Source organism: Poeciliopsis prolifica, unplaced genomic scaffold (assembly GCF_027474105.1).
Source record: "Poeciliopsis prolifica strain line A6 unplaced genomic scaffold, Auburn_PproV2 SCAFFOLD059, whole genome shotgun sequence".
NCBI classification, from domain to species: domain Eukaryota; kingdom Metazoa; phylum Chordata; class Actinopteri; order Cyprinodontiformes; family Poeciliidae; genus Poeciliopsis; species Poeciliopsis prolifica.
The window spans coordinates 605,696-677,784 of record NW_026562434.1 but is presented as its reverse complement, the minus strand read 5'-3'; the positions used below and the strand labels follow the sequence as shown (position 1 = coordinate 677,784).

The 72,089-nt window shown below is 39.5% G+C and overlaps 2 protein-coding genes and 1 long non-coding RNA gene across 3 annotated transcripts in view; all 3 read left to right on the top strand.

Moving 5' to 3' along the window:
* LOC129379575 (uncharacterized) overlaps window positions 1-246 on the top strand; it is a 4,312-nt gene extending 4,066 nt beyond the window's left edge. The window contains exon 3 of the long non-coding RNA XR_008608200.1: window positions 105-246. This is a non-coding gene — a long non-coding RNA (uncharacterized LOC129379575). The remainder of the gene's footprint in view (window positions 1-104) is intronic.
* Window positions 247-12,686: 12,440 nt separating this feature from the next.
* On the top strand, window positions 12,687-63,360 carry LOC129379591 (NLR family CARD domain-containing protein 3-like). The gene is made up of 4 exons (XM_055060411.1): window positions 12,687-12,749; window positions 53,303-53,531; window positions 53,649-54,552; window positions 63,303-63,360. Exons 1-4 carry the CDS (start codon window positions 12,747-12,749, stop codon window positions 63,358-63,360), a joined length of 1,194 nt encoding a protein of 397 aa, XP_054916386.1. The 5' UTR covers window positions 12,687-12,746.
* Window positions 63,361-65,403: 2,043 nt separating this feature from the next.
* Window positions 65,404-65,810, top strand: LOC129379590 (protein unc-13 homolog B-like). The gene has a single exon (XM_055060410.1). The coding sequence runs from the start codon at window positions 65,457-65,459 to the stop codon at window positions 65,808-65,810; it is 354 nt and encodes a 117-aa protein (XP_054916385.1). The 5' UTR covers window positions 65,404-65,456.
* The last annotated feature ends 6,279 nt before the right edge of the window (window positions 65,811-72,089 follow it).

Genomic DNA, 72,089 nt, shown 5'->3' with positions numbered 1-72,089 from the left:
CTTAGAATTTTTCCTTCATTTAAAAGAAATCTGGTCAAATACAGAAAATATTCCATAAACACAATCCTTGCATGATGTGTCGTTCATCTATTATTTCATTCCAGTCGCTAGAAAACAAGATCATCACTTTTGTGAAGGATGAGCTGAAGCAGATCCATAAGGTTCTAAGTCCAGATGACCCAGAATGCTCAGAGAGCCCAAGAAAAGTTGATGATGTGTCAGAATGTGAGGATGAAGAGCAGAGGAATAGCATTAGACAGGCACTGATGAAGATCACACTGAGCTTCTTGAGGATGATGAAACAGGAGGAGATGGCTGACCGTCTGCAAAGCAGTAAGACGATTTCTACAAAGATATGACCAGATGGATAAATTACATAATTATTAATGTCTTAAGAAACATGGTCACATTTATTCTAATCAGCTTCAGAAAATGATTTTGTTTAGTTACTGATTTTACTTTTTGTGACATATTAGAACACTATGGTGCAGTTTGTCAACATCTTAAATCTGGTCTGAAGAAGAAGTTCCAGTCTGTGTTTGAGGGGATTGCTAAAGCAGGAAGTCCAACCCTTCTGAACCAGATCTACACAGAGCTCTACATCAGAGGGAGGGACTGGAGAGGTCAATGATGAACATGAGGTCAGACAGATTGAAACAGTATCCAGGAAACCACACAGACCAGAAACAACAATCAGACAAGAAGACATCTTTAAAGTCCCACCTGGAAGAGATCAACCAATCAGAACAGTGATGACAAAGGGAGTGGCTGGCATTGGGAAAACAGTCCTAACACAGAAGTTCACTCTGGACTGGGCTGAAGACAAAGCCCACCAGAACATCCACTTCATATTTCCATTCACCTTCAGAGAGCTGAATGTGCTGAAAGAGAAAAAGTTCAGCTTGGTGGAACTTGTTCATCATTTCTTTAGTGAAACCAAAGAAATCTGCAGCTTTGAACACTTCCAGGTTCTGTTCATCTTTGATGGCTTGGATGAGAGTCGACTTCCACTGGACTTCCACAACAAGGAGATCCTGACTGATGCTACAGAGTCCACCTCAGTGGATGTTCTGCTGACAAACCTCATCAGGGGGAAACTGCTTCCCTCTGCTCTCCTCTGGATAACCACATGACCTGCAGCAGCCAATCAGATCCCTCCTCAGTGTGTTGGCATGGTGACAGAGGTCAGAGGGTTCAATGACCCTCAGAAGAAGGAGTACTTCAGGAAGAGATTCAGAGATGAGAAACAGGCCAGCAGGATCACCTCCCACATGAAGACATCACGAAGCCTCCACATCATGTGCCACATCCCAGTCTTCTGCTGGATCACTGCTACAGTTCTGGAGGATGTGTTGGAGACCAGAGAGGGAGGAGAGCTGCCCAGAACCCTGACTGAGATGTACATCCACTTCCTGGTGGTTCAGACCAAAGTGAAGAAGGTCAAGTATGATGGAGGAGCTGAAACAGATCCACACTGGAGTCCAGAGAGCAGGAAGATGATCAAGTCTCTGGCAAAACTGGCTTTTGATCAGCTGCAGAAAGGAAACCTGATCTTCTATGAATCAGACCTGACAGAGTGTGGCATCGATATCAGAGCAGCCTCAGTGTACTCAGGAGTGTTCACACAGATCTTTAAAGAGGAGAGAGGTCTGTACCAGGACAAGGTGTTCTGCTTCGTCCATCTGAGTGTTCAGGAGTTTCTGGCTGCTCTTCATGTTCATCTGACATTCATCAACTCTGGTGTCAACCTGATGGAAGAAAATCATCCATCATTTTTCTCTACAGTTTTTAGCCAATCAAATATAAATGTTCTCTATCAGAGAGCTGTTGACCAGGCCTTACAGAGTCCAAATGGACACCTGGACTTGTTCCTCCGTTTCCTCCTGGGACTTTCACTGCAGACCAATCAGAGACTCCTACAAGGTCTGGTGACAAAGCCAGGAAGTAGGTCACAGACCAATCAGGAAACAGTTCAGTACATCAAGAAGAAGATCAGTGAGAATGTGTCTGCAGAGAAAAGCATCAATCTGTTCCACTGTCTGAATGAACTGAATGATCGTTCTCTAGTGGAGGAGATCCAACAGTCTCTGAGTTCAGGAAGTCTCTCCACAGATAAACTGTCTCCTGCTCAGTGGTCAGCTCTGGGTTTCATCTTAGTGTCATCAGGAAAAGATCTGGATGTGTTTGACCTGAAGAAATACTCTGCTTCAGAGGAGGTTCTTCTGAGGCTGCTGCCAGTGGTTAAAGCCTCCAACAAAGCTCTGTAAGGAAACACATTGTTATTGCATTTATTTTTTGATCAAGAAAAATCTGCTAATGGTGGGGAAAGTATGGATTCATATTTCTGTTTACTCACCAGTGCATTGCCTCCCCAATGGTGTCAGCTAGTTAAATATTCAAGGAGCAAAACTCCTTCAACTGAAACTGGAATCATTTAATTCATTGTTGAATTCAATATTTCTTTCAAGCCTCCAGTTCAGTCCTTCAAAGCTGGAAGCCTAACTAAAATAAACCAGTACACAAAAAGAGAAATGTAAAGATGTGTAAAATTTCAGTCTCCCTTAAATCTTTCCAAGAGAAAGAAAAACATACAGTTTGATTAACTTTTTAAAATCAAATTTCCCTCCCTGTCTCCTCAGACTGAGTGTCTGTAACCTCTCAGAGAGAAGCTGTGAAGCTCTGTCCTCAGTTCTCAGCTCCCAGTCCTCCAGTCTCAGAGAACTGGACCTGAGTAACAACAACCTGCAGGATTCAGGAGTGAAGCTTCTCTCTGCTGGACTGAAGAGTCCAAACTGCAACCTGGAAACTCTCAGGTAAAATGTTCTCAATCCTGGTGAAACCAGACATCTTTCCATTACCTGTTATCAGAGATGATGTAAATATTATTTCAGTAATGGATCATAATAATATTGGAAGCATGGCTAACCATGCTTAGTCTTGAAACATAAACATGGCCGGTTTTAATTTCATCCCTTCTTACATAAAAGAACAAAGAATAGAGGTATTTAGAAATGTTGAGGTCAGGATCCCACTGATAGTGTAACTGGGGACCTGACAGTCTGGTAACAGTCCGGTGCATTATTTCAAATCTTTCCAAGCATCAGTTCTTAGATGTTGTCATCTATTCTATATTTCGCAAATTTTTATTTTATTATCTACAAAACTAAATACGGTTTTATCACTTTTCACAGTATTTATTAACAGATTAAGTATGAGTTCAGACCTTGGTCTCTACCTCCATGTTCTCATTTTCTCATCATGTGATGAATTGTGTGTCTGCAGCTTATCAGGCTGTTTGGTCTCAGAGGAAGGCTGTGCTTCTCTGGCCTCAGCTCTGACCTCCAACCCCTCCCATCTGAAAGAGTTGGACCTGAGCTACAATCATCCAGGAGACTCAGGAGTGAAGCTGCTGTCGGCTGGACTGAAGGATCCACACTGGAGACTGGAAGCTCTCAGGTATGGAGGAACCTGCTGCAGGAGCAGAGAAGGTCTGATAGAGGACTAAAAGAGTCTTTAGTCACATTGCTAGAAAAACTAGTTTGAAGTTAACTCTAGTTTGCTAATTAAATATTTAGTTTGACACTATAACATTTATAACAGATTTTAACTTCAGCAGTTGGTGTGTATTTTCATAAAATATATGAAAAAGTGAAGCTAACTATTCACAAGGCATAGAGAAATTTTAGAATTTTAGTAGATCAATATTTGGTAGTTTGACCTCTACCAGGAAGTAAATTGTGTCAAACATCTCCTTGTGGAGATGTATGAAAATAATAATATAAATATATTATATATTTATATTTATTATATTATTATAATATATAAATGGAGTCAGGATAGAAAAGCAATTCCTTTTTTTCCAGAAGGAAGGAGGAATTGCAGTGATTGAGGGAAAAGTTGAAACGAGAGCTCAGGAATTTGTTCAGATCCAAAGTTCTGATAAATTTACTGAGAAAGATAAAAAGTCAAGCCATTACTGCAGCTGCTGGATTCAGGATGCTGCTTCTTCTTCTTCTTGGGCTCATTGTAAATGTGTGCAGCACCACCTGGTGGTGCTGGTTGGTAGAGGAAGTGCTGAAAGGTTGGAGGTGTTTGTCAGAGGTGTGTGATGATGGAAGCCTCTCCCTGGTTTGTGAGTCTGAGCTCAGAGATCAAATCTTGATTCTTGTTGAATCTTTGTTGAATGTGATGCAGCTTCTCCTTTTGAATGTTTGTATTTCTGGATATTACAGTGAGGCCACAGCAGGTTTTCAGCAGCAGGGCTGTTTAGTGTTTCATTCCTTCATCTGTGTGTGGGAGTGTGGATGGATCAGGTATCCAGGTGTTGATCAGAGTTTAGATTGATTGTATTTTAATGCTGATTATTAAATCAAGTGGAGCTTCCAGAAATGTTTCCTTAGTTTCCTGATGTCCTTTTAGGCTTCAGTGAGTTTCTTCAGGTTGTTACTGAGGGATTTCCTTTCTCCTCTCTGTTGGAGCTTTTCCTGTGTTTGGAGAAATGAGTTGTTCTGCAGCAGCACCAACTGTCCTTCCTACATCCACTGCAGTTTGCAATCCAGATGTTGGACTGTTCCTGTCTCAGTGGAGGACAATGTGTGTCTGAGAGACATGTAATGTCCATGTTTGCTGCTGAAAGAGACTGATGGTCTGACCCCCCTCCTCCTTTCAGGGTGGAGCCTGCTGGAGGCCGATTCTTGACTCCAGGTCTGAGGAAATGTAAGTGTGTTTTTCATCTGATTCATGACAACAAAGCAGCTCACATTCAACCATCTTCAAACTGTCACATCACTCATTCAGGAGTCAAAGTGTCAATAAATGATAAATAACTGCAGCTGGATTGTGTTTGTTCTCTCCATCAGATTCCTGTCAACTCACCATCGACACAACACAGTGAACAGAAACCTCAAACTGTCTGAAGACAACAGGAAGGTGACATATGTGGAGGAGCTTCAGTCATATCCTGATCATCCAGACAGATTGATCTTCCTCAGCTGCTGTGTAGAACTGGTCTGACTGGTCGCTGTTACTGGGAGGTTGAGTGGACAGGAAGAATTAAGATATCAGTGAGTTACAGAAGAATCAAGAGGAAAGGAAACAGTATAGATTCTAGGTTTGAAGGGAATGATCATTCCTGGAGTCTGAGCTGCTCTGATGTTGGTTACTATGTCTTTCACAATAACATAGAAACTCGTCTCTCCTCCTCCTCTGACTCTAACAGAGTAGCAGTGTATGTGGACTGTCCTGCTGGCATTCTGTCCTTCTACAGAGTCTCCTCTGACTCACTGATCCTCCTCCACACCTTCAACACCACATTCACTGAACCTCTGATTCCTGGATTTGGCTTCTGGTGGTCCAATTTTGCTTCCTCAGTGTTTCTGTGCTGAGCTGAGTCAAAAGAGTGTCCTCTTGAGTGAGAAACTTTCTCACAGCTTAAATAATATTTCAGCCTTTTCAGAAACTTGTGTTCATGGCTCCAAACTTTTTCTTGGTGAAATTCTTCAACACAGTTCTTTACCAATTTCGTCTTTTGGCAGTCCTTAAAAACATGGAAGCTGGGATTACTCCAAAATCCACATGTTGTTTTACTGTTTCCAGTCAAAGATTTACAATAAGTCTCAGGATGTTTTTTCTGTCTTGGTTTTTTTTCGTTTCACTCATCACTCAGATTTTTGGGAATTTCCAACAATATTTCTCAATCACTGAACATTTGATGTTTCTGTTAGCTCTTATTTTCTTAATACATATTTAATTCAAATGTTAAATACTTTGTTGCAGTTATTTTTCATATTTTTAGTGAACAAAAACATTTTTTTTCTGCATTTCATTCATTTGCTGCTCATCCATTACTTTTTCTTTTTAAATGTCAAGAGATTTTTTTCATAAATTCCCTTACAGTAAAACATTCCCATCTTTATTCTAGTTGATGAAGGCTAAGTGATGGTACTTGAAAATTAAACAGAGAAAATCTTGACATTTTATGTTTCTATCAGAACTTCTCGAAGACATTCTTTAACCTCTTAGTGGAGGTCCTTTGGTTTAGAAGTCTTTTTCATAGGGGTTGTGTCATGGAGAGAGTGATGTGCTTGTTTAAAGAGCAGATGGATTTACCATCTCTCCCCAACTGGCACCTTGCAAAACTGCACCCATTGCTTTCACTGCTCAAGCTCAGCAGCGAAACCTATAAGGTAACCTGACACACTTGTGGTCACACAATGATCTCTTAAGACAAAGAACCTCAACTGAAAGCTTCCTCAAAGACACCACTGGCAGGAAATGGACATTATTCGCAGTTCACATGATTCAGATTGAATTCAGAAGATTGAAATAGATTTATTTTTTCCATGCATTGGTTTCAAGTGCTTGAAAACAGATTGGTTGGACTGTTTGGATATGGTTTATTTATTCATTCACTATTAACTTAAGAGTAAATTATTAAATAATTACTGGAGATATTAGTTAAAGTCAAAATTAACTTAACTGTAATTAATATTTCTCCAATCATTTTGTAGGTTCTCAACCTACTCATGTGACTAAATGTTACCTGTTCAGATGCTGCTGATGAAATTTATTGCAAGAGAAGAAAAAAAGCATAAAAGATGTCACTGGCATCTCTCTGGAGGAAGAAAGCGTTTTTCAAGTTTGGGAAAACCTTAGAGGTCTTAAGAGAGGAAAAACTTGACACCCACTTTCTGCTGATCAGGGCTGAGAAGGTTGAGTCAATCTGGGGATCCCACTGAAGAGGCTCATTTTGAGATTGGGCATTACTGATGATCTCATTTACCTGGGCCTGAATAGCATAGATATTATCAAGCTTCTCAAATGTGTTTTCAGGGCTCAGTGTTGTAACTGTACACATTGCATTTATTTGTTCTGTGACAGGATGGTACGAGGGATCAGGTTAAGGTCTAGCTTGTTTGTTTTCATAATAGAGATCTAAACATATGCTGACCTTTCCTGTGAGAGTCACCTGCTGTTTTTGCAGGCCTGCAGGTACGTGCGACCATTCATCTGGAACAAGTACTGAGTGCTGTATCTAGGTGGAGTTAGGAGGAAAATGTTCTTCCCTATGCACACTGTTCCAACATTTTGTTTTCATGGATCTGCAACATCTTTAACATGGTCTTAGCTGTTTTAACTGACACTAAGAATGTCTGACTGATTTCCTGTATGTTTCTCCATTGACTCTCTACTTCTTCTGTCACATTAAATTCAGTAATTGGTTGTTCAGCAACATTTTTAATTATATGAGACTAAACCAGAAACAATAGATGCCTGTTTGCTGATTGTCACAGTCCAAGTGAATCTCAGTCTCTATCTGAGTATATATGAGTATATTGCATTTGACTATATTTGCTGTCATGGCTACCAGTGGTTCAGACAGGATTTCTGAGCTTGGTCTCAGTGTTTTGTGAGAGAGGCGATTCTTTCTCCAGTCACCATTTATTAAACTTGCCTGAGCCCCTGTGTCCCATAAAGCTCTCCTACATTATCAAGATGGCACTGGACAACACATCTTCTTCCAAAGAGACTGATGAGCTTGTTTTAGTGCAGTGAGGGAATATAACTCTCAGACTGAAGGGAATTCATTGTTTTGGGGATTACCTGGTGGCTCACAAGAGCATTAAGTGTTGGTCTACATAAATAAAATGTCACAGTGGGACCTGGGGGTAAACGGGTTACTGCTGGTCCCTCCTCATAAGCCCCTTCCTGTTTCCCTGTAAATTTCTCTGCTTGCAGCCATGAGAAATATGGCTCCAGAGGTGAACCAGTGCAGATAGATACCACCCATCCCAGCTTCTCTGCGTTCTTGGCGTCCTTTCGTTCTGACAGGTGTGAGCTTTGATGTTGCTGTTCCAGATTCTGCATGTAATTTCTTTATCTCCATCATATCTGCTCTGAGGCCTTCAATCAACTTCAGTCTCTGAATCTGGCCATTGACTTTGCACTTGTTTCCTCTTGATACATTTTCACCTCTTTTAATCTGTCTCCCCTCTCATTGTCTCTGTGTTGTGAGTGAAAGTGAATATTCTGAACTTCTGCTTGTTTTCCATTTAATCTCAATGGTTTGATGGAGCAGTATGTTTTGTTGCTAAATTTCAAGACTGGTAGCGTAATGTATCTTTTCAGTTAAAACCTCATCTATGATATTTTGGCGGTTCAATTTTGGGTTTAACTGGAACATCAGGGCTTCACTCAACAAACTTGTTTCCAGTGACTGCAGGAACTTAAGTTGGATCAGATTTGGCCTGAACTGCTCTGCCTTGTCTTCTTCCCCAGACATGCAGAGCAGTGTTTCTCTCAACTCTAGTTCTCTCAACAGGAAGGCTTGAGCAGACGCTCTTGGGTCTTGGGAGATGTTCATGCAGCAGGTCAGATGATGAGTCAATTTTATAGTTGAATATAACTGTAAGAGTGGGGAGTGTGAGGTCCAACTTCACTTCCAGCAGATCTCTGAGATGAAGGTCAGGGCTGACGGCGTTAATGACGGCTTCAGTCATTCTTCCTCAGAATATTTGTTCTTTCTGCCTGACTCCATCTGTTTACTGAGACTGCTGACAGAAAGCTTGTCTGTCTGTCCTGTTTCTCCCGTCTGGTTCAATATTTTAAAGTCTTTCTTAATGTGACTTAAGGTATTCTGAGGGTTCCAGGTGGATTTGCTTTCCTATCAAAGATGATTATCATTCTGTTCACCTTTACACCCAAAGCACCAATTTTCTCTTCAAGGAGACATTGTTCTTCTGCTTGCATCCGGTGAAGTTGCTTCTTTCTTGCTTGAGTTTTTCTAAGGCAGGAATTTCTGTCTTTGAGACCCAAATTCCACAATTTCATGTCTTTTCATTTACTGGAAACAGTCTAGTGTTATTGTTAGATTTCTAAATATCTTTTATTTCATATATACTCATTATCCTTATAGACTGTTTGACTGTTTGCTTCTAGAATGTGTGGCTTTTAGTGATGTCTACAGGAGGAGATAAGCATGCCAAAGTGGACGGAGAGGCCATCCATTCTGCAGGGCTGTGGCTGGCCTCACTCAAAGATTAAATGGTCGAAGTTTGTGACCCAGATATATGGAACTGCACTTAAGACCTCGCATGCAGAAAGATAGGAAACTACATTGTATAGAAAAGATATATAAATGTGTTAGCAGCAGGATTTGTTGTTTGCTCCTCCCTTAATTAGTAGCTGCTAAACTATGTAACCAGGGCTCTTGAATTTCAATAAAAGGAAAAGAAAGAGGGTAAACTCAGAGCAAGTTTGGAGTGTGAACCAATCGCTCCCTGTTCTTTCTCTCCTTGAGTAACACATTTTAATTCATTTTCCTCTTTTTTCCTTTGTCTATGTCTGTGTGAAGGTGTTTAGGGTATTTTAACCTGACAGTTATTTAAAAACTGCTGGAAAACTTGGGGCTTTTCACCATCCCGGAGTTAACCAGTTGTGGTTCCCACCATCCTTATTATCCTTCATCTGCCAGCCTCACTGCACTTTAGATTTTGACACATTTTGATTAGCTCTGGCTTCCCCAATGATCTTATCCAGTATCCATGTTGACTTTCTTCTAACATCTAGGTTCAGTTTTCAGGTAGGTTCTCTCAGAAGGCTTATTTTATCTCTTATTTCTTATTTTAATCTGGCTCACCAAGATTGTCACACACATGGCAACACATGGTTCTTAGATCAGTTTGCCAATAATATAAAGTTATAAATAAAACAGAAGGATTGTGCTTCAAAAAAGATGTTTTACCAGTTTGATTTGTGATAAAGAGCAACATTTCTTTAAATTATGTTTGTCAGATGAACAAATCATAGGAGCCTGAAGCTTCTTTTATACACATGGTAAGGTAAGATAAATTTAATGATATAGCACATTTTCAGCAACAGTAATTTAAAGTGCTTTCCATGAATTAGATGGAAATGCAAACAAAATAAACCAAAGAAAAGACATACAAGAGTATTATTAGTTCCCCATGTTTAAGAATGAGCTGTCTGTAATTTATAAACTAGTTTTTTCTGGGATGCTAGATAAGTATGTATCCTCAGGAGTTTATTATTTTATTTTGAATTTGTAAAAGTAATGATTACTCTACAGTTTCTAAACATAATAATAAAAACTAAATGTTCCTGTTGTGGAAGTAGTTTTTTCTGGATGTTAAGTTTGTTCTAATTCCTTTTCTGGTTTAATAGTGAGTACTTACATTTTTAAAAAGTAATAAGGTAAAAAGAGGAATATACATATTAGGGAAGTATGCACATAGTAAAATTCAGACAATTCAGATATGAGCGAAAGGTGGTGGCATGATGGAGTCTATCTGTTTGCTGTGTCTGTGTATTGCATTTTATGGCCATGAACCATGTAGCTCAGTCTCCCGTCAATAGTCTGATATGATGTATTAGATTAGGACATCCTTATCTAAGAGCATGTCCTTGGGTGCGTTCTGCTCCATTAATTTATTATTTCTTCCAGAAGCCCCCGTTCCCCATATCTGCATGTGGGTCAGAAGCTTAACCAGAGACATGACAGGATTCCATGCTTGGGAAAACTTCGATGATGACTGTAGCTCTGCCACTAAATAAAAACAACTCATGTTTTGTTCCTCATGCAACAGGAACAAAACAAAGCTGCAATGAAACGTTCAAGCTTGCACAATAATGAATCAACAAAACTGGTAGAACTAATTTGGTTAGACAAACCTTTAAACAGGACTCTATTAAAAATGTTCATTTCCAGGATTCCAACCACAGATAGATATTGGAGGAATTTGGCATGGTCTGTCATCACACATGTCTTCTGGGATTGACCACAAATAAAGACCTGGGAGAAAATTGAATTTGATTAAACCATCTTCACAAACTGTTACTGAATGGAGGGAAAAATTAAAACATGTTAACATAATAAAGTCTCTCACTGAACAACTAGAAATTAAAATACACAAATTTAGCTTTGAAAATATTTAATTTAAAAATCAAATGTTATTTTGGAGAACAACATTGTAGTTTGCCAAATAAATATTTACTTTGAAGTTAGATATTTGTTTCAAAAGTTATGCAAATATCCAGTTTATATCCATTTTAAAAGATTTTCTGACATGCTAAATAACCTGAAATATTGCAAAAAATGTTTTTACAATCATCACTAGTTATGATCAAAAGTAAGTACATCCTCATTTTTATCAGAACGTCTCTCTTTCATTAATAATTTATAAACCTGCCTCTGATTTTACTGTAGACCTTCCACTTCCTGGTTCTCCTGCTGCAAAAGAAGAAACTACAAACCAGAAGAGTTGTGACACGATCAGTTAAGCGACCTCTATCACATTTGCTTTCAGTTTTAATTACACTGTTAAGGTGTGGCTCCGATCATGTTGTTGGATCTTTATTTGTTTTTCAAATGTTCTTCAACTTTTTGGATCGTTTGAATAAACTGTAAGTTTGCTTTGTTTCCTACTTGAACTTTGTCTTCAGGAACTTTCCTGTATGTTTCTGCTCTCTAATATTTGGAGAGCAGGTTCACTGCTTATTTCTGCTCAATGTTTCATCTTTCTGCTGTTTGAAGATCAGTATTATATTACTGATGAACTGATGAACAGTATGATGAAAGGATGATGTTTCTTCGATTTCCTCTCTTTACAAAGTGCTTCATGTTTTTCTTACCTATAACCAAACTATTCTCCACCATCAAGGTCAGACAAAGTAAAATATCTATCTATATAATCTTTGATGTAGCATATAATCAAATCACTATAAATGATTACAATTTTTTATTTGTAGTGATTAAAAATTAACTAACTAAAATCCTTCCTGTTGTTCAGGTTGAATCAGTGAATGTAAATGTTGCTCCATGTCTCCATCTAGTGGACTGATAGTAGAAGTGCAGCAGCTGATGGCAGCTTCCTCTGCCTCTCTGCTGTCTGACTGCATTCAGAGAAGAAGAGCCAATCAGAGGAGGAGCAGCTGATCTTTTTCCAGCACTAATGATGTAAAGGATGATCAGAGTTGATGTGCAGATGAATGATGTGTGTTTCCTCTGCAGGTGAAGCTAGAAAGTGTGTGTGAGCTGATGTGGATTCAGCAGCATGGATCAGTGTGAGGACAGTGAGGAGGGAGTCCCTCCTTCTAAAACCACTCTGTGTGGGGAAGATGAGAGCCAGAGCAAAGGTCAGAGGTGAGGTCACCATCTCTAACTGTCCACAGCCCTTTTCACACAGCGTTCACTATATCAGGCCAGAACAGACGTGGTGATGAAGCTTCTGCTGCTCCTCTTTGCTGATTAAGTTTCAATCATCATGTTTCTGTCAGGATCAATGACAGACTCAAACCAGAACCAGAACCCAGCTGTGTCTCCTTTGAGAGCAACAAGTCAAAGGATGAGATCATTTTCTTTAAATCACCTGGATCTCCACCATCAGAGAGGTGAGATGTTTCTAACTGCTGTAACTGTGGAAACTGAACCAGTATGAATATCCCAGTTTTTATTTATTCTGCTGAGAGTGTGGAGTGATTCAAGTGTTACTGTAATCCATTTTCCTCTTTCTTACTCCTTTGTATTGTGTTCATGTCATGCTCTGTTTTACTGCTTCAAGTATTTTTAATGTGAAACTCTTGGTGATTTCCTCTGTGAAAACTGCTGGATGAATATTTCCTGACTTCCTAATTGTTCCTGGTTCCTCCACAGAGTGGACCAGCAGAGCTCAGAGGTTCCCAGTGGTCCATCTGTCCAGCAGCATCAAACACAGCTGGACTCCATATTTATGGTCTGTAAATATACAACTACTTTTCTATGGGTTCTGTTCACATTCATCTCCATGCTGCACTTTGTAGACCAGAGGACTGTCAGTCTGTCCAACATCCATCTGGCGTTTGGCTCCATGATTTAAACTCTGACGTTTCCTTCATCTATTATTCTGTTCCAGCTGCTGGAGGAAAACATTGTCACTTTTGTGAAGAACTGAAAAAGATCCAGAAGGTTCTGAGTCCAGATTACCGAGAACATTCCGAGAGTCAGAGAGATGATAAGGTGTTGGAAGGTGATGATGAAGAGCAGAGGAGGCAGCAGAGAGGCAGTGATGAAGATCACACTGAACTTCCTGAGGAGGATGAAACAGGAAAAGCTGGCTGACCGTCTGCATAGCAGTAAGAGGATTTGTACAAAGATTTGACCTGATGGATAAATCAGACATTTACTGATGTGGAATCATATTTATTAACATCATCTTAAAAATATTTTATTTAGTATTATATTTTTTTATATTTATATTTATTTATATTTATGTTTATTTAGAACATCTTGCTGCAGTTTGTCAACATCAACTTAAATCTGGTCTGAAGAAGAAGTTCCAGTCTGTGTTTGAGGGGATTGCTAAAGCAGGAAGTCCAACCCTTCTGAACCAGATCTACACAGAGCTCTACATCACAGAGGGGACTGGAGAGGTCAATGATGAACATGAGGTCAGACAGATTGAAACAGCATCCAGGAAACCACACAGACCAGAAACAACAGTCAGACAAGAAGACATCTTTAAAGTCCCACCTGGAAGAGATCAACCAATCAGAACAGTGATGACAAAGGGAGTGGCTGGCATTGGGAAAACATTCCTAACACAGAAGTTCACTCTGGACTGGGCTGAAGACAAAGCCCACCAGAACATCCAGTTCATATTTCCATTCACCTTCAGAGAGCTGAATGTGCTGAAAGAGAAAAAGTTCAGCTTGGTGGAACTTGTTCATCATTTCTTTAGTGAAACCAAAGAAATCTGCAGCTTTGAACACTTCCAGGTTCTGTTCATCTTTGATGGCTTGGATGAGAGTCGACTTCCACTGGACTTCCACAACAAGGAGATCCTGACTGATGCTACAGAGTCCACCTCAGTGGATGTTCTGCTGACAAACCTCATCAGGGGGAAACTGCTTCCCTCTGCTCTCCTCTGGATAACCACACGACCTGCAGCAGCCAATCAGATCCCTCCTCAGTGTGTTGACATGGTGACAGAGGTCAGAGGGTTCAATGACCCTCAGAAGGAGGAGTACTTCAGGAAGAGATTCAGAGATGAGAAACAGGCCAGAAGGATCATCTCCCACATGAAGACATCACGAAGCCTCCACATCATGTGCCACATCCCAGTCTTCTGCTGGATCACTGCTACAGTTCTGGAGGATGTGTTGGAGACCAGAGAGGGAGAGCTGCCCAGAACCCTGACTGAGATGTACATCCACTTCCTGGTGGTTCAGACCAAAGTGAAGAAGGTCAAGTATGATGGAGGAGCTGAAACAGATCCACACTGGAGTCCAGAGAGCAGGAAGATGATTGAGTCTCTGGGAAAACTGGCTTTTGTTCAGCTGCAGAAAGGAAATCTGATCTTCTATGAATCAGACCTGACAGAGTGTGGCATCGATATCAGAGCAGCCTCAGTGTACTCAGGAGTGTTCACACAGATCTTTAAAGAGGAGAGGTCTGTACCAAGACAAGGTGTTCTGCTTCGTCCATCTGAGTGTTCAGGAGTTTCTGGCTGCTCTTCATGTTCATCTGACCTTCATCAACTCTGGGGTCAACCTGATGGAAGAAAAACAAACATCTAAGAAGTTTTTATTATTTAATAAACCTAATCTAACGTCTCTCCATCAGAGTTCTGTTGACCAGGCCTTACAGAGTCCAAATGGACACCTGGACTTGTTCCTCCGTTTCCTCCTGGGAATTTCACTGCAGACCAATCAGAGACTCCTAAAAGGTCTGGTGACACAGATAGGAAGTAGATCACAGACCAATCAGGAAACAGTTCAGTACATCAAGGAGATGATCAATGAGAATGTGTCTCCAGAGAAAAGCATCAATCTGTTCCACTGTCTGAATGAACTGAATGATCGTTTTCTAGTGGAGGAGATCCAACAGTCTCTGAGTTCAGGAAGTCTCTCCACAGATAAAGTGTCTCCTGCTCAGTGGTCAGCTCTGGGTTTCATCTTAGTGTCATCAGGAAAAGATCTGGATGTGTTTGACCTGAAGAAATACTCTGCTTCAGAGGAGGTTCTTCTGAGGCTGCTGCCAGTGGTTAAAGCCTCCAACAAAGCTCTGTAAGGACACACATTGTTACTGCATTTATTTTTGATAAAAATCTGTCAGTGATGAGATAAATACTGAGTGTTGCTTCATCAGTTTGTTTACTCATACATTGTCTCCTCAATGTTGGCTACTAGCAGATGCTGAGCAAAAGAGAGACTGGCTCTCATAGGTGACTATTCATAATGCTACATGTTCAAGCAGCAGAAATTATTTTTCCTATTGAAGCCGACACTGGATTAATGCAGTTCATTACAGAAATTAATGTTTCTCTTGCCAGCCTCCTTGAAGGCTGCTGTATTTCAGTCGTTTAAGACTTTAGGCCCAACTATAGAATAAAGCTGTTCACAACACAGGTGAACTGCCATGTATTGTGCCAAGCTTAAAGATGTGGAAAATATGATATTCTTTTCAATCTGTGCAAAATGAATATTTGTTCAATAGGTGTTAATCTTTCAGGATTAACACCTATTAAACAAACACAGGAAAGACAAGAGAGTTAGATTCTTTCTTACTCACGAGGAGAACAGACAGTCATGTGCTTTCAGTTACAATCTTCTGCTGCTCTGAAAACACATTTGCCTGCTCCTCTCTTTTTATTGTTTTCAGGATCCCTGATCACAAAGAAACACTGTAACTCTAAAGGGAGGGGAAAAACTTCATCACATAGCGACAGCACCAATGACAATCACTAACTATAACACAAGGTATCTTGCATTAGATAGTCTCGTTCCAGACACAGGGTTAAACAGAGCAAGTTGTACATCTTCACAGTCAGTTTTATAGTAACCTAGCCAGTCAAACAGGCCTTGCTTCCCACTGAGAGATAAACCTACAGAAACCTGTTGTCACTGTTTCAGTGAAGCCTTCTGAGAATCAGAGTAATTCAACAATACAGAAACATTCTTAATGCTAAGATGAAACTAAACAATAAAAGCATATAAAAAAGATACATTATAAAGATACATGAGAATAACAAATATTTGACAAATAACATCACAATTTATCCAACTATATCATTGACTGGAACATAAAACATAAAATTTTGAAGAATTGTTTAATAACATATTTTCCTCCCTGTCTCCTCAGACTGAGTGGCTGTAACCTCTCAGAGAGAAGCTGTGAAGCTCTGTCCTCAGTTCTCAGCTCCCAGTCCTCCAGTCTCAGAGAACTGGACCTGAGTAACAACAACCTGCAGGATTCAGGAGTGAAGCTTCTCTCTGCTGGACTGAAGAGTCCAAACTGCAACCTGGAAACTCTCAGGTAACTCTGGGCTCTTGACAAATTGATGCATCTTAGGTTCAAAAAGAAACATAAATACAAATCCCAACAGTTGGTTGACTTTCTGATTTATTCCACATGTTACAAATCCATCCATCAGTTCAGACCTTGGTTTCTACCTCAATGTTCTCATTTTCTCATCATGATGATGATTGTGTGTCTGCAGCTTATCAGGCTGTTTGGTCTCAGAGGAAGGCTGTGCTTCTCTGGCCTCAGCTCTGACCTCCAACCCCTCCCATCTGAAAGAGTTGGACCTGAGCTACAATCATCCAGGAGACTCAGGAGTGAAGCTGCTGTCGGCTGGACTGAAGGATCCACACTGGAGACTGGAAGCTCTCAGGTATGGAGGAACCTGCTGCAGGAGCAGAGAAGGTCTGATAGAGGAGGAAGAGGGAGAAATGTCTTTAGTCAGTCTGCTGGCAAACATTTAGTTTGAAGATTAATAGATAGCTTGTTGCTCACAGTGATAGCTTTTTTAAGTTGCTAGTCAGTTTTCCATCTCTGAATCCAAGCTGTTTAGAAACGGAAAGATAAAATCTTAGATTCTCTCTGCTTTGCTTGAAGTTGGTGTTTTTCCTCAAACCAGCTCTGATGCTGTTCTTCAGCCTGGATTTTCACTGGACTCTTTCTGTTAAAACTGACACTGGATTAATTTAGTTCATGATGGATTATAATAGTTCTCTTGCCTCCTTGTTGTCTATTCTTTTAATTCTTTAGTTCCATCTGCAAAATTATCCACTTCTCAACAAAAGTACATAAAATATGTTGAGTAAAACGTCCTTTTAGTCTTTCTAAGAAGAACATTCTTGACTGGAAATAAAGAAATAAATATTTGTGATTAGCTTAGTAACACATTTCCCTCCCTGTCTCCTCAGACTGAGTGGCTGTAACCTCTCAGAGAGAAGCTGTGAAGCTCTGTCCTCAGTTCTCAGCTCCCAGTCCTCCAGTCTCAGAGAACTGGACCTGAGTAACAACAACCTGCAGGATTCAGGAGTGAAGCTTCTCTCTGCTGGACTGAAGAGTCCAAACTGCAACCTGGAAACTCTCAGGTAAAATGTTCTCAATCCTGGTGAATCCAGATTTATGTTGTTTACCTGCTTTCAAATTATTATTATTTGTTATAATAATGGATGTCTGACTGTGACATGGTTAAACATGCTAAATCTCAACACATAATAATGGCTAATTTTCATTTACTCCAGGCTGAAAGAACCAAAAAGAGATTTATTAAGAAAAGTGGAGGTCAGGCTTTGACTGATAATGTAACTCTAAGTCTTTGACAAATTGCTGCATCCTAGTTGAACAGAGGAGCATCAATGCAGATCCTTCCAAACAGCAGTTGTTAGATGTTCTCAACCATCCTGCGGAAAATGTTGATTTTCATTACCTACAAAAGGAAACTTAGTTTTATTAATATTTCATATTATTAATAGGTTAAGCAGCAGTTTCTTGTGCGTTTTCATCTTGTGAAAATATCCAGTTCAGACCTTGGTTTCTAACTCCATCTTCTCATTTTCTCATCATGTGATGAATTGTGTGTCTGCAGCTTATCAGGCTGTTTGGTCTCAGAGGAAGGCTGTGCTTCTCTGGCCTCAGCTCTGACCTCCAACCCCTCCCATCTGAAAGAGTTGGACCTGAGCTACAATCATCCAGGAGACTCAGGAGTGAAGCTGCTGTCGGCTGGACTGAAGGATCCACACTGGAGACTGGAAGCTCTCAGGTATGGAGGAACCTGCTGCAGGAGCAGAGAAGGTCTGATAGAGGAGGAAGAGGGAGAAATGTCTTTAGTCAGTCTGCTGGAAAACATTTAGTTTGAAGCTGAATGTTTAATTTGATGATTAAATATTTAGTATACAACCATGTGAATAATAAATGAATGGATAACATTTTGAACCCCCTTTTTTATGACAGTTTAATAACTCAAATTATCTCTGGTAATCTTGGTTGTGTAACTTTTCAAACAGCAGCTCATTTAAACTATAAGAATCTTTCACATGGTTCTGAATGAACCTGGGAAACCAACCCATCTACTGAACCACAATAACATGGTATTCAGAGCAGCAGGGGGCCAAATATAGCTCCATGTGGAACCAAGAGGTTGGAGAGAGAAAATCAGTTGAAACTGTTTCCTATCAGAGTTCAGTTTGTCTCTCTGTCTTCACAAACCAGGAGCATCATGGGCTGGGCGGGGCTTCCACTGATGGATCTGCTGAGGAAATACAAGAAGCTGATTGGCTGATGGACAGGAAGTTGAAATATGAAGATTAATAACATCATAAATCAGATATTATTGGTACTGAAGCAAATGTAGATTTTAGAATAAGTAGAAATATTTCAGTGAAAGGAAGATGAGCAACATCTAGAAAAGATTCTCTATGTTCAGAGAAACTAGTAGAAGAACTGATTTAGATTATGTAGCAATAAACACAATAATTGATTAGCTTAAATTATGTAGAGATGATAATTATGAAAGTTAGATTAGAATAAATTAATCCAGATTAAATATTTAGATAATCCCAATGCAGATACAATGGGATGAAAACAGAAGACATGTAAATGAACAAACAGTAAAATAATACTTAGAGGAAACAAACTGATGATGTTTGAATGATGGAAGAGAAACAAGAACAGATGTTGATTCAGGAAATGGATCAGTCCTTGATTCAACACTATAGTGTCCAGGAAGATTTCAGCTGATTGTGAAATGAGATTATTAGTCAAATAATCTGGAGGCAGAGATTATCACCCAGTTTTCTGGAATATTCTCCTGACTAAGAACGGATCACAAGGAAAATTAAAGAGTGGAGGATCTTTAATGGAGCTAAAATATATTAATGAAAATATTCAGATTCATCTTCAAACTGTCACATTATTCATCAAAGAGTCTGAGGAGTTCAGCATTTAGATTTCCATGATGATCCACTGATGGCAGAAAGACTTTAAAACCATGTTGGATGGAGCTTCAGACCAATCAGCACCAAGAAGCAAAGATGAGAAGAAAATGAGCTTCATGTTGGTCAGATGGATGTTTAAAGGAGGCGACATCTGCAAAATAATCAAACATATAAATGGAATCAGGAAAGAAATTAAATCCCTTGTTTTCCAGAAGGAGGAAATAAATCCAGTGAATGATGAGGAAAAAGTAGAAATGAGAGCAGAAACTGGTTCAGATCCAAAGTTCTGATAAATTTACTGAGAAAGATAAAAAGTCAAGATCAGCTCATCCAGAACTTCTGCAGTGGAGGGAGGATTACTTTCACAAGCCATTACTGCAGCTGCTGGATTCAGGATGCTGCTTCTCCTTCTTGGGCTCATTGTAAATGTGTGCAGCGCCACCTGGTGGTGCTGGCTGGTAGAGGAAGTGCTGAAAGGTTGGAGGTGTTTGTCAGAGGTGTGTGATGATGGAAGCCTCTCCCTGGTTTGTGAGTCTGAGCTCAGAGATCAAATCTTTGATTCTTGTTGAATCTTTGTTGAATGTGATGCAGCTTCTCCTTTTGAATGTTTGTATTTCTGGATATTACAGTGAGGCCACAGCAGGTTTTCAGCAGCAGGGCTGTTTAGTGTTTCATTCCTTCATCTGTGTGGGAGTGTGGATGGATCAGGTATCCAGGTGTTGATCAGAGTTTAGATTGATTGTATTTTAATGCTGATTATTAAATCAGGTGGAGCTTCCAGAAATGTTTCCTTAGTTTCCTGATGTCCTTTTAGGATTCAGTGAGTTTCTTCAGGTTGTTACTGAGGGATTTCCTTTCTCCTCTCTGTTGGAGCTTTTCCTGTGTTTGGAGAAATGAGTTGTGCTGCAGCAGCACCAACTGTCCTTCCTACATCCACTGCAGTTTGCAATCCAGATGTTGGACTGTTCCTGTCTCAGTGGAGGACAATGTGTGTCTGAGAGACATGTAATGTCCATGTTTGCTGCTGAAAGAGACTGATGGTCTGACCCCCCTCCTCCTTTCAGGGTGGAGCCTGCTGGAGGCCGATTCTTGACTCCAGGTCTGAGGAAATGTAAGTGTGTTTTTCATCTGATTCATGACAACAAAGCAGCTCACATTCAACCATCTTCAAACTGTCACATCACTCATTCAGGAGTCAAAGTGTCAATAAATGATCAATAACTGCAGCTGAATTGTGTTTGTTCTCCATCAGATTCCTGTCAACTCACCATCGACACAAACACAGTGAACAGAAGACTCAAACTGTCTGAAGACAACAGGAAGGTGACACTTGTGGAGGAGCTTCAGTCATATCCTGATCATCCAGACAGATTTCAATATGATTCTCAGCTGCTGTGTAGAACTGGTCTGACTGGTCGCTGTTACTGGGAGGTTGAGTGGAGAGGAAAAGTTAATATATCAGTGAGTTACAGAAGAATCAAGAGGAAAGGAGACAGTAGAGAGTGTGTGTTTGGATATAATGATTATTCCTGGAGTCTGAGATGCTCTGATATTGATGGTTACTCTGTCAGACACAATAACATAGGAACTCATCTCTCCTCGTCCTCTGTCTCTCACAGAGTAGCAGTGTATGTGGACTGTCCTGCTGGCATTCTGTCCTTCTACAGAGTCTCCTCTGACTCACTGATCCTCCTCCACACCTTCAACACCACATTCACTGAACCTCTGATTCCTGGATTCTGGCTCAGTTCTGGTTCTTCAGTGTTTCTGAGCTGATTTGACTCTAAAGAGTCTAAAGTTTTTCCTTCTGTCAGAGAAACTCTCTCACTGTTGAACAGATAGTTCAGTCTCTACAATCTATTTCTTGGTGAAACGATTCTGATTGAGTCCTTGGAAACATTTTCTTCTTCCAGTCCTTTGAAGATGGAAGCTGGGATTTTTCCAGGATTATTCCAGGATTATTCCAGGATAATTCCAGGATCCACATGTTTTTCAGTTTGTTTTCTTGTCATAGCTTCACTCTATCAAGAGATGCTGGTATACTGGTGGTGAAGCAGCAGGCAGAAAACCCAGGATATAGTTAAATGATGGTTTTAATAGTAAAAATAGTCCAAGTGGAAACACAAAAACAGGCAGCATGGCTGAGATGAAGCCAGGGCTCAACGCCTGTAGCAACTGTTCATCCTGGTGGACAGAAGAACAGGCTTGACAAAATGACGTGAAGAACGATGAGGACCCGATGAGGAACAAAGGACAACCGTGGGATTAAATACACAGATGGTAATCACAGAAACGAGAAACACCTGGGAACAATCAAGGGGAAACAGGACAACGCAGACTGGAAGCATCACAGAAAAATAAGGACCGCTCATTTTGAAGGCTGCCTACGTTCAATAACATGAAAAAACTGCATGTTTTATATGAATTCAATTAGTACTTAATACTCTTTACACAAAGTGAAAGTACAAATGTAATATGTTTTTTTCTAAATTCCTTCATTTTATGAAAAGATTGTTAGCTCTCTTTATACAGGAGAAAACTATTTTTAAGAGAGTTGCCACTGATCAATTAATCGTTATTGATTCTAAGAACAATCATCTTTAGATTAATTCAATCAATCTGTAAAAGTGTTAAATAAATTAGTGGTTTTCACTGGCTATTCCCAGTAATTATTCATTAAATATAACAAATTCTAAAAACACCAGTCTCTTAATGTTATTCCTTTAAAAATAAGTTTTGTTTCTAAAATGATCAATTAAAATAAGTTACTTGTTGATTTTATAAGGATATTCTGTAAAATTGTAACAGTTTCAAATTTCACAAGAAAATAATCTCATTAATCCTACATGATTAATTTTCCATTTTTATTCAACAATGAATCATTTCACCTCCAAAAACCTAATTTTTAGTTTATTCCTTGACAATTTTTTTTATTATTCCCCAATAATTAAATCAAATTTACTGACAAAGATCCATAAGTTAAAACCTGAATCTCTAACAGGGAACATTTAATGTCCATATCTGGTTTAAAAGGCTCAAAATTAGCAGCCATGTTTAAAAATGTTGGTCATCCTGAAACCCAAGTGGCTGATGGGAAACATGAGGGGTTAGCATGCTAATCTTTATCCCTGTATCTACACTTTAATTACTTTTTCAGTGAAATGCTGAATTTAAATACTTCATCATGTATATTTCCATAAGTCTACTCTGAGTCTAGTCAAAGTTTTTATAATGAATCAGTGATTTATGATGTGTTCAGAGCCAATCCAAGCTAAAATTATTTCATTGTTCACAACATCAATATCATGTTTTAATATAATTTGGCAAACCAAGAGATTATTCATGTGTTTTATTTACTGTCACAAAGCTTGACCTCATGACCTCGTGTGTTTTCTCCTGTAGAGGAAGTGCTGCTGCTTCTGTTTTAGCTCAAACCTGAAACAATCGACCTCCTGATGAACACAAAGTTCTGCTGCAGAGTTTGTGTGAACACACCACTGGGTGTGTGTGTGTTGACCGCTGCCTTCTTGTCTTGATCACCTGCAAATCAGCTGTTATGAAATGTATTTCCTGCTCCATTTCAGAAGCACTTTCCCACTCAGAAGTAATAAAATACACACATTTTGAAGCGATGTTCATTTATATTTGTCAAACTGGCAGATTAAGCAAAGATCAGAGTGTTTGGTTATTGATCTCTGTTAAAAAGGGAGAGGTTTCGGGTTTTCATAACTTTAGAGCAAAGATAAACTCTGAAGGACTTTCCAGGATGTGATTACATGATCCTTACAAAAACATTTTATTCTTAGACCAAAAAGAAACCATCATCCATCAGAGAGGTTCTATTAAAATAATTTATTGTATATGCAGGTCAGATAATAATCAGGTCTGGATTCACTGGGAAAATTAGCTCAGATTCCTAAAAACATGTGGTTTAATCACAGTTAGTTCATGATTTAATAAAGGGGTGTGAATATTTGCTCCATCTTATGAGTGTGTTAAGTTGTGTCATCTTTTGGTTTTTTGCTCCTTTTTTGTACTAGGCGCACATGAGTGGTGGCAGCTGGTCTTTGGGCCGGGTCAGGATCTGGTAAAGCAGTTTGGACATCCTGAAAAAGTTTGGGATGTTTGACCGATTGTATGACAGGAAACCGGCTCAGCTCACTTACAATGTTTGGAGGTTTGTCTTTGAGTGGCTGGACAGGAGCTATTTCAGCTGGATTCATCGTGTTTCCTTGTTCAGCAGTTATGACCTGGGTTGGTTTGAGTTGAATTTGAGGTTTGGTTATTCTGCAGTCCTTCGTCCCTTTCTTTAATTAGATTAGTCTTGTTTCTATTTTTACTTTAATTTCTTGTTATACTTGCTATTTTATGTTTCTTAGGTCCAGTTACAATGTGGTATCTTGTTTTTTTTCTAGTTTCCCTGTTGTGTTCTTCTTTGCCCCCTGTGCCATTTTCTCTCTCTCTTTCCTCCAACCTGTTAATCAGCCCAGGTCTTTTGTTCCAGCATTCACCCTCACAGTATTTATTCTCTTCTCCTGCTCACACTTATTGCTGTTCCCTTCTCTTAAATCCCATCATATTCTGGTTACTTGCCTTTTGATATTCTGCTTATTTTTGCTCCTGGTTCCTGTTTTTGGTCTGTTCTGGCTCCTTGTGATTTCTGTGTGTTTTCAGGTTTCAAAACATTCAATATGATCCAGACTTCCAGCTTCTGTTTGCATTTGTCCTCTCTGCTCTTGATCTGACTCTGACTTTAAATTCAGGTTGATGATTGAAATGAAATCAAGGTTTCAACCTGGATCAGCAGAACCTCCTCAGCTGATCCTGGTTTTAACCAGAGACTGTCCTCACTCTGCTCACCACACTAACATCATGATCAATGATTATATAGGAGCTTTAGGAATAATCTGCATTAGAAAAATGTGTGGTTCCAGCTGCAGTAGTGTGGTGATGTTAAGGATTATCGTTTAGTTTTTCTGATTATTTCCTATTTGTATTTATATTCTGACCAGTTACTGCAGCAGGAATCAAGCAGCTGCTCTTTTCTCTGGACTCTTTTCTCCTCATGACTCCATCATGAAACATTTTCATCAGAACTTCTGTCCTTCCTCATTATAAACCTTTCTCTGATTTCACTACAGACCTGCTGCTCTGAAAGAACAAACTAAAACGCATGTGAGTTGTGATCTCATCAGTCATGCAATATCCTTCACATTTACTTTCAGTTTGAAAGTCGGTCTTTTGTTCCGATGTTCTTCAACCCTTTGGATTATTTGAAGAAACTGTAAGTTTGCTTTTTCCCCTACTTGAACTTTAATTTCAAGAACTTTCCTTTTTGTTTCTGCTCTTTGATGTTTGAAAAGCAAGTTAATTTCGCATTTCAGCTCAAAGTTTAATCTCTCTTCCTTATGAAGGTTAATCTACAGCATTATTAGATTAGTCATTAACTGCAATCAAACAAAATTAACAGCTGATGTTTCTTTGTTCTGTCTCTGAACTAACGACATCACCTTCATATTTAATGGATTCCAATTTTTTAGTGCTGTTTCACAAAACAAGAATAGCAGATTAAGACAGAGTTTCTCAGATATCCTGGTTTAATCAAGCCTTGATTTGTTTCACAAAAGTAATAGCACATAGTTACTATGGCAATTTATACTAAGCAACCATCAGAAACCAATGCTTGTTAGTGATTCCACCTACTTATGTACATGTTTTGGTCTTTTTTTTCACCCTGCATTAAAACGCAGCTAATTCATTCTGGTATTCAGTCATGTAGTATTAGTATTTTTAACATTATGATTGTAGAAAATACTATTATCAAGCTTAAAATAATTTGTGTCACTAAAGACACTAAAGACAAGTGTGAGGTTGCAAAAAATCTGCACATGCAAAGAAACACACTGACAGCATAAAAACAGGACATGTGATACAGGAGGTGAGGGAAGTTGTGATGCTGGTAAGGGGTTCAAGTGAGCAACGCAACTAGCTGGTGCATTGCAACAGTCTAGGTTGCCTTACTGTGGGAGGAAGAGAAAGGGCGGCCAGCAAAGGTGGTGGGTTGAATAAGTGTGTGTTTATAGTTATTCTCAAGTATGTATGTGATCAGGGAGACTCCATTAATTTTTCCATCTTCCTTAAGTTCTCACTGTTACATTTCAATGGCGACTCCAGACAGCCAAACTTATGATCAGTCCCGTCAAGCTGAGCTTGCAGCTTCTCCAACGTCTGTTCCATTAATCGAGCGAGTTTCAGGAACTGCAACTGAGCTGTGGCTCTGAGCAAGAATCACTTCCAGTTTGTGGTTCTGCTCACACAGCATCTGAGTCTGATGTTCACAGCAAGACATATCTTGTTACGAGACTTCAGCATCTCAATGGGCAGAACAGCTGCCAATGTTTTCTGAATTTCCCGATATGCGAGGTTTACGTCAAATCCAAACAGCAGAAATTGTGTCAACAAAAATTCCATTATATATTCATCTCCAACATCCTCAACCCACAATGTGGACATGCAAAGATTCTTCCACTTCTCCCAGGAATTCATCACGTGTCCAGCTGCAAATGCCCCATTGAGGAAAGAGGGCTTTCATTTCCTACTTTTTGTCATCAAGACCAGATCCATAGTTTGCCATTTGGAAGATGTGCAAAGAAAGATAGCACAGGACACTGAGCAAAAAGCACAGCAGATGAGGGAAGTAGCTGGAGAATAAAAAGCATCCACCTTCACTGAGAACAGGAAGAGAAAAAAGTCCACTATCAGGTCAACACTTTATATTCATTTCCAATGTTAATTTATAAGTTTAAAGTTATTTATTTGAGCAAATGGTTGGCATAATTATGATGGTTTTTAGTTAAGAATGATTTGAAAATATATATTTTGAGCTAATTACACATTCAATCTATTCACAATTATTTACTATTGTAGCAGCAATTCATTTTATTGAGTATGATTTAATTCAGCACAACATCCACCAAAAATAAAAAAAATTAGAGGCCTCATATTGACAGTTCCCTCAGCCAATCACATTCAACTTAACACATGTACAGACTGTCTCTGTCAAAAGATGTTAGTCTTTCTGTGTTAGGTATGGCGTATGCTATTTAACTATTGTGGCAACGGTGAACAGGTGATTGATCTCATTAAGTCTTGAAGAAATCTGTTCAAGTACACCTCTTGAGTTTGATTTAGTCTTTGTGAAACGGATAAAGCCAGGATGAACTGATGGAGATGATAGGTATATGTGAATCTAAATAGAAGAACAAACAGACAACGTAAGTGAATTTTATGAAAGCTTTTGCAAAAGGAGAGAACCCAGCAAACTACTGCTTCAAGCCGTTCACTGAGCGCTCTGAAGACCCTTTGTTAGGGCTTTCTCTTTTATTACAAAGTAGAAAAGGAATGTGGAGGGAGGCAGATAGGAGAATCCCAAAGATACAAGTGGCTGCAGCTCCAAAGTCTAACAAGTATGAGAGCTTTTCTCAGGGATGTGAATAATAAATCTATTATAGCTACTAATGTAAGAATGATAACAAATCATAATCATTCTAACATTCCCCCCTGTTTATAATTCTTACGTAATAACTATGCAAAAAATAGTATAAAAAGAAAAAGAATGGATTACACATGTTATACAAGAGTTGTAGAATGCATAATATATAATATAAGAAGGATAGAAAAAAGAAATATAAAAGAAACATTAAAAACCAAATGCATATAATGTTGTGTTAATGATATAATAATGTTGAATGTAAGAATGAGAACACAGAAAAAAACAACAACCCAAAAACAAACAAACAGCAGAAAATCAAGTGCAGTTATCATCACTAACACCATTTGTTTTCACATTTTCAGTGTAGGAGTCATCAAGCAAATGATTTAATCTGTTTATTAATTTACAAGACATCATCATATGTACTCGTTTTCCAGTCATCTTCTTTCTTCTGGAGCAACATGTAGTCCTCATCTGTGTCAGAGATTACCCTGACCAACTGATAGCTGAGCAGAGCAGTGTTAAATGTCTTTAACAGCATGCTTTGAAAACATAAAATGATGCAGGTTGTGAACAGACAGAATAGGATCAGTCCAGTCAAGATGGGTGTTCCAATCTTAAACAAAAGCTGCCACCAGAGTCTGGAGGTCAGCCAAGAAAGAAAGTCAAAAGTTTGTGAGCCCTGAGTTGCACTGTCCACATAGTTCTTAAGCTCTTCCAAATCATGCAGGGCATCATGAATAGTTCCACCAGTTCCTCTTTCATCTCATGCTGAACCTATGATCTTGCAGACGCCTCCTTGAGAGATTGTGAGAAAAGCCAACACAACACGGTTTTCAAAAGCATGTAAGCTCCATCTCCACACAGGAAGTACCAGTCAGCCATCACCCATTGACCATAGTCTTCTGGCACTATGGCGCTGCAACGAGCTTTCTTCTGTCGTCCTCTCGTCTGCTGAGTGATGTTGAACCTCCTTTCCTGAAGCAAATCGTGACAGTCTGGATTGTCGTTCCAGATGCTGCAGCCTGAGGTTGGCTCCTGACCTCTGCAGGCGACGAATTCCGGTGTTGTTTCGCAGAAGGTGTAAACTGTGTTACACAGGTTCCATGGGAGCATTCCTAGTGTTGTAGTTCCATTGTTGTAAATGCAGCTCCTGAGAGATCCTGGTTTGGCTCCTGCCAAGGAAATGGTCTCTGGTATTCTCATCACAGTCTGTGGAAATGGAAGAACATCAGCAGCAAGTGAAAAGTTCATAGCTCCAAAAAGTCCTTTAGCGGCAGCTCCTGTCCAAAGTGAAAAAGAATAGTCCTTTTTGCACCATCTGCATCCCTTTGGTATGGGGATGCTGTACCGTGGGTGTGTGCTCAGGCCATAGAGACACATCTGTTTGTCATCAGTGATGTTACCTGGTCGAAGGCCTGAGTTGTGTGTGGCGTAGGCCAGCTGTGCACACACATAGCAGTTCACCTCGTTCACCTCATGAGCGGTCCTGTTCATTAGTTGCCACCACAGGTTAGTGCTGTAGTCATGTGGATGAGACTGGGGGAAGAGTGTTTGTGCTTCTCTCCTTATCTTGTGGAGGCTGAGGCAGCTTCCACTCCAGAACAAAAAACATGCTGCAGTCACAGCGCAGCAGAGATTCCACCTGGCCTGTGAGAATCCCATTGCTGCTCAGATTACAGAGATGTTAGAAGTTACCCAGGACTCTATAGAACAGGGGGTTGATGATTTCTTCACCACCGTTGAGATGAGTGACCCTAAAAAGCCAAACCCCTGTGAAGGTGGACTCCCACCTGCTCCCACCTAGGCTTCCAACACTCTCTGCAACTTACAGTGACTGAGATGAATCCAGCTGGGTCGTTCAGCAATCTTTACAGCAGTTGGAGTTGTTATCAGCACTTAGAATGGTCCCTCCCACCGCGGGCTGGCCCAGCTCTTCCTCTTTATGACTTTGATGAACACCCAGTCTCCTGGCTTGGTGGGAGTGGTTTCCTGCGGGAGAGGAGAGTCAGAGGGCAGTAAATTTGCATTTGACACCTCCTTCTGTTTCAGAGTCCTGATCATGTAATCTGCCAGTGTTTGCTCCTCATCTGCATGTTGCAAATCTGGAGAAAATATTGGTAATCTGTATGGTCTGCCATGAATTATTTCAAATGGTGTTAATCCTTCTTGTGTGGGTGTAATTCTCATGTACAACTTTACCAAATCTAAACATTTTAACCACGGTGTTCCATACATTTTCTTTAATCTACTTTTCAGTCTAGTTTGTGGAGTTGGAATAATAGTTTTACATATAGCTTTAGCTACTGTCAAAGCATCTGGATGCTTTGCTAGAACTATTTCAACCCATTTAGAAAAAGCATCAAGAATTACCAAACAATATTTGTTTGCATTGTTTGGAATAGATAAGAAGGTTTTGGGAAACTTCCTCTTTTTGGCCTTATGTTCCCTTGTGTCTAACACAAACTGGACATGCAGAACAAAAAATTTTTAGGTAAGAATTTAGTCCATATGTTGTGAAATACTGTAGTATTATCCCCACTATTCCCCCTGTTGACACATGGCATCACCCATGTGCCACAATTGCGGCTGCTTTAGATAAAGACTTTGGGAGAACTGGTTTGTTATTGACTTGAAAAATTTCCTCATCATTAATTTTAGTTATCTGCAAACGTTTTTCTGCCTGCGGAAAACGTCATTTGGCATGTCTGCTAAAATAGTTTTATCCATTATTAGTTCTTCTTTTAATATTTAATCTGCTAACCTTTATTATTATTTCTTTATGAATTTAATGATCATTAATCAATCAACCTTGGATTAAAGGTTTTAAGCGTTATCTAGAAAACATTATGTTCATTCACAAACATCAATTTGGAGTAACTAGTTAGATAAAATATCACAGTTTAATTTAACCTTGCATTTCAGACCAGTTGGCAATGTAATTTTATGATTTAAATAATAATTTGATCAGTTACTCAGTTCTTTAGTGCAATCTGTTCCCATAATCATTTCCATCAACGTGATTTTTTAACATTCAGAGATATTTAATTTTAAATCCAATCTAGCATGTATTATCAAGATAGTCCTAAAAGAAAAAAAGACAACAAAAACTTTTGTAAATAATTATTAGCTTAGAATCTTTGATCATTTTTAGCTGGTGTAATTTAGTGGCATAATTTCCGTCAGTTCTTTGCTGATCTTTTAGCGAATGCAGTTTTCTCTTCACGGTTTCCCAACCTGTGGCTCATGGACCCTAAGAGGATCCTTAGCAGTGGTCCTGCTGTTCAGGACTCAGAGTTAAAAGGGACAAACTGAGAGAATTTGTCTATCATTGAACATAAAAGCCGTTAAGACTTTATTTTCTGGCTAGATAATATGTGAACAGGGTTATAAAGCAAGCAAGTCTTCATTGCAGTAGCAGTTTATAACAGTTGTGTATGTGTATAACACTTATCTTGGATGAGTTCACTTCTCCTCCTCCTCCTCCTGCTGCTGGCGTCGCTGCAGCCTGGTCCTCTCCTCCTCTCTCTCTGCAGTTTCCTGTCAGTCCAACTGGTTCTGTATTGGATCTTTGAGTTGCCCAGACTGTCCCTCAGTCAATGCCCATGCTGTCCACAAATGAAACAAGGGTCAAACAGTTCAGTTTGTTGTCTCTGAAGCACATTATCCTTCCTTCTCCAGGCTGATGTCAGGGAGTAAACCAGCGGAGGTTGTAAGAGTTCAGTTGCACCCAAACACAGGAATGTAGTTTCAGTCCAAATGTCCAGCAGGACTCCATGCAGTAGTTGCTCAATGACAGTTCCTGGTGTCAGAAAATTAGGATCAGCAGATCTCTTCTTTCTCTTTCTGATCTTCTTTGTCTTCTTGATCACTGTCATTAGCTGGTGAGGGGGAGGGACATCATCTCGGCCATGGTAAGACAGGTTTGAGTTGAGGTCAGAGGTCAGACGCACCGCAGCGAGGCTCAGACAGAGGAAAAAGAAAGAAGCAAATAGGAGTCAATTAGAGTTTGTCTTTATTTTTGTTTTTTGTTTCTTTATTTATTTCTAAATATATATATATTTCATATCTATATCTCTTTTCTCTCTTTATATTATATAGTTTTAGCCACTTATTACCTAACATTTTATTTAAAAGTTAAAAGTCATTTACTTATTCGAACACATATAAAAATGAAACATGTTAAACCCACAGTCTCTTATCCTTTGCCATGTTAGATTTTAATGTAGAATGTAAGTTAATTTAAGTTCAAATTTACTTAGTCTGAGTAAACATCTTATCAGGGATCAATGAATTACTTCAAGTTTGTTGATCCTAATGCTGAGGTGTGAAGTCAGCGAGCAGCCCTCTTCTCATTTTAAGCCTAAGTGAGATAAGAGGCTGGATAATGTCCAGGTCGGTACCAAAACCTGGACATTAAAGCAAATCTACTTCACATATGTTGGAATGTCATTGTTCCAGAAATGGTGAATTTCATATGTGCATCCTTTTTTTCACCAGTTTTTCTTTCCACCCCACTTTTTATTAAAATGTAATACTGTCTTCTGGGAAAAGCCATCTTGTTCAAGAATGAATTTTTGTGGCAGATATTCACCATGATTGATTACTCCATAATGTGGCAATAATTACCTTTTTTATTGGTTTTGTGTAACCATGCAATTTATTATCTTACAGAATAAAATTTGTTCAATTAGCAAACTGAAAAGTGAGTTTAAAACTTCTTTTAGTGTTGTAGTTCAGTCTCCATCCAGCAGAGCGTCCCACTGGTCATTCTGAGGAACCATTGATACGAGTTTGCAGTGGTATCTCTGAAGAGGAATGAGGTCAAAACTATCAATATGGTCCAGTTTTACTCCATTTGTGGTTGTTTGGACAATTGAGTTAATCAATTTACTGGATTGAACTGGAGATTGATAACACAAAGAGTGGAGTTTTCTAATTTGCATTTTTATGCCATAAAAGGATTGGAAATTAAACGTGCAAAGAGTTTGACTGGAAAGTAAAAACCAGATTTAATAGAACACACTGTGTCAAATAAAGTGTTACTCCTTTCACAACGTTCATTTCCAGGATTCCAACCACAGATGGATGTTGGAGGAATGTGTTGAATGGTCGGTCATCACACACGTCTTCTGGTTCTGACCACAAATAAAGACTTTCTGGGAGGAAATGAAACAGGAGATTGAGGACATTCTGAGGACAGATCTCCCCATGGAGCCTCTTCTGTTTCTGCTGGACATAAACACCAAGGATTTACTCACTAAACATCAATGTTACATATTGTTGCACCTTCTGCTGCTGGTAGCAAGAGAGACAATTAGACTAAACTGGATTAAACCCAGTTCACCAACTGTTGCTGAATGGAGGAAAAACTGAAACATGACAACATGATGGAGCGTCTGACTGAACAACTAGACATGAAAAAGATAATTAAATATGTAGTTTGGAAAATAAATATTGAATTTGAAAATTAAATGTTTAGTTTGTAAAATAAATATTTAATTTGAAGCCAAATATTTAGCTAAAGTCTTATTTCCCAAAATTTTGTTCACAATCCAAGTAAATATTTAGTTTATAATGAACGTTTGGATGACATGATGAAAATATTTGTTTGAAAAATGCATTTTCACAACTTTTTCTTTATGACATGATGAATGAACTGAAATACTGTTAGTATTTTCTGTTTCTATCAATCATCACTACAGTAATAATCAAAAGTAAGTACACCTTCATTTTATCATAATTTCTCTTCTTCCTCATGAAGATTTTATCAACCTGCCTCTGATTTCACCTCAGAGCTTCTACTTCCTGGTTCTGTTGCTCTGGAGGAAAAAACTACAAGTCAGGTGAGCTGTGACGTCATCAGTTTTGCAACATCCGTCACATTTACTTTCGGTTTGGATTTACCTGTTCAGGTGCAGCTCCAGACTGTTTGTAGAGTCTCAGTCTGTTGTTTAAATTTTCTTCTTTAACTCTTTGAATCGTTTGAACAAACTGTAAGTTTGATTTGTTTATTTATTGAACTTTTTCATCACTTTAACTTTTTCCAGATTGTCTCTATTCTCTGATGTTTGGAGAAAAGTTTCACTTCTGATTTCAGCTGAAACTTTAAGCTGATCTACTGTTTGAAGGCTAATCTGCAGAATTATTAGATTATTGATGAACTGGAATCAATCAACATGATGAACAGCTGATGTTTCACTGTTTTCTTCTCTGAACTGATTCATGTTTTTATTTCCTAGTACTGAACTCTAGTCTCCACCATTAATGTCAGCAACAGTTTCCTGTTGCTTCCTTTCAAAATAAAATATTACAATATTATTATTGATTCAGTCATGATTAAATACTTAACATTTAATGGAGCAAATAATCCACTTGTAGAGTTTAATAATTAACTAATTAAAATACTTCCTGTTGTTCATGTTGAATCAGTGAATGTAAATGTTGCTCCATGTCTCCATCTAGTGGACTGATAGTAGAAGTGCAGCAGCTGATGGCAGCTTCCTCTGCCTCTCTGCTGTCTGACTGCATTCACCTGACACTGATATGAAGCAGAGAAGAAGAGCCAATCAGAGGAGGAGCAGCTGATCTTTTTCCAGCACTAATGATGTAAAGGATGATCAGAGTTGATGTGCAGATGAATGATGTGTGTGTTTCCTCTGCAGGTGAAGCTAGAAAGTGTGTGTGAGCTGATGTGGATTCAGCAGCATGGATCAGTGTGAGGACAGAGAGGAGGGAGTCCCTCCCTCTAAAACCACTCTGTGTGGGGAAGATGAGAGCCAGAGCAAAGGTCAGAGGTGAGGTCACCATCTCTAACTGTCCACAGCCCTTTTCACACAGCGTTCACTATATCAGGCCAGAACAGACGTGGTGATGAAGCTGCTGCTGCTCCCTCTTTGCTGATTAAGTTTTAATCATCATGTTTCTGTCAGGATCCATCAGAGACTCAAACCAGAACCAGAACCAGAACCCAGCTGTGTGTCCTTTAAGAGCAACAGGTCAAAGAAAGAGTTCATTTACTTTAAATCTCCTGGATCTCCACCATCAAAGAGGTGAGATGTTTCTAACTGCTGTAACTGTGGAAACTGAACCATTATGAACTCAGATGTTCCCAGTTTTTTTATTTATCTATTTAGTTATTTAATTACTTATGTATTTATGTATTTATTTATCTTAGTTAAACCCCAAATAGGGCGTTCTCTAATATGTCATTTCCTTTAACAATGGCTTTGCATGTGTGTACTCTATGTGTGTGCACATATGTATAAGCATGCAAAAAGCTAAAGGAGATAGAGAAAAACAGAATTATTTATTCTCACAGGATTTCCAGGATACATTATAAAACTCTCATTTAACACTCAGTAGAGGACCACTCGGGGACACACACCCACATATTACAATCAATCAATTTTATTTATAAAGCACCTTATATTAAAAACACCTAAAAGTGCTCAGTCATCCTTCATGTCCACATCACCTCAGATCTAATAATAAGACCATGATAGATGTCCCACACTGTCCCGAAGACCTGTGTGGACAGAGCCTTCACTTCGACTGTCTCCAAGCTCTGGGACATTGTCTCCACCAGTATCAGATCTAATGACAGTGTGGAGTGTTTAAAGTGCAACATCAACTTTTTTACATCTAATAAATGATTCCGGTGTTACTGTAATTATGATTCCTCTTTCTAACTCCTTTTGTGTTGTGTATTGTGTTCACGACATGCTCTGTTTTTCTGCTTTTCAGTATTTTTACTGTGAACTCCTGATGATTTCCTCTGTGAAAACTGCTGGATGAATATTTCCTGACTTCCTAATTATTGCTGGTTCCTCCACAGAGTGGACCAGCAGAGCTCAGAGGTTCCCAGTGGTCCACCTGTCCAGAAAGATCAAACACAGCTGGACTCCATATTTTTGGTCATTAAATATACATCTACTTTTCTATGGGTTCTGTTCACATTCATCTCCACGCTGCACTTTGTAGACCAGAGGACTGTCAGTCTGTCCAACATCCATCTGATGTTTCCTTCATCTATTATTCTGTTCCAGCTGCTGGAAAACATTGTTACTTTTGTGAAGAACGAGTTGAAGAAAATCCACAACGTTCTGAGTCCAGATCACCCAAAACATTCAGAGAGTCAGAGAGATGATGAGGTGTTGGAAGGTGATGATGAAGAGCAGAGGAGAAGCAGCAGAGAGGCAGTGATGAAGATCACACTGAACTTCCTGAGGATGATGAAGCAGGAAAAGCTGGTTGACCATCTGCAGCTCAGTAAGAGGATTTCTACAAAGATTTAACCTGATAGATAAATCGCACATTTATTGATGTATGAACATATGAAGTAACATTCATTCCAGACATCTCCATCTTTGTTTCATTATTGATTTTACTTTTTGTGTAATTAAGGACATCTTGCTGCAGTTTGTCAACATCACTTAAATCTGGTCTGAAGAAGAGGTTCCAGTCTGTGTTTGAGGGAATTGCTAAAGCAGGAAGTCCAACCCTTCTGAACCAGATCTACACAGAGCTCTACATCACAAAGGGACGGACTGGAGAGGTCAATGAAGAACATGAGGTCAGACAGATTGAAACAGCATCCAGGAAACCACACAGACCAGAAACAACAATCAGACAAGAAGACATCTTTAAAGTCCCACCTGGAAGAGATCAACCAATCAGAACAGTGATGACAAAGGGAGTGGCTGGCATTGGGAAAACAGTCCTAACACAGAAGTTCACTCTGGACTGGGCTGAAGACAAAGCCCACCAGAACATCCAGTTCATATTTCCATTCACCTTCAGAGAGCTGAATGTGCTGAAAGAGAAAAAGTTCAGCTTGGTGGAACTTGTTCATCATTTCTTTAGTGAAACCAAAGAAATCTGCAGCTTTGAACACTTCCAGGTTCTGTTCATCTTTGATGGCTTGGATGAGAGTCGACTTCCACTGGACTTCCACAACAAGGAGATCCTGACTGATGCTACAGAGTCCACCTCAGTGGATGTTCTGCTGACAAACCTCATCAGGGGGAAACTGCTTCCCTCTGCTCTCCTCTGGATAACCACACGACCTGCAGCAGCCAATCAGATCCCTCCTCAGTGTGTTGGCATGGTGACAGAAGTCAGAGGGTTCAATGACCCTCAGAAGGAGGAGTACTTCAGGAAGAAATTCAGAGATGAGGTGCAGGCCAGCAGGATCATCTCCCACATGAAGACATCACGAAGCCTCCACATCATGTGCCACATCCCAGTCTTCTGCTGGATCACTGCTACAGTTCTGGAGGATGTCTTGGAGAGCAGAGAGGAGGAGAGCTGCCAGAACCCTGACTGAGATGTACATCCACTTCCTGGTGGTTCAGACCAAAGTGAAGAAGGTCAAGTATGATGGAGGAGCTGAAACAGATCCACACTGGAGTCCAGAGAGCAGGAAGATGATAAAGTCTCTGGGAAAACTGGCTTTTGATCAGCTGCAGAAAGGAAACCTGATCTTCTATGAATCAGACCTGACAGAGTGTGGCATCGATATCAGAGCAGCCTCAGTGTACTCAGGAGTGTTCACACAGATCTTTAAAGAGGAGAGAGGTCTGTACCAGGACAAGGTGTTCTGCTTCGTCCATCTGAGTGTTCAGGAGTTTCTGGCTGCTCTTCATGTTCATCTGACCTTCATCAAATCTGGTGTCAACCTGATGAAAGAAACATCAACATCTAAGAAATCTTCACTATTTAATAAACGTAAAATAATTTCTCTCCACCAGAGAGCTGTTGACCAGGCCTTACAGAGTCCAAATGGACACCTGGACTTGTTCCTTCGCTTCCTCCTGGGACTTTCACTGCAGACCAATCAGAGACTCCTACAAGGTCTGACAGGAAGTAGCTCACAGACCAATCAGGAAACAGTTGAGTACATCAAGAAGAAGATCAGTGAGAATGTGTCTGCAGAGAAAAGCATCAATCTGTTCCACTGTCTGAATGAACTGAATGATCGTTCTCTAGTGGAGGAGATCCAACAGTCTCTGAGTTCAGGAAGTCTCTCCACAGATAAACTGTCTCCTGCTCAGTGGTCAGCTCTGATCTTCATCTTAGTGTCATCAGGAAAAGATCTGGATGTGTTTGACCTGAAGAAATACTCTGCTTCAGAGGAGGTTCTTCTGAGGCTGTTGCCAGTGGTTAAAGCCTCCAACAAAGCTCTGTAAGGACATACATTGTTAATACAGTTATCTTTGATAGAAATATACTAATGATGAGGTAAATATATATGTTAATTTTTTAGCTTATATATTGTTGCATTGTCTCCTCAAAGTTTCTCACTGGAGGTGATGTGTGGAGACACAGACTCCCTTCAGCAGCTGACATAATGATACATATTAAAGCAGCAAAACTCGTCCTCTTTATCTTAAATTTTAAATTGTATTAATTTTGTTAATTGTGGAATTTTATCATTCTCCTTCCAGACTTCTTGTTTCCTGTAGTTCTAAACTTTAAGGATGGAGGACTAACTATAAAATTAACCATTTCGCAACAAAAGGCATCATAAACATGTGTAAAATAAGATTGATCCTTCTCTGTCCAAGAAAAACCTTGAAAAATATACATTTTTGTAGAATTGTATTAATAACAGATTTTCCTCTCTGTCTTCTCAGACTGAGTGTCTGTAACCTCTCAGAGAGAAGCTGTGAAGCTCTGTCCTCAGTTCTCAGCTCCCAGTCCTCCAGTCTCAGAGAACTGGACCTGAGTAACAACAACCTGCAGGATTCAGGAGTGAAGCTTCTCTCTGCTGGACTGAAGAGTCCAACTGCAACCTGGAAACTCTCAGGTAACTCTGGACCATCCGTCCATCCGTCCGTCCGTCCGTCCGTCCGTCCATCCATCCATCAGTTCAGACCTTGGTCTCCACCCCCATGTTCTCATTTTCTCATCATGTGATGAATTGTGTGTGTCTGCAGCTTATCAGGCTGTTTGGGTCTCAGAGGAAGGCTGTGCTTCTCTGGCCTCAGCTCTGACCTCCAACCCCTCCCATCTGAAAGAGTTGGACCTGAGCTACAATCAACCAGGAGACTCAGGAGTGAAGCTGCTGTCGGCTGGACTGAAGGATCCACACTGGAGACTGGAAGCTCTCAGGTATGGAGGAACCTGCTGCAGGAGCAGAGAAGGTCTGATAGAGGAGGAAGAGGGAGAAATGTCTTTAGTCAGACTGATGGGAAACATTTAGTTTGAAGCTGAATAGTTAACTTGTTGCTCAAAGGAACAGTTTTTGTCAGTCACTGCTCAGTTTTCCATCTCTGAATCCAACCAGTTAAAAATGGAAAGATATAATCTGAGATTCTCTCTGCTTTTGTAGAAGCTGGTGTTTTCCGTCAAACCAGCTCTGATGCTGATATTCAGACTAGATTTTCAATGGACTCTTTCTGTTAAAACTGACACTGGATTAATGTAGTAATATTTCTCTTGCCAGCCTCCTTATTGCCTGTAGTTCAGTTCTTCAAGGTCAGAGTCCCAACTATAGAATAAAGTTTTGAAAAATATGACCTATTCTTCAATAAGTCCAAGAAGAATATTGTTGACTGGAAAGTAACACAAACATTTGATGATTTCTTAAACATTGGGGGTTTCTGTGAAAAAGAAACGACTTCCTTCTGCATGGATATAAACTATAAAATTAAACAGTTCATAACAAATGGAAATATCATGTAAAATAAAATTGTTCTCTCAAATCAACAAAAACATTGTTGACTGGAAACAGAAGGCTTGTATGAATAACATATTTTCCTCCCTGTCTCCTCAGACTGAGTGTCTGTAACCTCTCAGAGAGAAGCTGTGAAGCTCTGTCCTCAGTTCTCAGCTCCCAGTCCTCCAGTCTCAGAGAACTGGACCTGAGTAACAACAACCTGCAGGATTCAGGAGTGAAGCTTCTCTCTGCTGGACTGAAGAGTCCAAACTGCAACCTGGAAACTCTCAGGTAACTCTGGGCCATCCATCCGTCCGTCCATCCATCCATCCATCCATCCATCCATCCATCCATCCATCCATCCATCCATCCATCCATCCATCCATCCATCCATCCGTCCATCCGTCCGTCCGTCCATCCATCCGTCCGTCCATCCATCCGTCCGTCCGTCCGTTCAGACCTTGGTTTCTACCTCCATGTTGTCATTTTCTCATCATATGATGAATTGTGTGTCTGCAGCTTATCAGGCTGTTTGCTCTCAGAGGGAGGCTGTGCTTCTCTGGCCTCAGCTCTGACCTCCAACCCCTCCCATCTGAAAGAGTTGGACCTGAGCTACAATCATCCAGGAGACTCAGGAGTGAAGCTGCTGTCGGCTGGACTGAAGGATCCACACTGGAGACTGGAAGCTCTCAGGTATGGAGGAACCTGCTGCAGGAGCAGAGAAGGTCTGATAGAGGAGGAAGAGGGAGAAATGTCTTTAGTCAGTCTGCTGGAAAACATTTAGTTTGAAGCTGGTATACAGTCATATCATTTATAAATGAATGGATAACATTTTGAACCCCATTTTATCTCTTATTACAGTTTAATAACTCAAATTATCTCTTGTAATTTTGGTTGTGTAACTTTTCAACCAGCAGCTCATTTAAACTATAAGAATCTTTCACATGGTTCTGAATGAAGCTGGGAAACCAACCCATCTACTGAACCACAATAACATGGTATTCAGAGCAGCAGGGGCCAAATATAGCTCCATGTGGAACCAAGAGGTTGGAGAGAGAAAATCAGTTGAAACTGTTTCCTATCAGAGTTCAGTTTGTCTCTCTGTCTTCACAAACCAGGAGCATCATGGGCTGGGCGGGGCTTCCACTGATGGATCTACTGAGGAAATACAAGAAGCTGATTGGCTGATTTAACAATAAGTTAAAAATATGCAGATTAATGATATCATATAAAAGATATGATATGTAATTGTAGAGACACAGCTGGGAAACAATTTGGACTTTAAAAGAATATTTCATGGAGATCTAGACCAATCAGCCCAAATGAGGAAAGATCAGAAAATGGTCAGATGGATGTGGAAAAGTTCTCAAAAAGTGAAACAAAGATTCACAACTTTCAGGACTTAATGAAACCAAAATACACAAAAACATGAAGCAAACTGTTTGAGGCAGAGTTTAGCAGTTTTATTTGTATGGTAGTTTGTCCTCAACTAGGTGGCGCTAGAGTCAGGAGGAGCAGCCTGGAGAAAAGGCTGTTCCTCCCTGATCTGTTTCCAAGCAGTCAGAGTGTAGAAGTTGAGAGCTGGAGAAGTTTCCTCCTGTTGCTGCAGCAGCAGAGATGTTCTGCTTCATGGACTAAATCAGGTTGGAAAGAGGAGAGATCTTTACTGAGCTGCAGGATAAAAGCTGCTGAAACATTTCAACTCTTTCTGGAAACTAATGAGACAGAAAAACAATGGATGCTTTTACCATCCAGACCTTTGGAACCAGTTCAGCTCAATAATTCAGTTGTATCTGTGGAAGATGAACAGATTTGATGTGAAATGATGAAATTCTTCATTTCTATCTGATGTTCCAGCAGATCTGTAGAAAATGGAGCTGCAGCTCTCAGACATTTCATGTTTTCTATCAATGAATCCACTGATTAAAGCAGGAATCTCATCTCCATGTTCTCCTCCAGAGGTTCCCAAGGTTTGTTCCTGGAAGCTGCTGCTGGTTCCTCCAATCCAGGCTCTGCCCCCTTTAGAGGAAATCTGTCCATATATGGAGCTAAGAGTCACCTTGATGCTGCAAAGCTTTGTTCAGGGATGAGATGTCAGGATGTTGGTGTCAGTCTGTTCCAGGCTTTAGTTGTTCTCCTCATGAGGAGCTGAAGTCTCTGACAGGAACGTGGAGCTGAACAGGAGAAGAACTTGAAGCTTCTTCTTGGCCTCTGATTGCAACAGCAGGACAATCCAACATTTTAGTCTGACTTCATCTGGAAATATTTCTTTGACCCTCAATCAGTGTTAAGGCAGGCCAGCTCCTCATCAGAGCTGAGATCTTCTCTGTCCTCCATGCTGGAAATGTAGAAGTCCAGCAGCTCCTGGTCAGTGACATCAGAGCGTGACATCATCAGCAGAGTGATGATGTCATTTCCTTCTCAGAGCAGCTTGGAAATCTGAGAGGAAAGATGCAAACAAAGACTCTCTGGACTGTTGGATCTGCTGGTTCTGGTTCCAGATGCTCCTTGGACACTTTCACAAGCCATTACTGCAGCTGCTGGATTCAGGATGCTGCTTCTTCTTCTTGGGCTCATTGTAAATGTGTGCAGCGCCACCTGGTGGTGCTGGTTGGTAGAGGAAGTGCTGAAAGGTTGGAGGTGTTTGTCAGAGGTGTGTGATGATGGAAGCCTCTCCCTGGTTTGTGAGTCTGAGCTCAGAGATCAAATCTTTGATTCTTGTTGAATCTTTGTTGAATGTGATGCAGCTTCTCCTTTTGAATGTTTGTATTTCTGGATATTACAGTGAGGCCACAGCAGGTTTTCAGCAGCAGGGCTGTTTAGTGTTTCATTCCTTCATCTGTGTGTGTGTGATGGATCAGGTATCCAGGTGTTGATCAGAGTTTAGATTGATTGTATTTTAATGCTGATTATTAAATCAGGTGGAGCTTCCAGAAATGTTTCCTTAGTTTCCTGATGTCCTTTTAGGCTTCAGTGAGTTTCTTCAGGTTGTTACTGAGGGATTTCCTTTCTCCTCTCTGTTGGAGCTTTTCCTGTTTGGAGAAATGAGTTGTGCTGCAGCAGCACCAACTGTCCTTCCTACATCCACTGCAGTTTGCAATCCAGATGTTGGACTGTTCCTGTCTCAGTGGAGGACAAAAACTACACTTGGCTGCAGCATGCGGAAAGGGGCGGGGACGGACCATTGTCAGTCTCAGAATGGGACTACTGCGTTCCGGAAATGAAGGGGCGCTAGTGACACCATTTCCTGTATCAGCCGTGTTTCAATATTATAATAATAATAACGCATTTTATTTGACAACGCTTTTAAAAACACCCAATAACCTTTTAACATTTAAAATTAATTACATATTAACTACAAATTAACAGTAAGGAAATGACATACCACGTGTTACGTCACGTGGTATGTCCCTTTTTTATTTTAAAATCTTTATTAAATCTTTGTTTTGGATGTTAAAATTATATTAGTAACAAACAATCTAAAATAAGCAATAATAAGGAATCATTATGGATATGTATTTATCTATCCTTACACCCTAACTTTCTCAAACAAAAGTCATAAAACATAAATTAACATTGTAGAGACAAATGTACACTATATTAAAAACACATTTATCAATCCATCAATTATTTTACTCTCAGGTTATCCGTGCAGTGGGTGATGAGAGCTGCTGCAGGGACCCTGGACAGATCGCCAGTCCATCACAGAAAACAGAAATAAAAGAAATACCTGCTGGTGCTGAAGTTCAAACAATAGATTTTGATGTTGTGAATGGTACTCTTAAAATAAATAAGTTAAAATCTAAAATAGAATATCCTTTGCCTTATTTAATAAGGACTAGATGGAAAAGAGGCAGATAGTCAAAATTGTTGACTAACAGTAAACGTTTAGTCAATTTTGGCCAACTTGGTCCATCCATTCACAAAACACTTTGTTCTGTTTATTTGGCAAATATTTTCTTATTCACATTGTGAATATAATTTACAAACAAATTAAATTACTTTTGAACTTCTAACAAGCTCGACTGTTATCATTGTTTACCATAATGTCTTAACCAGTAAACTGATTGGTGTCCCACTATTCTGTTTAGAAATTCAAAATCAATTCTACCAATTGCAATTGATTCATAAACTGAGTCCCAAAGACCTTAAATATGCAATTGTTGCAAAACCCAAAGTGATTCATTTAAAATTTTAAATGTAGCTTCAACCTGGAAAGACTCACAGAAAGCAGGTTTTAGAAAGTTCATTTGAGAAGAAATGATCTTCGGACCCCGGCAGTAGACACTGAGCTGGTAACTGCCAGAGAGAATGACTCGCTGTTGGGTTTTTTCTCTATGAAAACCTTTTTGAATAAATTCACTGGATACATAAATTAAATCTGTGTAAATTGTAAACCGTCTTCATCTCTGATCACGGCGCCGGTCTCATCTCCTCCATCCTTCACAAAACTCCGGCTTGATGTGCAACTGCTCCTCACCTGAGCCTCCATCACCTCCACCTGGTCTCCACCTTCACTCTGCTCACCTTTAGTCTTATGTTTGTATTATGACTTTGTAACTAAACAATGTTTCTGTATGTTCTTGCTTTATTATAAAACAACAGTTGATTCTGACTGTTAAAACAAACAACTTAGCCGTATGTCAGGTTTGTAAAGAACATTTGTAATGATTCCAGTCATTGTTTAAAAGTATAGGAAACATTGCATTTACACATATAAAATATTGCAAGTTATTATCTTAGCATGTATTTCAAATTTTTAAAACAAGGTGATCCAATTGCTAAACAACACTGTTACAATATATTTACAACTACTTTATTGGTTCTACTCTCTCCAACAAAATGCAGCCACAATGTAACACAATTTCTGTACAAACTAAATAATGTAAATCAACTGAGCTACAACAAAAGGAACATTCAAAAATGTACATAATATTGAAATAACACATTATGAAAACAAATGACTGAACAAGTCAAAAGGCAAATGTGCTTCAGCATAGATGATTTAAAATGACATTTCACAAAAAACAATGTGTGACAACTGAAATGTGTGAAAGACTATAGAAAACAACTAATACTGTCCTAGCATTCAGTACTGGCATTCAGGGCAGTGTCCAGATGTGCCATCAGAGTAGTAACGAGGGAACTCTCCTCATCTTCCATGTCCAGTGAAGCCCACACAGTCTTTATGTTGCCGGTTGCAGGAAGAACATCTTACAACCGCAAAAGGAATCCTGTTTTCTGCCTTGAATGATTCTGAAAATGTCGCCCAGCTGATCTCACCTGTTGATGAAAACTGATTTTATGTAGTTGAAATCTAATTTCACATGTTTTAGGTGAAAAAAGTCAAAGGTCTTTACCATCTAGCCAAGCAAAGTGAGTCTTCTTCCTGAAAACTGGGTCAGACACAATGGCTTCTAAGCACTTGCAGGTCAATGCCAAGGTGAGGGAAGATGTGCCTCCCTGTGCCAGAATCACCTCCTGGAGAACAGCTTCCAGTGCAATCAAAGGCATCTGAAAATAATAATAAAAAAAAAACATGTGCAATGCAAGACTCATACTGGAAGAATGGCTATGACATGATTATAAATGAATCTTAAAAAAAGAAATGAATAAATTAAAAAAAAACATCTATATACATTGCAGATATGTTTAAACAAGATGTGATTCATTCTCACTCAGAACAGAGCGAAGACTCAGCCTAATAGCTACTAAGATAAAAGAAAAAGGTTATTACACCAGGAAATATACAAATGATTGGAAGAACAAAAGGCATGTTTGAATTAATCACTGTAGATTCTTTAACGTTGTTGTAACTGTTTTGTAGGATTTAACAATTAATGGCTTCCAGATAACACATATATGTTCTGCACAAAATGAACATCCAAAGATTAACTAATCAGATTTACTCAATTACTCTGTAACTTTGATTAAAAAAATAAATAATTAGGACCATTTTTCCAAATGTATACTCTTGAGTTAATGTTGTTGATATGCAACATAATGCGAGAAACTTAACTGAATGAAGAACACATTTTAATCCATAAAAGAATTAAAACACGATACACTGATAAATGTTGTTTATGTTAGGTTTCTTCTAACCTTAATTTGTTGTCTTGTATTAAAATACCTAACAGTGCACATAACTTCATTTTTATTAATGTCTGCTGAAATAAATGGGTAATATTACATTGCACATTATAATCAGTAAAACAGTACTTAATAATAGCCATTTCACAAAATACTTTGTTACTTTTAAATGTGTAGTTTGCTGCACAGTAACTAAAAATACATTGAAGTAGTGCTGCTCGTCATTACAGTATCATCTCTGGGTTCCACTTATGATGGCAGCTGTTAGCTTATAAAAAAAGATGTTAGTTTATAAAAATATTAGACTTTCAAGAAATTTAACATTGGTGTACAAAAACATATTTAAAAAAATATTAACCTTTAAAAATGAAATAAAAACACTAGAAAAACTGATAAGAATGTAAAAAAAAAACATTCATAAGTGTAGTTTTACATACTGTTATGTTGAACCATAGCAGTTTGTTGCTATGTGGTTCTGTACCTTTAAGACTCCTCCGCACTGTATGAGCAAAGGGGACAGCGGTATTTGTCTTCAGACAGTACGGGAAGAATTTCTGTCCGATCCCAATGTTGCAAATTGATAAGTGCATCTGTATAACGAAAAAAAAAAAAAATTGGGGCATAAATACATTTCTCAAGTATACATTTTTCTCTTTTCGATTTTTATCTAATGATGCCCTGCACGGAAATAATTAGCTATGCTACATGCTAAAATTTGCCTTCTCCTGTACGAACTATGAATTTCACTCGTTTGCAGCTGTCAATTATATTTTCAACCTAATCTAGAAAAAGCGCTTTGATGTACTATGTGAAAAAAGTTTTAATAAGGTAGAAAATACCTTTTGCTGACTTTGTGCTTGTTCCATTATGAATAGCGTTCCGAACGTCAATGGCGAAACCTCTCAAACTTCTTCCAATCGACCTCTTCACCCCGCTTCTTTAAGGTATTAGTGATTGTGAAAATAGCGCCCCCTTCATTTCCGGAATGCAATAGTCCCAATTCCATATAAGGTCTGAGAATGACACTGGTCCGTCCCCGCCCCTTTCTGCAGGCTGCAGTCAAGACCCTCTCGAGGACAATGTGTGTCTGAGAGACATGTAATGTCCATGTTTGCTGCTGAAAGAGACTGATGGTCTGACCCCCCTCCTCCTTTCAGGGTGGAGCCTGCTGGAGGCCGATTCTTGACTCCAGGTCTGAGGAAATGTAAGTGTTTTTCATCTGATTCATGACAACAAAGCAGCTCACATTCAACCATCTTCAAACTGTCACATCACTCATTCAGGAGTCAAAGTGTCAATAAATGATCAATAACTGCAGCTGGATTGTGTTTGTTCTCTCCATCAGATTCCTGTCAACTCACCATCGACACAAACACAGTGAACAGAAAACTCAAACTGTCTGAAGACAACAGGAAGGTGACATGTGTGGAGGAGCTTCAGTCATATCCTGATCATCCAGACAGATTTGATGTCTGGAATCAGCTGCTGTGTAGAACTGGTCTGACTGGTCGCTGTTACTGGGAGGTTTGAGTGGAGAGGATATGTTGATATATCAGTGAGTTACAGAAGAATCAAGAGGAAAGGATTCAGTGAAGACTGTAGGTTTGGATATAATGATCATTCCTGGAGTCTGACCTGCTCTGATCGTTATGGTTACTCTGTCTATCACAATGACATAGAAACTCGTCTCTCCTCCTCCTCTGTCTCTAACAGAGTAGCAGTGTATGTGGACTGTCCTGCTGGCATTCTGTCCTTCTACAGAGTCCTCTGACTCACTGATCCTCCTCCACACCTTCAACACCACATTCACTGAACTCTGATTCCTGGATTCTGGTTCTGGTCCAGTTCTGGTTCCTCAGTGTTTCTGAGCTGATTTGAGTCTAAGAGTCTAAAGTTTTTCCTCCTGTCAGAGAAACTCTCTCACTGTTGAACAGATAGTTCAGTCTCTACAATCTATTTCTTGTTGAAACGATTCTGATTGAGTCCTTGGAAACTTTTTCTTCTTCCAGTCCTTTAAAGATGGAAGCTGGGATTATTCCAGGATTATTCCAGGATTATTCCAGGATCCACATGTTGTTCAGTTTGTTTTCTTGTCATAGCTTCACTCTATCAAGAGATGCTGGTATACTGGTGGTGAAGCAGCAGGCAGAAACCCAGGATATAGTTAAATGATGGTTTTAATAGTAAAAATAGTCCAAGTGGAAACACAAAAACAGGCAGCATGGCTGAGCTGAAGCCAGGGCTCAACGCCGGTAGCAACTGTTCATCCTGGTGGACAGAAGAACAGGCTTGACAAAATGACGTGAAGAACGATGAGGACCCGATGAGGAACAAAGGACAACCGTGGGATAAATACACAGATGGTAATCACAGAAACGAGAAACACCTGGGAACAATCAAGGGGAAACAGGACAACGCAGAGACTGGAAGCATCACAGAAAAATAAGGACCGCTCATTTTGAAGGCTGCCTACGTTCAATAACATGAAAAAACTGCATGTTTTATATGAATTCAATTAGTACTTAATACTCTTTACACAAAGTGAAAGTACAAATGTAATGTGTTTTTTTCTAAATTCCTTCATTTTATGAAAAGATGGTTAGCTCTCTTTATACAAGAGAAAACTATTTTAAGAGAGTTGCCACTGATCAATTAATCGTTATTGATTCTAAGACCAATCATCTTTAGATTAATTCAATCAATCTATAAAAATATTACATGAATTAGTGGTTTTCACTGGCTATACCCAGTAATTATTCATTAAATATAACAAATTCTAAAACACCAGTCTCTTAATGTTATTCATTTAAAAATAAGTTTTGTTTTCTAAAATGATCAAATTAAAATAAGTTACTTGTTGATTTTATAAGGATATTCTGTAAATTGTAACAGTTTCAAATTTCACAATAAAATAATCTAATTAATCCTACATGATTAATTTTCCATTTTTATTCAACAATTAATCATTTCTCCTCCAAAAACCAAATTTTAGTTTATTCCTTGACTATTTTTTTTTATTATTCCCCAATAATTAAATCAAATTTACTGACAAAGATCCATAAGTTAAAACCTGAATCTCTAACAGGGAACATTTAATGTCCATATCTGGTTTAAAAGGCTCAAAATTAGCAGCCATGTTTAAAAATGTTGGTCATCCTGAAACCCAAGTGGCTGATGGGAAACCTGAGGGGTTAGCATGCTAATCTTTATCCCTGTATCTACACTTTAATTACTTTTTCAGTGAAATGATGAATTTAAATACTTCATCATGTATATTTACATAAGTCTACTCTGAGTCTAGTCAAAGTTTTTATAATGAATCAGTGATTTATGATGGGTTCAGAGCCAATCCAAGCTAAAATTATTTAATTGTTCATAACATAAATATCATGTTTTATTATAATTTGGCAAACCAAGAGATTATTCATGTGTTTTATTTACTGTCACAAAGCTTGACCTCATGACCTCGTGTGTTTCTCCTGTAGAGGAAGTGCTGCTGCTTCTGTTTTAGCTCAAACCTGAAACAATCGACCTCCTGATGAACACAAAGTTCTGCAGAGTGTGTGTGAACACACCACTGGGTGTGTGTGTGTGTTGACCGCTGCCTTCTTGTCTTGATCACATGCAAATTAGCTGTTATGAAATGTATTTCCTGCTCCATTTCAGAAGCACTTTCCCACTCAGAAGTAATAAAATACACACATTTTGAAGCGATGTTCATTTATATTTGTCAAACTGGCAGATTAAGCAAAGATCAGAGTGTTTGGTTATTGATCTCTGTTAAAAAGGAGAGGTTTCGGGTTTTCATAACTTTAGAGCAAAGATAAACTCTGAAGGATTTTTCAGGATGTGATTACATGATCCTTACAAAAACATTTTATTCTTAGACCAAAAATAAACAATTCCTCTTCATTTCAGGTGAATAACTGCAATGTGAAAGTCCTGATACACAAAGAGTGAGTCAAGATTCCAAGATTTTACTAATAAAACAGTTTTTTATCAAGCCAGATAATTTAGAGGATTTTCTTTCCAGGCTGAGAGAAGAAAAATGGATGAACATTCAGGTTGGAAACATCATCAAACTGGAGAGCAACCAGTTTGTTCCAGAACTTTCTGATCTCAGATCTGGAAACAAACTTTAACTGAGACGTTACTGAAGCTTGATGTTCAGATGGTCCAAATCTAAAGCTGGATGACTTTAGGGTTTGTTTGTTTCTGCTCACCTGGAGCACCAGCCGGGTGGAGTCAGTCTGAGTTCCTTCATCATCTAAAGAGAACATTGAAGATCCTCCTGGAAAAAATGGAGCTTTGGAAAGAAATCAGCAGGAAGTGAAAGAAAAATGGATCTTCATCACTTGTGAAGTGAACGACATCAGAGTTGGATTCAGTGGAGTCACATGAAGAACAGAAAACTGAGGCTAGAATAATAAACATCATGCTAAATATCAGGTGCAGCTAATCTGTCAGAAGAAGCTTCAGGTTGAATCTAAAGGAGGCTGAAGATCTCAAAGTGGATGAGAGGAAACCTGATGAGCTCTACAGTCACTAGATCCAGATCAGAACCCTGGAGAACATCTACGCTGGAAGCAGAACCACAAGCTAGAAAATATCCAGGTTTCTATCCAACCTGAACACAGGAAGTCCTTTCTTCTTCTGCTGCAGCTGAGAAGGTCCTGCTGCAGAACTGGAGCCACACAGTTCCTCCACAGCAGAACAGAGGAGGTTCTGGAGGAGACCAGGGTCCACATCTGGACTCAGAGTTCTCCTGAGCTTCAGCAGAGCTGCTGGCTTTGGTTCTGATCCGCCTCTGTTCTGGTGTCTGATCTCCAGAGAGGATCTGAACCAACCCATCAGAACTCGGTGGAGGTGGTGGAGGATGAGGATGGGGCGCGGCGAGGAGGTGGAGGAAGAGCGCCGTGATCCATCTGTCTGCTGTGGAGACCTGAGGGAATCTGACAGAGAAACAGCAGCCTTGAAATTACAACAACACTATTATTTAATAGTGTTGTTGTAACACTATTGCTGTTATTGCAATATCAATGACGATAATGTTTCTCCAACATTGATGTTGAGGGTCAAGTGTTTGGTCAGAGACATCAGAAAGTGAGTTTGTGACAATGGCAGTCTCTCCTCTCAACATATGTTCTCAACATAAAGGTTGTAGATGTTCAGATCCATGGAGTTGGAAAAAAACAACCGTCAGCTTGGATGCAACAGAAACAAAGCAAAGCTACAATGAAACATTCAAGCTTGCAGAATACTGAATCAAACCAATTAACTGGTGGAAATAAATTTGGTTAGACAAACATTTAAGCAGATCTCCTTTAAAACGTTCATTTCCAGGATTCCAACCACAGATGGATGTTGGAGGAATGTGTTGAATGGTCGGTCATCACACACGTTCTTCTGGTTCTGACCACAAATAAAGACTTTCTGGGAGGAAATGAAACAGGAGACTGAGGACAGATCTCCCCATGGAGCCTCTTCTGTTTCTGCTGGACATAAACACCAAGGATTTACTCACTAAACATCAATGTTACATATTGTTGCACCTCTGCTGCTGGTAGCAAGAAAGACAATTAGACTAAACTGGATTAAACCCAGTTCACCAACTGTTGCTGAATGGAGGAAAAACTGAAACATGACAACATGATGGAGCGTCTGATTGAACAACTAGAAATTAAAGGAGATTATGAAACATGTAATGTTGACAATAAATATTAAATTTGAAAATTAAATGATAATTTTGTAAATACATTTTTAAGTTTGGTAATTAAATCTTTATTTTGAAACAAATTATTTAGTTTGTATGGATTCCTGCATACAAACTGTGAAGTGCTAAAGAAACTAACATATTTTTTTTTTACAATCAATCATCATTATAGTCATGATCAAAAGTAAGTACAACTTTATTTTTATCATTACTTCCTCATGACAATGTTAAAAACCTTCCTCTGATTTTCCTAGATCTTCCACTTCCTGGTTCTGCAGCTCTGGAAGAATGAACTACCACCCCGTTTAACTGTGATGTCATACGTGATGCAACTTCCGACACATTTACTTTCAGTTTCAGTTTATTTTTTACGATGTGGCTCCAGTCTGGTTGTTTTGTCCCTGTTTGTTGTTAAGATGTTCTTGATCAAATTTTTTGGATTGCTTGAACAAACTGTAAGTTTGCTTTGTTTCAAACTTGAACTTTTTCATTTTTATTTCATTCTTGTTTGTGCTCTCTGATGTTTGGAGAACAGGTTCATTTTTTCAGGTCAAAGATTCATCTGCTGTTTGAAGGTGAGTCTACATGATTATTAGATTACTAATGAACTGGAATCGAACAACATGATGAACAGCTGATGTTTCTTTGTTTCCTTCTCTGAACAAACTGATTCATGATTTCATTTTCTGGTATCAAACTGTTCTCCATTGAAGTCTATGTTGTTGCTTTCTTATATATTATTATTATAAAATTTTAATGTTAAAATGTGTTAAATTCAGTCAGATTATTAAACAGTTAATCTTTGCAGCAGCAGATAATCCACCTGTATCTTTTATACTGAAAGTATAAACAATAGTTGCTCTTCAAGTTGAATCAATGTGCGAGTCAATGTAAATGTTGCTCTATATCTCCATCTAGTGGACTGATAGTAGAAGTGCAGCAGCTGATGGCAGCTTCCTCTGCCTCTCTGCTGTCTGACTGCATTCACCTGACACTGATATGAAGCAGAGAAGAAGAGCCAATCAGAGGAGGAGCAGCTGATCTTTTTCCAGCACTAATGATGTAAAGGATGATCAGAGTTGATGTGCAGATGAATGATTGTGTGTTTCCTCTGCAGGTGAAGCTAGAAAGTGTGTGTGAGCTGATGTGGATTCAGCAGCATGGATCAGTGTGAGGACAGAGAGGAGGGAGTCCCTCCCTCTAAAACCACTCTGTGTGGGGAAGATGAGAGCCAGAGCAAAGGTCAGAGGTGAGGTCACCATCTCTAAGTGTCCACAGCCCTTTTCACACAGCGTTCACTATATCAGGCCAGAACAGACGTGGTGATGAAGCTGCTGCTGCTCCTCTTTGCTGATTCAGTTTTAATCATCATATTTCTGTCAGGATCCATCAGAGATGCAAACCAGAACCAGAACCCAGCTGTGTGTCCTTTAAGAGCGACTGGTCAAAGGAAGTGATCATTAACTTTAAATCTACTGGATCTCCATCATCAGAGAGGTGAGCTGTTTCTAACTGCTGTAACTGTGGAAACTGAACCAGTAAGAATATCACAGTTTTTATTTAGTCTGTTGACAGTGTGGAGTGTTTAAAGTGCAATATAAACTTTTTTACATAATCTGAGTGATTCTAGTGTTACAGTGATCCATTTTCCTCTTTCTAACTCCTTTGTATTGTGCTGATGTGATGCTCTGTTTTACTGCTTCAAGTATTTCTAATGTGAAACTCCTGGTGATTTCCTCCGTGAAAACTGTTGGATGAATATTTCCTGACTTCTGTTAAGAACAGAGAAAATAGCTGCACTGTTTCCCAGGTGCATCAGTCTCCGCCAAGCGCAGAGGAATAATAAAGAACAATCATACGACATGAGACTTCAGACATATAAGAGCTTTCTCCAGAGAATTCAATGCATACAGAATGTTACATCAGCATTACACCCAGATCATCAAAAGTCTGACACATAACAACACAGAAAGCGTTCCCTGGGACGAGTTGAAAAGAAAAACAAAACAAAATTGTATTTTTGAGAGTCGCTCACTCGGGCACAAAGTGATTGGAGCTTCTGCTGGAAAACAGAGCTTTTTATAAGAACGTGTATTCCCTTCATTTAAATATATGCATTAGGAGGTGTGTTGTTCCCCTCATAGGGCTGTCTCAAAGTTAATTTTATTACCTCTGAGACCTGCTAAAACACCCAGATCTTCCAGTGCCAGTCTCCTCCTTTTTACATTCCAGGCCATGATTTATGACCTGCAGCTGGACAGTCCTCTCTGCCTCAGAGATTCAGCAAGAAACTGATTTGTATTTTAAACAAACTGGCACAAAAATGAAATGCCAAATAATAACTATAAGTTTGGATCTAACAATAACAGGGTTATCCACTTTTGGAAAAGATATTTTTAAGAATACCTGAAATTTAGAAGTAAAATAGTTTCCTGATCCTATCGTATTTCAATAATACAAAATAAATGCAAATAGTATGGTTAAAAGCTAACTAATTCAAACATGCTGTTAATGCTTAAAGGAAATATCTTAAAGCGTTTGATTATACTTTGGAGAAGACTTTTTAGAGTTTTAATGTTTCACTGACCTCTTGAACCGACAACAAAAAATGTATTGATGCTGATGACAGATAGACTCCCTGTCTGCAGACTCCTTATGGGACTCCAACACTGCCTGTCAGAAAACCCTCCTTAGAAATTGATGTAAGTTCAGAGAGTCACCAGTTGTTTTAGTTTGGATCTTTGTCTAAGTTTACCTAACTTGAAATCTACTCTAAATGTTCATGCAACATCTAATATTTCATATGCATAAAGGTTGACTGTCTTTAAAGTTATGCTAATGAGACTTATGTTCTCAACACTTCCTAATTGTTCCTGGTTCCTCCACAGATTGGACCAGGAGACCTCAGAGGTTCCCAGTGGTCCATCTGCCCAGCAGCATCAAACACAACTGGACTCCATATTTATGGTCTGTATATGAACAAAAACTATTTTCCACGAGTTCTGTTCAGAGTCACCTTCATGCTTCACTTTGTAGACCAGAGGACTGTCAGTCTGTCCAACATCCATCTGGTGTTTGGCTCCATGAATTCAGTCCCATGTGTCCATCTATTATTCTGTTCCAGCTGCTGGAGGAAAACATTGTTACTTATGTGAAGAACGAGTTGAAGAAGATTAAAAAAGTTCTGAGTCCAGATTACCCAGAACATTCAGAGAGTCAGAGAGATGATGATGAGGTGTTAGAAGGTGATGATGAAGAGCAGAGGAGGAGCAGCAGAGAGGCAGTGATGAAGATCACACTGAACTTCCTGAGGAAAATGAAGCAGGAAAAGCTGGCTGACCATCTGCAGAGCAGTAAGAGGATTTCTTCAGAGATTTGAAATTATGAATTACACATTTGCTGAAGTGATGTAATAAAATTCAAAACATGATTTTCTTTCATATCTGATTTTTCTTATTGTGTTAATTTAGGACATTTTGCTCCAGTTTGTCAATATGAACTTAAATCTGGTCTGAAGAAGACGTTCCAGTCTGTGTTTGAGGGGATTGCTAAAGCAGGAAGTCCAACCCTTATGAACCAGATCTACACAGAGCTCTACATCACAGAGGGAGGGACTGGAGAGGTCAATGATGAACATGAGGTCAGACAGATTGAAACAGCATCCAGGAAACCAAACAGACCAGAAACAACAATCAGACAAGAAGACATCTTTAAAGTCCCACCTGGAAGAGATCAACCAATCAGAACAGTGATGACAAAGGGAGTGGCTGGCATTGGGAAAACAGTCCTAACACAGAAGTTCACTCTGGACTGGGCTGAAGACAAAGCCCACCAGAACATCCAGTTCATATTTCCATTCACCTTCAGAGAGCTGAATGTGCTGAAAGAGAAAAAGTTCAGCTTGGTGGAACTTGTTCATCATTTCTTTAGTGAAACCAAAGAAATCTGCAGCTTTGAACACTTCCAGGTTCTGTTCATCTTTGATGGCTTGGATGAGAGTCGACTTCCACTGGACTTCCACAACAAGGAGATCCTGACTGATGCTACAGAGTCCACCTCAGTGGATGTTCTGCTGACAAACCTCATCAGGGGGAAACTGCTTCCCTCTGCTCTCCTCTGGATAACCACACGACCTGCAGCAGCCAATCAGATCCCTCCTCAGTGTGTTGGCATGGTGACAGAGGTCAGAGGGTTCAATGACCCTCAGAAGGAGGAGTACTTCAGGAAGAGATTCAGAGATGAGAAACAGGCCAGCAGGATCATCTCCCACATGAAGACATCACAAAGCCTCCACATCATGTGCCACATCCCAGTCTTCTGCTGGATCACTGCTACAGTTCTGGAGGATGTGTTGGAGACCAGAGAGGGAGGAGAGCTGCCCAGATCCCTGACTGAGATGTACATCCACTTCCTGGTGGCTCAGACCAAAGTGAAGAAGGTCAAGTATGATGGAGGAGCTGAAACAGATCCACACTGGAGTCCAGAGAGCAGGAAGATGATTGAGTCTCTGGGAAAACTGGCTTTTGATCAGCTGCAGAAAGGAAACCTGATCTTTTATGAATCAGACCTGACAGAGTGTGGCATCGATATCAGAGCAGCCTCAGTGTACTCAGGAGTGTTCACACAGATCTTTAAAGAGGAGAGAGGTCTGTACCAGGACAAGGTGTTCTGCTTCATCCATCTGAGTGTTCAGGAGTTTCTGGCTGCTCTTCATGTTCATCTGACCTTCATCAACTCTGGAGTCATCCTGATGGAAGAAACAAAAAGATCTAAGAAATATTTATTATTTAATATACTTCAACCAAAGTCTCTCCATCAGAGAGCTGTTGACCAGGCCTTACAGAGTCCAAATGGACACCTGGACTTGTTCCTCCGTTTCCTCCTGGGACTTTCACTGCAGACCAATCAGAGACTCCTAAAAGGTCTGGTGACACAGACAGGAAGTAGCTCACAGACCAATCAGGAAACAGTTCAGTACATCAAGGAGAAGATCAGTGAGAATGTGTCTGCAGAGAAAAGCATCAATCTGTTCCACTGTCTGAATGAACTGAATGATCGTTCTCTAGTGGAGGAGATCCAACAGTCTCTGAGTTCAGGAAGTCTCTCCACAGATAAACTGTCTCCTGCTCAGTGGTCAGCTCTGGGTTTCATCTTAGTGTCATCAGGAAAAGATCTGGATGTGTTTGACCTGAAGAAATACTCTGCTTCAGAGGAGGTTCTTCTGAGGCTGCTGCCAGTGGTTAAAGCCTCCAACAAAGCTCTGTAAGGTCACAGATTGTTAATGCAGTTATCTTTGATAGAAATATACTAATGATGAGTTAAATATATGTTAATTTTTCAGCTTTTATATTGTTGCATTGTCTCCTCAAAGTTTCTCACTGGGGGTGATGTGTGAAGGAGACACAGACTTCCTTCAGCAGCTGACATAGTGATACATATTAAAGCAGCAAAACTCGTCCTCTTTATGTTAAAATTTAAATTGTATTAATTTTGTTAATTGTGGAATTTTATCATTCTCTTTCCAGACTTCTTGTTTCCTGTAGTTATAAACTTTAAGGATGGAGGACTAACTATAAAATGAACCATTTCGCAACAAAAGGCATCATAAACATGTGTAAAATAAGATTGATCCTTCTCTGTCCAAGAAAAACCTTGAAAAATATAAATTTTTGTAGAATTGTATAATAACATATTTTCCTCCCTGTCTCCTCAGATTGAGTGTCTGTAACCTCTCAGAGAGAAGCTGTGAAGCTCTGTCCTCAGTTCTCAGCTCCCAGTCCTCCAGTCTCAGAGAACTGGACCTGAGTAACAACAAGCTGCAGGATTCAGGAGTGAAGCTTCTCTCTGCTGGACTGAAGAGTCCAAACTGCAACCTGGAAACTCTCAGGTAAAATGTTCTCAATCCTGGTGAAACCAGATATCTGTCCATTATATTCCATCAGTTATGATGCAAATGTTTTTTCAATAATAGAAGAAAATGATAATAGATGTCTTACTGTTAGATGGGTATTTCCCCCTATATTGGTTTTCTCAATGTTTTTTTTCCAAACATGAGTTTGAATTGGAGCAGTTTCTTTACACAATCCTTTTATAGAACAATTTGATTCTTGTTCAAATAGTTTTTGTCAGTTGCTGCTCAGGTTTCCATCTCTGTATCCAACAGTTAAACATGTAAAGATGAAACTGTAGATTTGCTCTGCTTTGATTCAAGCTGTTTTCCCTCAAACCAGCTCTGATGCTGATCCTCAAACTGAGCCTGATGCTGATCTTCAGCCCAGCCTTGATTCTCAGGCTTCATTGGACTCTTTCTGCTAAAACTGACATGGATTCATTTAGTTCATAGAGGAATTTAATATTTCTCTTGCCAGCCTCCTTGTTGCCTTTAGTTCAGTCCTTCATGGCTGGAGACCCAAATATAGACTGAACCAGATCACAACAAAAGGCAACATGATTATATATAAAACAGTTCATTAAATCAGTAAAGAGGAACATTGTTGACTGGAAAAAAGAAATTTTGATGGATTAATAACATATTTTCCTCCCTGTCTCCTCAGACTGAGTGACTGTAACCTCTCAGAGAGAAGCTGTGAAGCTCTGTCCTCAGTTCTCAGCTCCCAGTCCTCCAGTCTCAGAGAACTGGACCTGAGTAACAACAACCTGCAGGATTCAGGAGTGAAGCTTCTCTCTGCTGGACTGAAGAGTCCAAACTGCAACCTGGAAACTCTCAGGTAACTCTGGGCCATCCATGCATCAGTTCAGACCTTGGTTTCTACCTCCACTGGACTCTTGACAAATTGCTGCATCTTAGGTTCAAAAAGAAACATAATTACAGAACCATCCATCCATCCATCCATCCATCCATCCATCCATCCATCCATCCATCCATCCATCCATCCATCCATCCATCCATCCATCCATCCATCCATCTATCCATCCATCCATCAGTTCAGTCCTTGGTTTCTACCTCCATGTTCTCATTTTCTCATCATGTGATGAATTGTGTGTCTGCAGCTTATCAGGCTGTTTGGTCTCAGAGGAAGGCTGTGCTTCTCTGGCCTCAGCTCTGACCTCCAACCCCTCCCATCTTAAAGAGTTGGACCTGAGCTACAATCATCCAGGAGACTCAGGAGTGAAGCTGCTGTCGGCTGGACTGAAGGATCCACACTGGAGACTGGAAGCTCTCAGGTATGGAGGAACCTGCTGCAGGAGCAGAGAAGGTCTGATAGAGGAGGAAGAGGGAGAAATGTCTTTAGTCAGTCTGCTGGGAAACATTTAGTTTGAAGCTGGTATACAGTCATATCATTTATAAATGAATGGATAACATTTTGAACCCCATTTTATCTCTTATTACAGTTTAATAACTCAAATTATCTCTGGTCATTTTGGTTGTGTAACTTTTCAAACAGCAGCTCATTTAAACTATAAGAATCTTTCACATGGTTCTGAATGAACCTGGGAAACCAACCCATCTACTGAACCACAATAACATGGTATTCAGAGCAGCAGGGGGCCAAATATAGCTCCATGTGGAACCAAGAGGTTGGAGAGAGAAAATCAGTTGAAACTGTTTCCTATCAGAGTTCAGTTTGTCTCTCTGTCTTCACAAACCAGGAGCATCATGGGCTGGGCGGGGCTTCCACTGATGATCTACTGAGGAAATACAAGAAGTTGATTGGCTGATTTAAAAATAAGTTAAAAATATGCAGATTAATGATATCATATAAAAGATATGATATGTAATTGTAGAGACACAGCTGGGAAACAATTTGGACTTTAAAAGAATATTTCATGGAGATCTAGACCAATCAGCCCAAATGAGGAAAGATCAGAAAATGGTCAGATGGATGTGGAAAAGTTCTCAAAAAGTGAAACAAAGATTCACAACTTTCAGGACTTAATGAAACCAAAAATACACAAAAACATGAAGCAAACTGTTTGAGGCAGAGTTTAGCATTTTTATTTGTATGGTAGTTTGTCCTCAACTAGGTGGCGCTAGAGTCAGGAGGAGCAGCCTGGAGAAAAGGCTGATCCTCCCTGATCTGTTTCCAAGCAGTCAGAGTGTAGAAGTTGAGAGCTGGAGAAGTTTCCTCCTGTTGCTGCAGCAGCAGAGATGTTCTGCTTCATGGACTAAATCAGGTTGGAAAGAGGAGAGATCTTTACTGAGCTGCTGGATAAAAGCTGCTGAAACATTTCAACTCTTTCTGGAAACTAATGAGACAGAAAAACAATGGATGTTTTTACCATCCAGACCTTTGGATCCAGTTCAGCTCAATAATTCAGTTGTATCTGTGGAAGATGAACAGATTTGATGTGAAATGATGAAATTCTTCATTTCTATCTGATGTTCCAGCAGATCTGTAGAAAATGGAGCTGCAGCTCTCAGACATTTCATGTTTTTTATCAATGAATCCACTGATTAAAGCAGGAATCTCATCTCCATGTTCTCCTCCAGAGGTTCCCAAGGTTTGTTCCTGGAAGTTGTTGCTGGTTCCTCCAATCCAGGCTCCGCCCCCTTTAGAGGAAATCTGTCCATATATGGCGCTAAGAGTCACCTTGATGCTGCAAAGCTTTGTTCAGGGATGAGATGTCAGGATGTTGGTGTCAGTCTGTTCCAGGCTTTAGTTGTTCTCCTCATGAGGAGCTGAAGTCTCTGACAGGAACGTGGAGCTGAACAGGAGAAGAACTTGAAGCTTCTTCTTGGCCTCTGATTGCAACAGCAGGACAATCCAACATTTTAGTCTGACTTCATCTGGAAATATTTCTTTGACCCTCAATCAGTGTGAAGGCAGGCCAGCTCCTCATCAGAGCTGAGATCTTCTCTGTCCTCCATGCTGGAAATGTAGAAGTCCAGCAGCTCCTGGTCAGTGACATCAGAGCATGACATCATCAGTAGAGTGATGATGTCATTTCCCTCTCAGAGCAGCTTGGAAATCTTAGAGGAAAGATACAAACAAAGACTCTCTGGACTGTTGGATCTGCTGGTTCTGGTTCCAGATGCTCCTTGGACACTTTCACAAGCCATTACTGCAGCTGCTGGATTCAGGATGCTGCTTCTTCTTCTTGGGCTCATTGTAAATGTGTGCAGCGCCACCTGGTGGTGCTGGTTGGTAGAGGAAGTGCTGAAAGGTTGGAGGTGTTTGTCAGAGGTGTGTGATGATGGAAGCCTCTCCCTGGTTTGTGAGTCTGAGCTCAGAGATCAAATCTTTGATTCTTGTTGAATCTTTGTTGAATGTGATGCAGCTTCTCCTTTATAATGTTTGTATTTCTGGATATTACAGTGAGGCCACAGCAGGTTTTCAGCAGCAGGGCTGTTTAGTGTTTCATTCCTTCATCTGTGTGTGGGAGTGTGGATGGATCAGGTATCCAGGTGTTGATCAGAGTTTAGATTGATTGTATTTTAATGCTGATTATTAAATCAGGTGGAGCTTCCAGAAATGTTTCCTTAGTTTCCTGATGTCCTTTTAGGCTTCAGTGAGTTTCTTCAGGTTGTTACTGAGGGATTTCCTTTCTCCTCTCTGTTGGAGCTTTTCCTGTGTTTGGAGAAATGAGTTGTGCTGCAGCAGCACCAACTGTCCTTCCTACATCCACTGCAGTTTGCAATCCAGATGTTGGACTGTTCCTGTCTCAGTGGAGGACAATGTGTGTCTGAGAGACATGTAATGTCCATGTTTGCTGCTGAAAGAGACTGATGGTCTGACCCCCCTCCTCCTTTCAGGATGGAGCCTGCTGGAGGCCGATTCTTGACTCCAGGTCTGAGGAAATGTAAGTGTGTTTTTCATCTGATTCATGACAACAAAGCAGCTCACATTCAACCATCTTCAAACTGTCACATCACTCATTCAGGAGTCAAAGTGTCAATAAATGATCAATAACTGCAGCTGGATTGTGTTTGTTCTCCATCAGATTCCTGTCAACTCACCATCGACACAAACACAGTGAACAGAAACCTCAAACTGTCTGAAGACAACAGGAAGGTGACATATGTGGAGGAGCTTCAGTCATATCCTGATCATCCAGACAGATTTGATGATCCTCAGCTGCTGTGTAGAACTGGTCTGACTGGTCGCTGTTACTGGGAGGTTGAGTGGAGAGGAGATGTTAATATATCAGTGAGTTACAGAAGAATCAAGAGGAAAGGAATCAGTTTAGACTGTTGGTTTGGATGTAATGATCATTCCTGGAGTCTGATCTGCTCTGATCGTCATGGTTACTTTGTCTGGCACAATAACATAAAAACTCGTCTCTCCTCCTCCTCTGTCTCTAACAGAGTAGCAGTGTATGTGGACTGTCCTGCTGGCATTCTGTCCTTCTACAGAGTCTCCTCTGACTCACTGATCCTCCTCCACACCTTCAACACCACATTCACTGAACCTCTGATTCCTGGATTTGGGTTCTTGTGGTCCAGTTCTGGTTTCTCTTCAGTGTTTCTGAGCTGATTTGAGTCTAAAGAGTCTAAAGTTTTTCCTCCTGTCAGAGAAACTCTCTCACTGTTGAACAGATAGTTCAGTCTCTACAATCTATTTCTTGGTGAAACTCCAACACAATTCCTCAGAAATTGCTTTTTCTTCTAGTCCTTTAAAGATGTAAACTGGCATTATTCCAGGATTATTCCAGGATTATTCCAGGATTATTTCAGGATTATTTCAGGATTATTTCTGTTTCCAGTCTTTTAATTTACTGCAGTTTTTCTCAATCTTGCATTCAAATGTTAAATGATCCTTTTGTTTATTTTCTGCAGTTATACTTCATGTATTTAGTGAACAATTAAAACATTGTCTTCTGCATTTGATTCATTTCTCTACAGGTTGGACAAACTCAACTGTTCCGGTCACTGTTGTTCTGCTGTGGTTCTTTTGGGCCTCAGTTTATTACTCAGATTGTCTTCATTAACTCTTTGAATCATTTGAACAAATGATAAGTTTGTTTTGTTTCTTACCTGAACTTTGTCTTCAGAAACTTGCCTGGTAGGTTCTGGTCTCTGAAAATAGCAGAGATAAAGCTGAAATCAGTGAACTGGTTCACTTCTGATTTCAGATTAAAGTTTCATCTCTCTCCTGTTTGATGGTTAATCTTCAGAAATTTTAGATTACTGTTGAGCTGGAATCAACAATGATGAACATCTGATGTTTCTTTTTTTCTTTGAACAAAATTCTTCATGATTTTATTTTCTGGTATCAAATTCTGGTCAACATTAAAGTTGAACACAGTAATTTGCTGTTGCTTCCTTCAAAAAGAAAATATTACATTTAGTAAAATATTGATGTTGAAATTTGTTCAATTCAATCAGATTATTTGTTGTGAATCTAAATATTTACATTTTTATCCATTTCCAATTTTTGTCCTCTGTCACATGCTCAATAATCCAAAATATTGTTTTGTTTTTCACAATCATTGCTACAGCTATGATCAAAATAGTGAACCCTGATTTTGATCAAAACTTTTCTGCTTCCTCATGAAGACTTTATCCACAGACATAAATATGTTTGACAGGTGCAACTAAGTATCAGGGCATTTAATCAATCCTAGTTTCCCAAATACTAAACTGATTTATACGCTGTTTTGCTGGAAACGTTATTCAAACAGCAATAATAGCTGCATTTACAAAGACTATTTTAAAGGTATTTCTGAATTTAATCTTACCTCGCTGAACATATTTAAATATTATTATTGGAGAAAGCAGAATAAAATAGGACTAGAATATTCTGACTTGATGTTTGATAAGCATTTTACAAAATACAGCCATTCATATTTTTTTAGATTTATTTAGTACTATCAGTAAATATGTACATAAAATACAAATACAAAATAATGCAATTGTAGAAAAACAAGATGATTAAATAATAATTAATATTGAAAAATATATTTTAGTCTTTACACATTTATATGTACATGCATGTACATAATTCTTTTTTATATTTTTGCATGATTTCCAGCTGAGGAGTTTCAGCTTAAGAGAGATTCAGCAGCTGAGATTAAGCCGTGCTGTGTAGTGACTCCGTCTCTTCTTAAAGACATTCCCACTTCTTCCTCACATCGTTGCCTTTATGAAACCTTCTAAACAAAGGCTGGCGCTATCTTCATTTTTATAGAGAAAGAATTATATACAGATAATTATATTTTATACCAGTGTAAACCTGTGAATGTCATATGATAATAATATATTTATTATAATGTTTGATTAATATTTTCTGACACCAGAACACTACCTTCAAAATAAATATTACAAAATAATGTAAACTTTTTAAGATTTCCAAAATCTCAGTTAGTCTTCATAGGTACTACACCAAGTGCTATAGCTAATATTAGCTGGCATATTGCTGGTGGACATAAATGCAGTATGGTAATATTATATTGACACAATATAAACAATATTATGTCCATCTCACTTTTGAAAAGTTATCCCCCAAACCTGACTGTCATGTTGGGTTCAATGTTTCTAGCCCTCATGCAGATCACAACACAGGAGAGATAGTTAAGTGAAAGTGAATTTATTGACAACAGAACAAGTGGAGATTGTGAGGGTTCGGGTCTGGTCTAGGAAAGGAATGGGCTCACGAGCGGCAAACAGCATGGGAACCTCTAAAGTAGGGGTCACCAACCCGGTGCCCGCGGAGCCACTTCTAAAAATAGACATTATCATTAGGGAGCACTGCCAAAAAATAATTTAATTAAATGTTTTTACATTGAAGTAATGACGTTTGTTTATATTTAGAGTTCAAAAGAGGGAAATGATAAAAACATTTCAAATAAATTGCTTTACGTATAAAACTCTTTCCTGCTGGTAAAGTTCAGAACTGAGCGCCTGCAGGAAACTATCGGAGCGCAGCAGCGCCTGCAGCTGCACTCTGCATACCTTGACATTTTCCTTTAAGTAAAGAAAGAAAAGAATAACTTCTGGAGATTTTATTATTTAACCCTATTCACTATTAACAAAATTGTGAAGAAAAAATAAATAAATTGGGCCAAAACATCTTATTGTAGCGCACATCGCAACACCTGAACCTGAGAATCAACACCGTCCTCTTTTAGTTAGGCTTGTGCTGATTTTTGCGCATTGGAGAGGTGCTTGTGCTCTTGCAGGTCAGGTGCAGTGAGTTTTGTGTCGGATCTTTATTTTTTGACAGTGTCAGCCAGCGGGACCCGTCAGCTGTTCGGTTCGCAAAACCACGAGAAATTGAATAAACCGGCGACCCGCCAGAACCGCACAGACTGTCAAAGCTCAGGCTGATCTTAGAACAGCTGGAGGTTCAAACCCAACTGGTTCATTTTTAGCTTACAGAAAAACACAAAGCCGTTAAATTAATAAAAGCAAACTGACCAATAAGACTGAGGCTTTGGGTTCCCACCTCACGCATCAGACCGTGTGTTATAATATGTTTTGACACAAAAGATATTTTATTTTCCACAATTTTGCTAATAGATCAGATGGTTAGATAATAAAACAATAACTCTTTTCTTTTTATTTAAAGGAAAATTTCAAGGTACTCAGTGCTGTACAGCTGCAGGTGTTACTGCAACAATCCATCAGTTTGCTTTGGTTTATTTCAGTCACTTGTTTCCAGTTTAGAATCACAGAGAAAAACTCCAAAAAGGAATTAAACTTAAAACTCTGTGAGCTAAAAACTTCTAATCACATAATAGCAATTAACCACATAGTAAATTATTACTGATAACTATTGTGAGTGGTCCTGACATTAATATGATCAGGCAGTATTATCATATATATATATATATAAAGACTGTATTAAACAAGTAGCCCTTCCTGTTGCTCTGTACCTGTGAAGTAGCTCCCAGTCTAAAAAGGTTGGTGACCCCTGCTCTAAAACATGTACGACAGGGTGCTTTGTAGACTAGGGTTGGGTACGGTCAGGTAGGACTGGTGTCGATAGCTGGTGGTGTCGATAGGTGTTGTTGATAGCCGGTGTTCTCATTCAATGACAGGGCTGCTACAGGACAAATTGAATGCTGGGCTTTCCAGATCAGATGTAATAGCTGTCTTACACTATCAGAGCAAATTCCGCCATTGATGAAGCCTGCTTGGTCTGCTTTGTATAATATTTTGTGAATAATGTTGCATCGGAGCTCAATAAGCTTACTGCCTGTACGTTGAGCATTCAAAAGGCTCTTTCCCTTTTCTCAGAATGAAGTAATTAACAATTCCTTCATTGATGTGGGGAGTTGATGAGATTCAATAGCTGAATAAAAAGTTTTTGATATTCTGTGCCCAGTTTGATATACATTTTAGCACATTAGCTGACATATTGGGTGTTAGCTTTCTGACCCACATGCAGAAACCACACGTCTCTTAGAAAATAGTGAGTATTTATTTTTCAACAGGACACACAATATATCAATCCGCAGGACTTCAGTGGGGGGGTGAATGACTCGACCAGGTGGGCCTGAAATGAGAAGCGGTTTAGATGGCTGGGAGTGAACGGATAGATATGAGAGGGAAGTGGAACGGGCTTACTTCACGGTGGTTTGCTGTAGCATGGGGGAGGTGCCAGGATTCTGAGTGGAGGGTAGTTCGGCGGTCCGAAGGTGAGTGCGAGGAGGGGGTGTTCGGAGAACCGGAGGCTTGCAGGAGTGAAGCTGCGGCGGGGAGAGCAACGGAGCAGGCAGGCTGGTGCTCGCAGGAGAACTCACGAGCGGAGAGACAAAAACCCTGGAAGCGGCAAAAATACAAAGGTCAGGTAACTTCTGGTAAGCTCAAACACTATCTTTAAGCAACATGCAACAACAGGAGACGACCAGAGTGACTACCGATGAACGTAATCATCTAGCACTGAAAGGATCTGCCGCTCCTAAATCCCCCGCGCGCTCTGATGAGGCAGATGACTTCCACCTGTGCAGACTCCTCCGGCTCCTCACCAAGATCCTCTCTGGACGAGATGTGACACTCGCACTCACACACATGCACTCACACAGAAACCCTGACATTAGCAGCTTAATGGAAGTGTCCCTTCTACTGCAGATGTCAAACTTTATTCAACTGAAAGTCTGGAAAACAACAAAAGTACATTAGTGCTTTAGAATTTAACTTGAAAACTGATTTAGGGGAATCAAAATGTGTTGCACAACAAATTTGTTCTGCTATTAGCACATTAGCAGATTAGCAATAGTTTAGTCTACCACTGCAGATGTGGACCTCAAATCAAAGTAAAATGTTTGATTTAAAATGGAAAATTAGATCAGCGAAAGCTAGGTGTACGAATGTTTTTAAAGTTTCAGAAAAAGCACAAAATCAGGAATTAGCTCTGCAATTAGCGCCCTAGCCCATGTGCTCCCACTCCTGTGTTCTGCTCTCGCTCTGCAGCGTTCTGGGTGTTCAGGACGGGTTCGAGTGCTACGAGGTTCAAGCCTGCGTCAAGGACTACTGCTTCGGCCGCGCCGACCGGGTGGTGGGCCTGGCCGTGGTGCAGCTGAGGGACATCATGGAGAGGGGCAACTGCGCCTGCTGGTGCCCCCTGGGGCAGCGCATCTCCATGGACGACACGGGCCTGACCGCCATGCGGATCCTCTCCCAGCGCTCCAACGACGACGTCGCCAAGGAGTTCGTCCGGCTCAAGTCCGAGACCCGATCAGCAGAGGAGGAAGATGAGGCTCTGCTTGATGCAGTGGCACTGCTTTGACCTCTGACCTGTCTTGGCTGCTGTGTAAAACCTCACCAGCTTCCAGTGTTCTTCAACTTCACATTTTTTAAGTCTCGTCCGCCTCTACTGAGGAGACAGAACCCATCCAGAACCTGTCAAAGGGCCGAATAAGAACCCACCCGCCCCGAGTGTTCTTGTGCAATAAATCCAACCCACCCCTCCCAAAGTGTGGCCAAGTGGTTCAAGCCTTACACTCTGCAAGCTGTGAATGTGTGTTCATGTAAAAGGAAAGAAATCCCTGTTTTTAATGAACACAAGTCAAATATTTCACTTCACTTAGCAAAGAAAAACTACAAATCACAATTTGTTTTCTAACAGTTTGAGCAGGAAAATGCCTTGTCATGCAGAAACGATGCTAATCCTCGTTTTCACATGAAAAATGTTTGAATTTAACTCATCGCTTCATTTCATCCTCTATTGGTGGTAATTTTTATTTCTCTGTTTTCTGCATGTCATGGCCATTTTATTTATTTTTTGTATATTTATTTCCCTTTTAAAGATTTGATCTGATTTCTGCTCCATTTTTTGACATTTTTGAGTTTTTTGGGGTTTTGTTACAAACTGAGTTGCACAGCAGGACTTGAGTTGGAATAATTACAATTTTACATTTCTCTCCTTTTTTGTTTTTTATTCTGCTCTTCATACGAGTGGCCTTAATTATAAAAATGATGTATTTTTTTGTTTATTTTTAATCTCTTTACCTTGTAATCGTTATAATTTGCATCGTGTTCTCCAGACTGATGTCCTTAACATTTTGTATTTTTCATTTTAGTAATTTTATGTAAACTGTAATCTGTCATGCTGAGTATCAATCCCATGTTTTTTATTTACCATTTCTTTGTATTTCTGTAGACAGCGATTTATTTTGAACTCTTTTTGTTTCGGCAGCTTTTTAATGGATGAAATTAAACTACAGATCCAGCCTCTTCCCTTCCCTCAGTAATTCAATGTTTCTGTTGATGGGAGCAAATATTTCCTTGTGCCAAGTTAAGATTTCACTTTAGGTTTTTTTAATTATTGCACATTTTGTAACTTTTGACCATAAAATCACTGCATTTATCTGGAGTTTTCATTGGACTGTCACGTCTCTTTAAACCTGTCTCACTGTGTATGATTTCCACTCAATATTTTGTATAAAGTATTTAAGACTTGTATGGAAATGTTTTTATTTCTTACACTACTGACTAAAAACGTAATTTTCATAGTGAAATCAGTGTATTTATACTGGGCAAATTTATAATAGATCTTATTTCACTTTGTGAGGAAAAAGGCACAAATTCAACTGGAAGACTCTTCTAACCCCACCTGCATCATCCAACCGTTGCTTCCTGTTCATCACCATTGATTAATCAACGCTGGTCCAAGACGCGTCACGTCCAATCACTGTCCAAGTCCCAGCTGATAAATAGCACCGTCCATGGCGTCTTCTGCTTTCCAGCAGAGCTCAACCCTCCTCCACCCCTTCACCTCCACTCGCTCGGCTCTCCGGCTACATCCTTTCTTCACCTCCATCACCAATGTCTGGTCTCGGGGGATGACGTTCCTTTCAGCATATGGAATGCTCATCCAAGCTCATCGCAAAGATTGTGATGATCGATGTCCTCAGCCGGGGCCCAAGCGCCAAAGACTTAAATTTTGTATGTCAATAAACTCTTCTAATGGTTTCCATTTTCTCCGTCTAAGTCTCTCCAGATTGAATTAATGTTCAGATGAAATCAACTCAGATTTTTCCATTGTGAACTAACCATAAAAGTTCATCTGAATATGTGTGAAGTGCACAATTCTAGTCCAAGTTCAGGGAGCAAAAACAACCTTTAATACATCTGCAGACAGAGGGAAAAATATACTCTGCATTAGGCGAAAATCTAAATCTGCTCTAACGAACTCAGAGTTACATAGTTGCTTTATTCACCTCTCAGCTAACAGAGGAGAAGATTAAGTTCCCAGACGACCCGCCTGGGAAACTTCAGCAGACGCATCTTGTTCAGTTAGTTTGTACACCCTCTGCAGCTGCACCGAAAAACATCTTGACTATGATACAATTACATTTATGTGATACATAAAAGAAGACTGTATGATGCAAATAAAACATTTTCTTTAAAGCAAATCTACTTCACATACGTTAGAATATCAATCATTGTTCCAGAAATGGTGAATTTCATATGTGCATCTTTTTTTTCACCAGTTTTTCTTTCCACCCCACTTTTTATTAAAATGTAATACTGTCTTCTGGAAAAAGCCATCTTGTTCAAGAATGAATTTTTGTGGCAGATATTCACCATGATTGATTACTCCATAATGTGGCAATAGTTAACTTTTTTATTGGTTTTGTGTAACCATGCAATTTATTATCTTACAGAATAAAATTGTCCAATTAGCAAACTGAAAAGTGAGTTTAAAACTTCTTTTTAGTGTTGTAGTTCAGTCTCCAGCAGAGCGTCCCACTGGTCATTCTGAGGAGCCATTGATACGAGTTTGCAGTGGTATCTCTGAAGAGGAATGAGGTCAAAACCATAAATATGGTCCAGTTTGGGGTCTCCATTTGTGGATTGTTTGTCAAATTGAGAACATAAATTTACTGAATTGAACTGGAGCTTGATAAAACAAGGAGTGGAGTTTTCTAATTTGCATTTTTGTGCCATAAAAGAATTGGAAATCAAATGTGCAAAGAGTTTGACTGGAAAGTAAAAACCAGATTTAATAGAACACACTGTGTCAAATAAAGTGTTACTCCTTTCAAACGTTCATTTCCAGGATTCCAACCACAGATGGATGTTGGAGGAATGTGTTGAATGGTCGGTCATCACACACGTCTTCTGGTTCTGACCACAAATAAAGACTTTCTGGGAGGAAATGAAACAGGAGACTGAGGACATTCTGAGGACAGATCTCCCCATGGAGCCTCTTCTGTTTCTGCTGGACATAAACACCAAGGATTTACTCACTAAACATCAATGTTACATATTGTTGCACCTTCTGCTGCTGGTAGCAAGAAAGACAATTAGACTAAACTGGATTAAACCCAGTTCACCAACTGTTGCTGAATGTAGGACAAACTGAAACATGACAACATGATGGAGCGTCTGACTGAACAACTAGACATGAAAAAGACAATTAAATATGTAGTTTGGAAAATAAATATTGAATTTGAAATTAAATGTTTAGTTTGTAAAATAAATATTTATTTGAACCCAAATATTTAACTAAAGTTTTATTTCCCAAAATTTTGTTTACAATCCAAGTAAATATTTAGATTGTGAATTAAATATTTAGTTTATAATGAACGTTTGGATGACATGATGAAAATATTTGTTTGAAAAATGCATTTTCCCAACTTTTTCTTTATGACGTGATGAATAAACTAAATACTGTTAGTATTTTCTGTTTCTATCAATCATCACTACAGTAATGATCAAAAGTAAGTACACCTTCATTTTATCATAATTTCTCTTCTTCCTCATGAAGATTTTATCAATCTGCCTCTGATTTCACCTCAGAGCTTCTACTTCCTTTCTGTTGCTCTGGAGGAAAAAACTACAAGTCAGGTGAGCTGTGACGTCATCAGTTATGCAACATCCTTCACATTTACTTTCAGTTTGGATTTACCTGTTCAGGTGTGGCTCCAGTCCGTTTGTGGGTTTCAGTCTGTTGTTTAAATTTTCTTCTTTAACTCTTTGGATATTTTGAACAAACTGTAAGTTTAATTTGTTTATTTATTGAATTTTTTTTTTTTATCAGTTTAACTTTTTCTTGATTGTTTCTAATCTCTGATGTTTGGAGAAAAGTTTCACTTTTGGTGTGCAATAGGTTGTGCTGGTGTTGTAAGGAAAGGAAACATTTCCTTACATTGATTTCAGCTGAAACTTTAATATCTGCCGCTTGAAGGCTAATCTACAGGATTATTAGATTATTGATGATCTGGAATCAATCAACATGATGAACAGCTGATGTTTCACTGTTTTCTTCTCCAAACTAATTCATGTTTTTATTTCCTGGTACTGAACTCTAGTCTCCACCATTAATGTCAGCAACAGTTTCCTTTTGCTTCCTTTCAAATAAAATATTATTAAAATATTATTATTGATTCAGTCAAATTATTAAATAGTTAACATTTAATGCAGCTGATAATCCACTTGTAGAGTTTAATCATTAACTAATTAAAATACTTCCTGTTGTTCATGTTGAATCAGTGAATGTAAATGTTGCTCCATGTCTCCATCTAGTGGACTGATAGTAGAAGTGCAGCAGCTGATGGCAGCTTCCTCTGCCTCTCTGCTGTCTGACTGCATTCACCTGACACTGATATGAAGCAGAGAAGAAGAGCCAATCAGAGGAGGAGCAGCTGATCTTTTTCCAGCACTAATGATGTAAAGGATGATCAGAGTTGATGTGCAGATGAATGATGTGTGTTTCCTCTGCAGGTGAAGCTAGAAAGTGTGTGTGAGCTGATGTGGATTCAGCAGCATGGATCAGTGTGAGGACAGAGAGGAGGGAGTCCCTCCCTCTAAACCACTCTGTGTGGGGAAGATGAGAGCCAGAGCAAAGGTCAGAGGTGAGGTCACCATCTCTAACTGTCCACAGCCCTTTTCACACAGCGTTCACTATATCAGGCCAGAACAGACGTGGTGATGAAGCTGCTGCTGCTCCTCTTTGCTGATTAAGTTTTAATCATCATGTTTCTGTCAGGATCCATCAGAGACTCAAACCAGAACCAGAACCAGAACCCAGCTGTGTGTCCTTTAAGAGTGACAGGTCAAAGGATCCTCCTCTTTACTTTAAATCTCCTGAATCTCCACCATTAGAGAGGTGAGATGTTTCTACCTGCTGTAAGTGTGTATTGTGATGTTTTGTTTTTCTCCTTCAAGTATTTTTACTGTGAAACTCTTGGTGATTTCCTCTGTGAAAACTGCTGGATGAATATTTCCTGACTTCCTAATTGTTCCTGGTTCCTCCACAGAGTGGACCAGCAGATCTCAGAGGTACCCAGTGGTCCATCTGCCCAGCAGCATCAAACAAAGTTAGACTCCATATTTATGGTCTGTAAATGTACAACTACTTTTCTATGTGTTTTAGACCAGAGGACTGTCAGTCTGTCCAACATCCATCTGATGTTTGGCTCCATGATTTAAACTCTGATGTTTCCTTCATCTATTATTCTGTTCCAGCTGCTGGAGGACAACATTGTCACTTATGTGAAGAAAGAACTGAAGAAGATCCAGAAGGTTCTGATTGCAGATGACCTAGAACATTCAGAGAGTCAGAGAGATGATGAGGTGTTGGAAGGTGATGATGAAGAGCAGAGGAGGAGCAGCAGAGAGGCACTGATGAATATCACATTGAACTTCCTGAGGAGGATGAAGCAGGAAAAGCTGGCTGACCGTCTGCATAGCAGTAAGAGAATTTCTTCAAAGATTTAATCTGATAGATAAATCAGACATTTACTGATTTCTTATGTCTGAAGAGATGAAATAACATTTATTCCAGTCATCTTGATCTTTTTTTGTTAATGATTTAATGTTTCGTGTTAATTTAGGACATTTTGCTGCATTTTGTCAACATCAACTTAAATCTGGTCTGAAGAAGAAGTTCCAGTCTGTGTTTGAGGGGATTGCTAAAGCAGGAAGTCCAACCCTTCTGAACCAGATCTACACAGAGCTCTACATCACAGAAGGAGGGAATGGAGAGGTCAATAATGAACATGAGGTCAGACAGATTGAAACAGCATCCAGGAAACCAGACAGACCAGAAACAACAGTCAGACAAGAAGCCATCTTTAAAGTCCCACCTGGAAGAGATCAACCAATCAGAACAGTGATGACAAAGGGAGTGGCTGGCATTGGGAAAACAGTCCTAACACAGAAGTTCACTCTGGACTGGGCTGAAGACAAAGCCCACCAGAACATCCAGTTCATATTTCCATTCACCTTCAGAGAGCTGAATGTGCTGAAAGAGAAAAAGTTCAGCTTGGTGGAACTTGTTCATCATTTCTTTAGTGAAACCAAAGAAATCTGCAGCTTTGAACACTTCCAGGTTCTGTTCATCTTTGATGGCTTGGATGAGAGTCGACTTCCACTGGACTTCCACGACAAGGAGATCCTGACTGATGCTACAGAGTCCACCTCAGTGGATGTTCTGCTGACAAACCTCATCAGGGGGAAACTGCTTCCCTCTGCCCTCCTCTGGATAACCACACGACCTGCAGCAGCCAATCAGATCCCTCCTCAGTGTGTTGGCATGGTGACAGAGGTCAGAGGGTTC

Excerpts from the sequence above, each read along its gene's own strand:
- LOC129379591 (XM_055060411.1), top strand. Across the intron at positions 53,532-53,648 it reads GGCTGACCATCTGCAGAGCA|GACATTTTGCTCCAGTTTGT; the intron begins GTAAGAGGATTT and ends GTGTTAATTTAG. Across the intron at positions 54,553-63,302 it reads GAGACCAGAGAGGGAGGAGA|TGTCAGCCAGCGGGACCCGT; the intron begins GCTGCCCAGATC and ends ATTTTTTGACAG.
- LOC129379590 (XM_055060410.1), top strand. The coding sequence starts at position 65,457 with ATGTGCTCCCACTCCTGTGTTCTGCTCTCGCTCTGCAGCGTTCTGGGT.